A 72,089-nucleotide genomic window follows, 5' to 3' on the forward strand; every position below is an offset into this window, starting at 1 on the left:
ACATCATCATAGACCAGCCTAGCTAAAAGGAGTTCATATAGAAAGTACAATCAACAGAAAAAACCAATACTAAACCATGAAGTTGTAAATATATAATAAAACTTGCATGGCCTGATTGTCAAGTAAAAGTTTGGTTCACTTGTCTGACTCTGCACCAGATCTATTTAGTCTCAATCACATCCTGTTCTCCTATGAAAAACTTAAAACAATCAATCTGCTTGCTTCTCTCTCTGTGCATAAGAGTATGCTCTAAGGTATTGGATCCAAACCAAGCCACAAGGTATGCAACATGTGTCACTAATCATCTTGTCGATTCAAAAAGATGCATACCCAAATTCTAAATGGGAAAATCACTCTGATTCACTCAAGTCCCCAATCTAAGTACAAAAATTGAAGCCTGTCTCATGTCTTTACCATATTATATCTAAAGTCAATGCGGCCTCATCATTCATCCCCCCACCCCCAACCTTACACGCCACACATAAGGTCTCAACCCCAAAAAGTACAATCTTCATTTCAATCCTTCAAACACTTTTTTATTAACAACCACAACAGGGCACTTGGCATTCCGAGTGCAGTAATCACTCACACTTCCCTTGATTGCTCTGCAAATCATCAATGAAAAGTAAATAAGAATCTCAAACAGGTAGACAAATTAGAGAAACAAAACACAGAATGAGACATAAGGGAAACATTACCTTATGAAAAAACCATGGCTATGGCTACCCATCACCAGAAGATGTGCCCCCAGCTGGTGTGCAGCAGCACAGATCTTGGGCTTTGTCTCCCCAGTTACAACTTGGGTTTCTGCCTTCACATTGTAACAATTGCAGACATCCAAAGCTCGCTTCAATATCTTTTGGGTAGTCCTGATTTCATCCAATTCCAGAAGACAAATCACCTCTGTGCTCAAGATATAGGCTGCAACCACAATAGCCATCATTAATGAAATTCATAGTTTTGAGAATCAAAATATTTCTTTTTGCTTACGCATTCTTTCATTCCCATGATAGATCATGAAATGTGATTTTAAACGTTAATGTAAAAACTGTCACACAATTGCAAATTATCTGCATGTAACTTATGGAAATGGAGAGAATTCACTTACCAGGGCCAGATGATACACAGAGAGGGGAGCGCACATGAAGGAGAGTGAATTTATAGGGTTTATCAACAATTTTGTGAGCAGGTAAGAGATTCCTGCATGCCCATTCACAAGCCCACATACTTTCTTGGCTTCCATCGACTGCAACTACAATATTCAGCATCTGGGTCACCTTCTCCTCTTCCATATCTGATTCTCCTATATCCTGATACTCCATAACTACTCAGAACTGTGTGATTCTTTCCTGAACTTCTTTAGCTGATTGAGTATTGTTGGTTGATTTAGTTATAACAATGGGCATGCCCATGGGAATAACTATAAGCAACCAAATCTGGTTTGGAAAGGCGGCTGCTTATTTTATAGTTTGTTTCTTTCATTGATTGAAAACTCAAATGGTGTAAATATCCTCATTTGGCATTCTGCAGTTATCATGGATTCTTGCTTAATGTGGACAGCCACTAATTCACAGATATTTTTTAAAACCTTCTTGTGAGAATTTGAGTCATCATTATGCCACTTGTCTTCCTAGTTATGCAAGATCTAGTTTAAGGGCATATTACAGATAGGTATATTACAAAAGATTCAATTATTTATTGGTGCCATTGCTAATTAAGATTCACCCGTCAAATCAAGCAGCAAATTCTTAATGATGTCCATCGAGGCGTCCTTCGAATGCGAAAGCACAGTTTTATTTATTATTAGTTAGTAGCTGTCCTCCAATGATTAATCATATATTTTCATTTTTATATTTTAAATGTTTTTTTTTTTAAATTTTAAAATGTTTATAAATTATATGTTTGTCTATAGGTCTTTGGTTTGTTGGTGAAGTTGAATGTTTCTTAATGAGGTCACTAGGGATCAAGTCTTGTTGTGTGCAAGATTCCAAATCATAAGAGATGAGGAAGGCTCCAAATCATAAGAGATGAGGAAGGCTCCAAATCATACGTGATGAGGTTGGGATCGCATCCTGAACAAAAAATTTGACGAAATGGATACCCCTTAGTCCTTGGTTCCTAGTCGAAACCCCTCAATCTTTCACTTCTCCAACTTTAACAAATTTTAGAAATATTTAGAAATCAAGATTGAATCTAGATCAAAATTTAAAGTAATATCACAATCTTTAGATAAGCTATCATTTAAGCACTTAGCTACGGTTTTGGCGTCATCTATGCTTTTAGCAAACATGACATCTGACTCCATTTTCTATGTTCTTTTGCCTTACAAAAATAAGGGGCATACCATCATGGAAATTCACATTTTTTAAACAGTGCATATTATAACAATTACTATACATGTAAACCTACCTCCCCATCTCAAACCCAATCATACTAAAATTAATGGAATGAAGCTCTAAAAAAATTATTTCTTTTCCTTCGCAAGACTTTGGTAATGTTATAACAAAATTTGATAATGATGATGAAGTTGATTTTCTAATTTTGATATAGAAGCTAACCTTATCATTTTTTACTATTTTTTTCAAATGTTATCAATAATACTTTAACTTTTCCTTCGCAAGACTTTGATAATGTTATAACAAAATTTGATAATGATGATGAAGTTGATTTTCTAATTTTGATATAGAAGCTAACCTTATCATTTTTTACTATTTTTTTCAAATGTTATCAATAATACTTTAACTCAATAGCTTTCAAAACAGGAGATAGATGGGTAAGAAAAGTCTTCTTGATGATTAAATCTCAATTTTCAATTAGGTATGATAATAGGTGAGATATTCTTATTTTCTATTTATTGATCTTATATATCTATTGAATATCATACAAGCAATTTTTTTTTTGCTTTAGAATCAAGACTAAAATATTTTCCATGTTAAAATTAGACACATAATCTATAAATATTTAATATATATTAGTTGATCGTAAATAGTGCTATGAGTGTAGTCTCTTTGAGATCTTGGTTGCATGAATTTTGTTTGAATTTTTGCACACTTGCACAAAGATCTATTTAACAATTATTTTCTCTAAATTTTTAGGAATCACATATTTGTTTTTTCAATTAAAAATAAGTATTATGCATATATAAGGGGGAATGAATTGTACATGTCATGTATTTTTCTTTATTTTTAAAGAGATGGATAAATGATTTCAACTTTTACAACTCATTGAGAATGCTTACTAGTTTATACGAGACATTGAGAGTATCAAGTAGTTTAACAATCAAGGGCCTACCAATAAGGTGGGAGCTAAGAATCTTCTTGTAACAACCATTAGGATTGTTCTACTATATTATATATTCAACCCATAAAAAATACCAACTTAATCAACCACTTGCATAGATTTATATAATTTAAAAGTGTTGACTTCGTTATGTGTCCAACCATAGTTATGGAGATGACTCTATGCCACAACTCATATGCTTACATTAGAAAGGGGTTATTTTCCAATGCTAGGGCCATTCTTAGACCTAGACCTTAATCCTCAAGGTTTCATTCATGATCACCCTGCCTATGTATCCCTTTTAGGTAGTAAAGGTTTAATAGTTAATACCTCAAAGATGGATAGAATTCATTTGCTCCTCTTGTATAAGATTTCATCTTACTATCAGATTACAACTATTTATTAATATTTTTATTTTAATTTAATCCAATTACAATAGAAGTATGTGAAAGACATCCCAGATAAGTATTGGTTCTATGACAATATTAGTGTAAGAGCGCACATAAAACCATATAGGGACCATATTTTCCCAACATCATAGGTTCACATGATGACTACCTTAGGCATATACACAATGTGAATAAATTACTTTTATAATACATATACACAATCTAGTAATTGGTACATGCACCACATATACACAATGTGACTAGCTCAAACACCCAACACATACATAATACACATGGATTAACAACCCCATAAGTACACATAGAGGTCAACTAGCAAAGGGAAGTAGTTGTAACTTTATTGCAATCATATTCCCTTTCTTTTGGTTCATTGAGACATAATCCTACAAGAACATTCCATCTAGTAAAAGGAATGTTGGTGCATTCCATATTGCATTGTGGGTTCCATCCTTTTCCCAATCTACTACCACCTATGATGGTAGGAAAACTTCCCGTGCTACTTGTTGTCATCACTAGAAAGGGAATATGTATGACAACATGTAGTACCCCTACCCTAGTCTATTTCTAACCTTGGTTTAATCTTGATTAGTTTATCGTAATATAATGATTATTGTCAGATGTTTGATTTAACGCATAGCTATTGATGTGGTTTTCACTCTAGTTGTATGCAAGTTGTTTAGTGTTCCTATTTCGTGATATTAACATCGAGCTAACGCTTTCATTAAATTTTATATATGTATGCATGTATGATCTTTGGTTGCAGGAGATTTCAGGTACGAAGTCGCATGAGTGCGAGGTTCGTCTTCACCTGGATGTGCAGGTTTGAATGTACCTCTGTTAATCCTTAGAGTTGGATTAGGTGGTCGTAAGACCCTAGTCGACCTTTGTCGTGCTCAAGTGAGCATTGCCAGTCGTCGTCGGTAATCCCTTTTTTTGTTTGGGTTGCGAGTCGTCTGTTTGGTTGATCTTTCTCGATTTGCGTGCCTGGTGTGTTTGGTTAAATGATTAATCAGTCCTTAGTAATTATCTTGTTTAAATATGCGTTTGTGCATTGAAGATTAACGGATTAAATTAATCGGGAATTCGTTATGCGATTTTCGTTGATATGAATTGCTTATTTTAAATTGAGAGTGAATTCGAGTAAATGACTGATCTTGAATATTTAATGCATTTTATATATGCTGTTGAAAAAGAAGATTTGTATTTAATTGCGATAGGTTTAATTGCATTCGGTTGGCTTTTAAAATTTGAAAAGTTAAATCGTATTATTTGAGGAAATCGATTTTTAATTGATTAAGTAAGTCAATTTGTTGCTATAGTTGAAAAAGGATTTAATTTTGTGAATTAATTGTAAATAAGAATTTTTATTCCGAAAAATGGAATTTTTGGGTCAACTCTTCCATATAACCCAATTTGGGGAAAAATTGGAGGATGGACAATTTTGGAGGAGATTTTGGTTGGAAAGGAATTTTGGGGGTTTTGGAAAGGAATGTTGCTGGATCTGACAGGTGGGCTCTCCCTCAGCCATACCAGGATTGCGAATTAAGGTAGGATTCTGAATTTGTTATTGAAAATCAATTTGATTGTTCATTATGAATTTGGCTGGAAATTTTAATGGAGATGGGTTTTTTTCCTCATTGCTGTTTGGGTGTTTGAAACCCTTTGTTATTGGAAAGGATGAGAAACCTTCAAGTAAATATGACATCTAAACCTGTTCGTCTAAACCGAACTCATAGTAAATCAAAATTTATGTTCCTTATGAAATTGTGTGCTGGGCGTTTGTGTTTATTTACGAACTGTGTGTTAAAAAAAAAAATTATTATTCATTTTTTTTGAGCTGGGCGCTTGTTTTAGTAGCGGGACTGTGCGTTGTTTTATTTTAAAACTGTGTTTTGGGGGTTGGAGGGCGGGGAGCGGAGCTCCACCCGCTCCTCCTCCCTTTCCCCCCCTGCACGTCCCCCTTCTTCCCCGCTCGTCCCTCTGTTTCTCCTCCCCGCTGGCGGTAAAAACTCGGGCCGCGGCACACTGCGGTGGCCGCAGGGCGCCGCGGACCTGCGGGCACCGCAGTGGCGCGCCCGCATGGGCTCCCCTACAGTTTGGTGTTGGACGGCGTTAGGGTTAGGGCACGGCCCGCCCTCGCCTCCATCCTTTTTAAAATGCGTTTTGTGTTTAAAGCAAAGTTTTTTTTTAAAAAATGGTTTTTTTTAAATGTATTTTTTTTATCATTCAAAAAAAAAAGAAAATGCATATGATTTGCAATATCATTTTAATGTATGGTATTTTAATGTTGAGTTTTAATGAGTTCTTAATCTTGATTAGGTGGCATAAGAATGATAAACGATAATTTGATATTGATTAATCTTATAATGGAGTTCGTAAGTTAATCATTTGAGAAATTGAAAAGTAGTGAAATATTTATCGTTGGGCATTAGAAATTTAAATGATATGCTTTGGAAATGATTATCTCCATTTAGATTCTCTTTTTATATTTTTTTATATTCCGTAATCCGTATAATGTATCTGGAATTGAAATTATGAATCTGTAGAGTTTGATTTTAGACCAGTATGTTAATGATGTTTTGATAGAAGATTAAATATCTTATTTTAGTTGATTAATGGTTGTCTGTGATTTATTAATATGAATTGGTTAAAAACTCATTATGGCTTAATTGCCTGTTCGATGCTTGAACCTTAGGAGTTAGAAAACCGTGAACAACTTATCACTAGTCGAGGTAGATAACCGTAATCTGATTTGGATTTTGTAGAAAACTTGATCGATTTTGATGTTTAAATCAATTTGAGAAGATATTGTCTTTTCTGATTATTGCCTTGCGAGTTTTATTTCTGTATTCGCCTTTAATTATGAAATGGCAAGAGTGCTTTGTTTGATAGGACCCTGTCGTATGAAATGATTTGGTGTACCTGTTTCAGTCCTCGGTTTCGAGTTGGCTGTTGTATTGTGGTAGTGTCGTTTTGATCATATCCTCTTTGTGTGAGTCGAATGATGATTCGTGGTTAACCTTAGTTGTCAGGTCTCTAGTTAGAGTACCGTCAGTAAGTGATTACCCTTGAGTCGTGTTTGACCAGATGATTGTTTCTCTCTTTTGAACTCCGTTCGTCTGACCATGTGTATCCCTTGGTTTGAGTTCGTCTGAGTTTAGTCTAGTGTCGTATGGGAAAGTGGCTTTCGATTGGGGGCCGCGCCCAAAGTGGCTGCTGGGTAACCCGTCGAAAGTGAGTCTAATAAGTGATAACCTAAATAGATTAGAATGTAATCTCTAAATAAGATAATGTGCCTCACACATGAGACGAGTGCTATCATAGATTCGACATGCTGTGAGAAGGCCTGAAATGGCAAACCACCTTCCTTGTCTTCACGAGAGGATGTGTGGGTCCACATGAGACTTGGATGGGCCGGAAGTTCGGATTAGGTTGCCAGGGTAACCCAGTGTGTGGGGCCGGGACCTATGAAGACTTGCCATGGTAACCATACCAGGTCGTGTGATGACACTTGTCCCTACGTTCGCTAGTGTGTTGTCGTTTTGTCCTGTTAGAGTACCCTTGTGGGTCGTCCTTTTGTCTCTGCCCTTGTGAGTGCCGGTTTCATGTTAGACCTTGGGTGGTGATGGCTCAGTTTTATGGATGCTCTCATGGACCTCTTGTTTTAGCTTTGATTTTGATCAGCTGGATCCTGTTCTTTTCAAGGATCGTTTATGTATTAATTGACCGATGCGGTCGTTGGTATATTGTTTATGTTTCGCCTTGATGGCCGGATTATATTGGTGTAACCTCTTGTATTCTTAACTTTATTAATTATCAGAGGGGTCTTGCAGTTGAGCAGACCCGGAGATGTAGCCCTTTAGGGGTGAACTCTGAGATCATTATGGTGTCATGTGATGATATTCTCTTATGTTTCCTTTATTCAGCTTTATCATGTATGATTAACTTATGTTAGAATGGTTAAGTGGATAAATGGAATTAACTTTAAATGCTTATATTCAGTTCTTTCTTGAATGCCATGTTGATCGAATGTTTAAGTGGTTTAGATGAGATTTATCGTTGATGCTTGTATGTAATCGTCTTCTAAAATGCAATAAGTTGGAGTATGAAAGAACGTAACTTAGAGTAATGAATTGTACTCAGTTGTTGTTAAGGAATTTAAATATGCTTGGAAAGTTCTCTTATGTTTTGATGAATTCCTAGTGTATTAGAATATTAGATGTATGGCTTGTAATTTTAAATGAAAAGCTTGAATGAAGATTATAAATGGATCTTAATGGATGAATCATTGCTTGTGAATTATATTTCCATCCTTTGAAAGAAATTATCCTGATATTGAATTATCTCGTTAGTAAGATTATCAACTTTTTGGATTAATTGTGTGAGTTAAGTGAATTGTGATATTTAAGTAATCTCGTTGGGAAACTCTTTAGGTGTTAGTTGAAGTCTTCCGCTATGTAATCTGAATCTTTGATATCTTGTTGCATCTTATGTGTTGTAACTTTAAAAAAAAAAATTTGCACTCTATTCTTGTTATTTTGGCTTATCCCTTCGGGGTTTCCTAGCGGGGCATTACATTTCAACATGCACAACATTTGGGGGTAGTTTTACACAAGTACATGATTTTTCTTCACACATACATAGTTACCAACTAGCAATAGTCCAAGTATGTGTGACACAACTACTTACATCTTTCCAATGCTTGATTCACTAACATCTACCCTTTTAGGGCATCCCAATTGGAAAAAAAGAATGTCAATGTATTCTATCTTATACCATGGGTTCCATCCCTTTTCCCCATTTCTCTACACCATCTATGGTAGTGGGAAAGAATTACTTAGTAAGGTGTAAGTGTAACAACATAGATCACATAAGATCATTAATAATATTCTCACATCCCACTAAACCATTCAAGTTCATAGATCCTGACATATATCTCCTCCATGCTATTGGTGAAATTTGTTCCAACTTGGTATGTAATATCCTTTAACATCTATCACCTACATGGTAATGGTTTAAGTTAACTAAACCGTATCATACCATGGGTAGCTCCTGGCATCTATCACTGCCATGCTATTCATGATAGCTATTTAAACTCTAATAAATGATAGCTAGCCCCTAGTATAGGTCACTTGGCTAGACTACTCCTAAATCATATCATGGATAGATCCTAACATCCTTCATATTTATGCTATTGGTGAAAGCCAACCAATCTATATGATATGATATATAACAGTTGGCATCTATCACCTACATAGTACTAGTGATAGCTAGCTATCCACTCCTACATCAGACTTAATTTGGACACATGGGGTTATCTTACAACCAAATAGATATAATCTATATATTATAAGGTTTCACATACACTAAGTAGGTTGACTTGGTTGCATACCACAATAAGTGATCCATAAACCTACTCACAAAGTCATATGTATTGGGGTCAATTGCCAACATAAATATAATAAATTAAATCCACATGAGTTGCCCTCTATTCAAGCTCGTAGACATAAACAAATACCAACTTATAAAGTAACCAAGTCCATTCACTTTTGAAAATTATTATTTGAAAACAAAATATTCAAAAACATGTTAGTCATCAAACAAACGAAACCCATAATTATAATATTAAACAGTATTTAATTTATGAATAGTATCATTTTGAATAGAACCAATCATATAATATATCATGCATTTCTCCACTAGATAGATAAGAGAAAAATACCCAATTGTATTTGGTAACACTTATAGTTAATTGCCTATAAATGATGTAGGTGGGCATAAGGAACTCCATCCTAAACTCAACACCAATTCAAATACTCATTTAGAGAAAGAAAACCATCCATATATATAATAAGATTTGTTCACGTCGTCATATCCTACTACCTTATCTTGGAATCATCATTAAATACATATTAACAAGTTTCCCTAACTCATTCAAAGCCATGCCAAAACTAAGTTCAATATGGCCTTGTCTTAAGAAGAATAGACCTTACAAGGCCTTGAGGATAACCTATACCCTCTTATAATTTCCGATACTAAAAGACACAAGGCCATAATGTTCAACACATAACTTTGATTATTTTACTTTAAATAAGATTAGAAGTATCCTCACACATTCACATTAGGATTTACCTTGATTATAGTGAATCTAAAAGTTCATCCAAGATTAGAGTAAATTTTTGAGAGACAAATTCTAAAAACCTGAGAGTAGATAAGCTTGATGATGATATATTTTCTTTCGTTGGATGAAACCTATATAGTGAAGACATATTAAATAGAAGGGTGATTTCATCACCATCTAGTGCAGATTTTAGCCTCAAGAAAAGTATATTGAAGAGGAAGATTACTCTAGTTTAAGAATAAACCAAACCCTAGAGCTATCCCATAAACCCTTCCCTACAAACTTGGATCATAGGGTATCCTTCTCCCAAGGATTACCTACATGCCCACTCCCAAACAAGATCAAAGTCCCATGTAGTTCTCCTTATAATAATCTTTCAAGGAACATACTCATAGGTTTCATAACCACTCAAGTACCAATACTCAGGGAGTGAAATAGTATGGATATTATAGTAGGAAAAACATATGAGGTTTTATTTAGATTTTTTTAATGCCTATGTAGAAGGGGTTGGTAGTATGGTCCATACAACATATGGTTTCGTATGATGGTAAGAATTTCCATACAAAAAAGTCAACACCTTAAAAAAAATCATTTTTTTTTCAACAACTTGAAATTTTGCGATTTGACAAATGATTTTAGGGTTCTTGGGCCTCCTGAGCATGGTGGTGACCTCCATTTTTCTCCAAAGTGCCCAAATTTTTTAGCTACCCCCAAATTTTACCTTGATTTTCATGCCCTCAACGAAATTGACCCAAAATTTCAACTGCTCATAGTTTGACAAAATGATAGCCAATCTTAGGGTTTTGGGACGTAATGAACATGATGACAACCTTTGTTTGAGCCCATAACAAATCTTCTCTGATACCATGTATAAGTTGATGACACAACCACATGAGCCAAGAATCATCTACAAGCAAAATAGTTGTCACACAAAAGAGATCAAGCAAAGATAATATGCTCTATGACAACCTGAGAATTATGTGATTGCACATAAGAATGATTGGAGATACAAAGAATGAATGACTTGCTTTATAGAAAGCAAAAGATTCCCTAATACTTCAATTATGAGAACTAAGGAAAAAGCAAAAGGGGTTGAATTAAGATTAATTACAACTTGAACTAAAGCTAGGAAAGCAAACTCCAGATGAAAAAAGCACCTAAGTTTAGCTTAAGCAAAAAAATAATTAAAGGATCTAATTAATAAATAATTAGACAATTATCCTAATTACTCCAACAAACCCAAAGTCAAATAAAGTCTCACCCGCCTTAGCAAATTAGTCCAAAGTTGCCTTAATAATAAATTAGAGGTACATTTCTCTATATTTGACACCCACCAACATATAGAGAATGATAGCTTTAAGGATGTGGGAACCTACAACTTTGAGCACTAACACCCCCAATAAAATATTATCATGACATTGTATACTTAGTGCATTTACTTTTTACACTTAACACATGCATAATTGTGGACTTGATCTTAGTGGGTGGAAATGCTTCAAGAGGCCAAAATGTTAAAATAGAATGGAAAAAAATATGGACACCACCTCAAACTACACACTAAATCATGTGGTTTTAAAAAATGACACCAAATTATTGAAACTACAATGAAGTATAGAATGAAAACACACTAAGGAGACCACTGCAAAGTACATAATAAATCATGCACTTTCAAACATTGGAGCTTCAAAGAGATCTTGTATGAGCCCAAATAGAGCCTCAAATGTCCCAAAATAATAATGAGCCAGTAACACCTTTGATAAACTACAATTTCTAAAAAATATGAACACTAAAATCAAGAACTATTTGTACTTTTATAGAACTTTTGAAAAATTATCCCAAATAAAAAATGCTCCAAAAAAAGAGCCAAATTGACTAAGAACAAAGCTTGTAAACATAGAGTACAAAAATGAAAATGCTAATGGAAAGGGGGTCAAGAGTAGAGGGAGTGGTAACATCATAGCAATATAATGTTGATGTTCGTAGATGAAAGATGATAAAATATACCGTATGGATGAAATATTCCCCTTTAAGCATAAAACCATCATTACTTTTTTGAAACTCACCTTCATACAATCAAAACCATTATCAACTAGATATGAAATTAATTTTGTGTTAAATTGTAGCTTGGAGCTTGAATGAAAGAATATTTATATGGGATGTTGTGGATGAAGGCATATTGAGGTAGTGTCACTGGTGGTTTGGTAATGGCTACTAGTGGGATTCGAAGGAGATGTCATATATCTATGGATAACTACTAGTGGTGGAGTCTTTAGGCATTTTTTGCAAAAGGGTTGCTATTATGGATAATCTCACCTTAGTTAATGGGTGTGCTACATAGCTTGTACCTCTATATAGATTTGACTAGTCCACATACAAATTATGCATGTACTCTCATATATATATATATATATATATATATATACACAATGTTTGAATGAAATATAAAAACCAAAATCATAGATATAATTTTCTACCTCCCCTTATAAAATTATGCTAGCTTATGTAAAATGACAATTGCTAAGAATTCTCTTGCACAATATTGATGCTAATGGATTTTATAAAATTTTCTTTAGTAGTATAGATGTGTAGTGTCCACCCTTGATTTGACCTATTTTGACCAGAGTTGTCTGCTATTTCACGTTTGATAGACTTATCTAGACCATATTTGATGATTTGGATGATGATTACTCATGTATTTCAGTTACTTACTATTGATGTTAGACACTATTTGACATGTTATTTTGATGATCTATATGGATGTTGATACTATCATTATTGATCATGTGATTTGATAGATATATGTATGTGATGATTTCATATGCTTACTATGTGATGGATCATTGATAGATTGTGTTGATCATGACTTTGATGTTGATTATGATTACACTAACCCTATTTCATGATTACATTTGATGAGATGTTTATGAGATGTGTTTGATTGTTTGATTGTCTTCATGATAGAGGCAATTCCACATCACTCATTGCGAGTGGGATGTGTCGTTGTGATTCTCTCTGACTTGCTTGTTCTATATATGTATATTTATATGTATATGTTGTATCGTTGTTTTGTGGTTGCAGGATCTTGCAGGTACCAGACATCGACTCCAGTTGGATTCACAGGTCTAAGCATGTCTTTAATTCCAATGGCTTATGTGGTTCGGAGATGACATGAGTTCCCTACACATAATCTAGGTCTAAGGTGTTCACCGTGTGTCATAAGTGTCTTGGTGTAATTCACCATGTCAGTTAGTGAGTTGGATCTTTTCAGTATTGTGAGTATGTTTAGAGATGGTTGATTTATTTGGTTATGTTTAGATTTATTATGTGATCCTTGATGTGTGATTTTATAATTAATAATGCTCATTTTAATGTATTTAATTTATTGGCCTTGAATATTTAATTATTTGATATTTTATGTTTAATTATTTTGTGTGATTTTAATATTTATTTGATATTTATTGTTTAATCTTTATTGGTATTTAATTATTTATTTATTTCCTATGGTTTAATAGTTCATTTGATATTTAATATTTATTTGGCTTTTTTATTTTATTTATGACCTTTTGGTTTTAATTCCCCTATTTGATTGATTTATTTATTTATGACTAATGTTTTATTCATATAGTTGACTTTATCTATTAGTGGGAGTGTATGAAGATATTTAAATAAAATAATAATATCTTCTCACTTAGTTGTATGAGAAGATTTTATGTTTCTTCTACCTACCCTCCATTCTCATTGGTTGAATTTGAAATGGAAAATATAAAAGTAACCTAACATGAGGTTGGTAGAAAATATTATTGTAATAGGGAATTTGAGCGAAAGATTCATAATCTATATTAACTAACCACAAAAACTAACAGGCTATGAAAGAAACCCCAATACATGCAATAGAAGAAGGAAAAGCAAGATTTCAACTTAAACATGCAAACCATATGAAGAAAACTCCTTCCTTGACCTCCATTGTTCTCCTTTCTCCTCCAAATAGCGGATTTGTGTGGATCTCACCTACAAGTGCAAAAGCATGGAGGAAGATTGATTTTGATAGCGTGAGGATGCTAGAAGTGTGGTTGATTCTGATGAGAAAAAACATCCAATTTATAGAGAAAATTGGATAGAGGACAAAAATTAGAATGAAATTGATATTAGATGCAATTGGATTAAAAAATGAGAAAATTCAGATTTAGAAAGAAATGACATGACACACTTTCCCATGCAAGAGGATAAGACTAGATATCAAATCCAATGTTAGGATAAGTTGTCAAGTCTAGACTTACGATGAATAAGGAAACATGCCTCCAAAATGAAGCACAAAAAATAGGAGCCACTTGAGAGAGATAATGAGTTGGAAATTAATTTAGAAAATTAGGTGGAAAATAGGAATTAGGAAATTAGGAAATTAAGTGGAAATGATGAATTAGAAATTATTAAATTAAAAAGTGATGAAATTTAAAAATTAGGTGAAATTAATTAATAAATATCCATTCATTAATTAATTCACAAAAGAGGAGGAATTAATTAGCCAATCAAATAAATATTTAATTGTGAGACAAGGACTTAGGATAAATAAATAAATTATTTAACCTAGAGGGGAAAATGACAAATAGGATTAAATGATTAAATTAGAAAAACCTAGGAGATGAATTAGAAATGCAAGGACGATAATTAGGTCATGACAAAAGATAATTGATATAGGGTCAATTTGATCAATAATTTAATGATGAAAATTAGATAATTGATAAAGTGTCAATATTGATTGATAAAGATCAATGATAAAATTGATAGACGCCAATTGATGAGGACCAATGACTAATCGATCCAAATTGACGAGAAATGATTGATTGATTGGTTATCTTTATAGTATAGTTTTGGAGAAATATTTATGTGCATAAGATTTTATTATAAGGTTGAACTATAGGGCTTGGAAAAAATACTTTATTTCCATTGGCTGGGTGTGATTGTCGTGAATGCACAACTCTATGGAATTCCTTTATTTGAATCTTAGTTCTTTTTGGATTATTAGTGTATTTGGCTTGAAGGATTGTTGAAGAATTTGGTTGTGCTTAGCAATTTTGGATTTATTTGGGAGATTGGATTTTTCCTGTGAGTTTTCTGCATGGGTATTGTCGTGAAGGAAGTTCGCAGAGTTATACTTATTTTCTCTTGTCTTTAATGGAACCTTTAAGGTATGTTCGTGGTTCTTGAGTATGATTTTATATGGAGAAAGTGATCTAGTCTTGCTTTGAGTTCTCTGTATGAGTTTTTTATGTATTTTGGAAGGGAAGCCCCTTTTGGTTCGAATTGCAATTTCTCCTTCATATGTTTATGGATTTGAGATTCGTTTGTTGCTTTCTTTTCATCTTGATTGGGTGTCACTTATTTAGTTGATTTCGTGACTTGGAAAAATTCCCTTGATTTTTAATTTAAACTCGTAATTTTACTGTTTATTTGTGTTTTTTGTTGTCTGAGTCATATGCGCTAAACAAATTGTTAAATGCGCCATTCTAGTGATTGTATGCATTATTCTGTTGTTCGTATGCATAGAAGTTCTAGTCATAAACACTGAAACATTAATCATATGCACTGAGTAATTGGTCATATGCGCTATAATAAGTATCATATGCACTATTATGTGGATTTTCAGTAGTTTACTTAGTTTGAGTTTTCTGAGTTTGAATTTTGCACCAGAGGCTTTTTCAAATGTTTATTGATGATTTTCCAGATGGTACATTTGATCGATTGATGAATCTTTTATGGTTTCGCTTCTATATGGTCTTTATGATGGATTTATGCCTCTATCATGTTGAGAAGTCGTGGTAGAGAGAGTTATATATATTGTGCTCAGTCCAACAAGTTGATGTGCCTTGCTGTTGTTATTCATTTCATTTGATGAGCAATTTTGGTTATCTTAATGATGCATTTTTATGCTATGAGGCTCTTGATGTTTATTTGGATTTATGACCTTTGGATGGCCATGTACATGTATGGTTGTATGATGATTATGAATTTAGATTTGATTGTTATTATGAGCCTCTTGTTGCATTTATTGTTTGGGACATGTTAGGGGGAGTGGGATTTCATGTGATGACCAAGGTCACGAGAGATAGGCTTGCATGAGGTTCCTTGTAAAGATGCATGAAGTCTAGACCGACAGGGGACATTGGGATTTTAGCATTGGGAGTTTACCATGATTCATAAATAAGTGATAATCTAATAATTGATGTGCAATCATGCACCTTCGTGATTTTGTGACAACATGGTGGCACATGGAGGAACAAAAGCTTCATTTGGAGGTAGCAATGATATCTTGGGAGTTATTCTTGGAACGGTTTCGTGCTAGATTTATTTAAGATCATTGGAGGCAAAGGAAGGCTAATAAGTTCCATGATTTGAGACAATAGAGGATTCTTCGAGCTTAGACAGTATGTTGGGATTGCAAATGATGAGCCGATGTTGATTCAATACTTTGTGAGAGGTCTCGGTGATCATATCAGTGGAGAGGTTCAGATGCACGAACCTAAGACCTTGGAGGCAACCATGGAGAAGGAGAGGATAGCTGAGGAGAATCTTTCTCTAGCATTAGGAGGTGCAAAAGACTAGGACCGATAGTTAGTGCACCTGTTATAGGTTCTATTGTGAGAGGATCTCAACAATAGTCTTTAGGTTATTCTAGGAGCCATCCTTCTTCTTTTCGCAATGGTCAACGGTTTAAGAAGTATTCTCAGGGACATAACTTTGCATGGGATGCCAGATTTTAGAGTGACATGAGTCGTAGTCATTAGCATGACAGGAGACCTACTCCTTCTCAGCCAACACAAAGTTTGCAACCAATTTCTACTAGAGGTAGTGTTCAACAGTTGAGTACAACATCGGGTAGTAGAGTGTTTGGCAGGAAGGATTGTTTTGCATGTGGATAGTTGGGACACATTGCCATTCATTATTCTCAGCGTACTTCTCAGATGTCAGGGCAGAAGAAGTCAACTACTTCCGAGCCTATAGTTGGAGATGCAGGCAGGTCCCATCGGTTATTTATGATAGTTGATAACCGTTAAGCTGAGCATCAGGCCATTATTGTGGATACATCATGTGTGATAGGTGGTATCTCTTGTTCAATTTTATTTGATTTAGGAGCATCAAACTCTTTTATTTATCCTTTTCTAGTAAAGCGATGTGGGCTTGCTTTGACAAAGCAGGATGATAGGTGGCACGAAGAGTTAGCTACAAGGTCCAAAGTGGTGGTGGATTCCCTTATGCTTAGTTGTCCTTTAGTCTTTGGGGATTTCCATACTTCTATAGATGTTCATTATTGTCTTTGGGATCTTATGATGTGGTTCTTGGTGTGGATTGGCTTGGATCTCACCAAGCGCAGATAGCTTGTAGAGGTAAGAGAGTGTTGTGTGTGGATGATAGTGGGAAGAGTGTGGATATTGTAGGTATCCAGAGACCTGTCTCTCTTTGCATGATTTCCGCTATACAAATGAAGAGGTGTGTGCATAAGGGTTTCTAGTTGTTTGCAGTTAGAGTGAAGGATGTGGATGAGGGAGTTAGTTCTAAGGAATTATTGCAGCAACATCCCATTCTTCAGGAGTTCACATATGTGTTTTCTAGTGAGATTCTAGGTATGACCCCTCGACAAGATATTGATTTCACGATTGATTTGGTGCCAGGAGATGAGCCTATCTTTAAGGCTCCCTATCAGATGACCACGTAGGAGTTGAGAGTTCACTTGGAGGAGTTGTTGGTGAAGGGGTTTATTCATCCTAGTGTGTCCCCTTGGGGTGCACCTGTGTTATTTGTGAAGAATAAGGACAAATCTCTTCGATTATGTATTGATTACGGGCAACTCAATAAGGTGGCAGTGAAGAACCGACACCCCTTTCCTCAGATAGATGATTTGTTTGATCAGATTAAGGATGCAAAGGTCTTCTCCAAGATTGACCTTAAGTCTGGATAGCACCAGTTGAGGATTCATGAGGCATACATTCAATGCACAAATTTTTGCACTAGATATGGTCACTATGAGTTCACCATGGTACCTTTTGGCCTCACAAATGCACATTCAGTTTTCATGAGCTTGATGAATGGTGTATTCAAGTTGTATTTGGATAGATTTGTATTGGTATTTCTAGATGATATTTTAATTTATTCGAGATCTGTTGAGGAGCATGAGGATCATGCGAGGTAGGTTTTGCAATGTCTTAGGGAGAATTAGCTATACACCAATTTGGTGAAGTGCGAGTTCTTCCAGACAGAGGTGAGATATCTTGGTCATGTGGTTTTAGGAGAGGGTATCATAGTTGATCCCTCGAAGATTCAAGCGTTTGTTGATTGGCCAGCACCCACTAATGTGGAAGAGGTAAGCAGTTTCATGGGTTTAGCAGGATATTATCACATATATATTCAAGATTTCTCCAGGATAGCCCATCCTATCACTTCTCTTTAGAGGAAAGGAAAGAAGTTTGTTTGGTCAGAGAAGTGTGAGACAACATTTCGGATCCTTAAAGAGCGTTTGACTAGTGCACCTATTTTAGCAGCGCCAGACTCTTTAGGGAATTTTGTGGTGTGTACAGATGCTTCTTTGGAGGGTCTAGGAGTGGCGTTGATGCATGATGGTTGTGTGATTGCATTTGAGTCACGAAAAATTAAAGATCATGAGAAGAATTGTCCCACCCATGATCTTGAGTTAGCAGTAGTGGTTCATACTTTGGTTAGATCGAGACATTTTCTCTTTGGTCATAGATTCGAGTTGCACAGTGATCATCACAGTTTGCAGTATATCTTCACATAGCCAAATTTGAATGCCAGACATAGGCATTGGATGGAGTTTTTATGTGAGTATGACTTTGAGGTGAGATACATCCAGGGTAAGGAGAATGTTGCAGCAGATGCATTGAGTCTTATGGGGCATGAGATATCAACAATATCTCTTGGTGTGGATTTGTGGAGCCATATTCTCAGTACCCTTCCTTCAGATGTGTGGTATTAGGAGGTTATTGCAGAGGTTGCCACAGGTAGAACTCTAGAAGGAATATATGCAGGTTACTCAATGGTGTCAGATGGACTTCTTAGACATTTGGGACGCATTTACGTTCCACCATCAGACAATCTTCATGATTTGATCATGTCAGAGGCACATCATGCACCTTACTCGACACATTCAAGTATCAAAAAGATGCATGCAGATTTGAGACAGATATATCATTGGTCTAGTATGAGGAGAGATATTACAAATTTTGTGTCATGTTGCCTAGAGTGTTAGTGAGTGAAGGAAGAACATCAACATCCCACAAGATTATTATAGTCTTAGTTGATTCCAGGTTGGAAATGGGATATTATTATATCTATGGATTTTATAGTTGGTTTGCCCATGTCTTCACGTCGTCATGATGCTATTATGGTCACTATGGATAGATTGACCAAAGTAGCGCACTTTTCTCAGATCAGATCATCATATACAACAGTGATAGTGGCTTGGGTTTTCTTGGAGGGAGTTGTGAGGTTGCATGGTATTCCTCAGTGAATCATATCAGATCGTGATCTAATGTTCACATCAGCATTTTGGACAACTCTTCAGCATGATTTGGGCACACAATTGAACTTTAGTTCAACTTATCACCTCGAGACAGATGGACAGACAAAGAGGGTGAACTAGGTTTTAGAGGACATGTTGAGGATGTATGTGATGGATCAACGATCTCATTGGGAGGATTACTTCTATTTGGTTGAGTTTGTGTATAATAATGGTTACCACAACTCTATTGTTATGTCTCCTTATCAGACATTATATGGTAGACCATGTCATACACCCCTGAGTTGGGACCGTTTGGAGGACAGAGTGCATATTGGATCAGAGATGTTGTAGGATATGGAGGGGCAGGTGGATCACATTAGAGGGCATTTGATGACCGCACAGGGTAGACATAAGAAGTATACAAATGTACATCAAGTGGACATGCAATTTTCTATTGGTAACAGGGTATTTTTGAGAGTTCGCTCGTGGAAGAGTTTGATCCGTTATGGAGAAGGCTCTAAGTTGGCGCCTTGATTTGTCAGACCTTTCAAATTTTTGGAGCAGATTGGTCCTGTGGCTTATCACCTTGCCTTTCCACCTAGCTTGTCCTGCATCCATGATGTCTTTCGTGTTTCAGTTTTGAGGTTATACCATCCTGTTATTTCGCATGTGTTGGATTGTAATTCTTTACAGGTCGAGGATGGACAACTTTCTATGGAGCCCGTGCACATTCTTCAACATAGAGAGATGTCCCTCAGAGTTCGGAGCGTAGAGCAAGTAAGGATCCAGTGGGATGCGATTGATGATTCTTCAACTGCATGGTAGGATGCGATGCAGATGAGAGAGCTATACCCCTATTTGTTCTCAGGCTTCTAAGAGTAAGCCTAGGCAAAGGGGGGGAGGATGTAGTGTCCACCCTTGATTTGACCTATTTTGACCAGAGTTGACTGTTATTTCAAGCTTGATAGACTTATCTAGACTATATTTGATGATTTGGATGATGATTACTCATGTGTTTCAATTACTTACTATTGATGTTAGACACTATTGGACATATGCTATTTTGACAATCTATGTGAATGTTGATACTATCATTATTGATCATGTGACTTGATGGGTATATGTATGTAATGATTTCATATGCTTACTATGTGATGAATCATTGATAGATTGTGTTGATTATGATTACGCTAATCCTATTTCATGATTACATTTGATGAGATGTTTATGAGATGTGTTTGACTATTGTTTGTCTATCTTCGTGATAGAGACGATTCCGCATCACTCATTGTGAGTGAGATGTGTCGTCACAATTCTCTATCACTTGCTTGTTCTATATATGTATATGTATATGTTGTATCATTGTTTTATGGTTGCAGGATCTTGCAGGTACCAGACATCGACTCCACCTGGCTTCACAGGTCTGAGCATGTATTTAATTCCAATGGCTTATGTGGTTCGAAGATGACATGAGTTCCCTACACATACTCTAGGTCTAAGGTGTTCACCGTGTGTCATAAGCATCTTGACGTAATTTGCCACGTCAATTAGTGAGTTTGATCTTTTCAGTATTGTGAGTATGTTTAGAGATGGTTGATTTATTTGGTTATGTTTAGATTTATTGTGTGATGCTTGATGAGTGATTTTATAATTAATAATGCTCATTTGTATGTATTTAATTTATTGGTCTTGAATATTTAATTATTAGATATTTTATATTTAATTATTTTGTGTGATTTTAATATTTTTTGGTATTTATAGTTTAATCTTTATTGGTATTTAATTATTTATTTATTGCTTATGGTTTAATAGTTCATTTGATATTTAATATTTATTTGGCTTTTTTATTCTATTTATGAGCTTTTGGTTTTAATTCACATATTTGATTGATTGATTTATTTATGGCTAATGTTTTATCCATAAAGTTGACTTTATCTATTAGTGGGAGTGTATGAAGATATTTAAATAAAATAATAATATCTTCCCACTTAGTTGTATGAGAAAATTTTATGTTTCTTCTACCTACCCTCCATTCTCATTGGTTGAATTTGAAATGGAAAATATTAAAGTAACTTAACATGGGGTTGGTAGAAAATATTGTATTTTGGATTATTTTCATTGGCTAGGGTTTTTTCTTTTGATTTCTTTTTATTGGTTAGTTTGGATTTGTTGTCGGGTTACCATTCTTGGAGATTTTTCTGCAACATTTGGATTTTGGCTTGTTTTGCTGAAGCCTGTGTTTGGATTGTGGATTTGGAGCTCTTCGTCAAATTTCTTCCAATACTTCTAATTCCAAGTTGGAGCTCTTGATATTTATTGTATTGTTTGTACTATAGTTTTGGAGAAATATTTATGTGCATAAGATTTTATTATAAGATTGAACTATAGGGCTCAGGAAAAATACTTTATTTGCATTGGCTGGGTGTGATTGTCGTGAATGCACAACTCTATGGAATTCCTTTGTTTGAATCTTGGTTCTTTTTGGATTCTTAGTGTATTTGGCTTGAAGGATTGTTGAAGAATTTGGTTGTGCTCAACAATTTTGGATTTATTTGGGAGATTGGATTTTTCCTATGAGTTTTTTGCATGGGTATTGCCATGAAGGAAGTTCCCAGAGTTAAACTTATTTTCTCTTGTCTTTAATAGAACCTGTAACGTATTTTTGGGGTTCTTGAGTGTGATTTTATATGGAGAAAGTGATTTAGTCTTGCTTTGAGTTCTCTATATGAGTTTTCTATATATTTTGGAAGGGAAGACCCTTTTGGTTCGAATTGCAATTTCTCCTTCATATGTTTGTGGATTTGAGTTTCGTTTGTTGCTTTCTTTTCATCTTGATTGGGCATCACTTATTCAGTTGATTTCGTGACTTGGAAATATTCCCTTGATTTTTAATTTAAACTCATAATTTAATTGTTTATCCATGTTTCATGTCATCTGAGTCATATGCGCTAAAACAATGGTCATATGTGCTAAACAAATTATTATATGCGTCATTTTGGTGATTGTATGCATTATTCTGTTGTTTGTATGTGCCAAATTTCTGGTCATAAGCGCTGAAACATTAATCATATGCACCAAGTAATTGGTCATATGTGCTATAATAAGTATCATATGCGCTATTTTGTGGATTTTCAGTATTTCACTCAGTTTGAATTTTTCGTTTGGCTTTTCTGAGTCTGATTTTTGCACTAGAGGATTTTTGAATGTTTATTGATGATTTTCCAGATTGTACATTTGATCGATTGATGAATCTTCTATGGTTTCGCTTCTATATGGTCTTTATGATGGATTTATGTCTCTATCATGTTTAGAAGCCATGGTAGAGAGAGTTATATATACTGTGCTCAGTCTAGCGAGTTGACATGGCTTGTTGTTGTTATTCATTTCATTTGATGAGCAGTTTTGGTTATCTTAATGATGCATTTTTATATTATGAGGCTCTTGATGTTTATTTGGCTTTATGACCTTTGGATGGCCATGTATGTGTATGGTTGTATGATGATTATGAATTAAGATTTGATTTTTATTATGAGCCTCTTGTTTCATTTATTGTTTGGGTAATGTTAGGGGGAGTGGACTTCCATGTGATAACCGAGGTCACGAGAGATAGGCTTGCATGGGGTTCCTTGTAAGGATGCATGAAGTCTAGACCGATAGGGCACATTGGGAGTTTACCATGATTCATAAATAATTGATAATCTAATAATTGATGGGTTGGGTAGATAGATCCATTAATATGATAATAAATTGATTGAGCCTCATGACTTATTCATATGGAGGATGTTCTAGGATAAGCATGAGAAGGCTGTGAAGACGGTAAGCTAATTTCCGTTGGTCTCTCATAGGTTGAGATGGCTCCACATGTCCATCAGGCTAGTGCCTTATATTATGTTTTGAGGATGACATGTGATGACACTCCACTCCTAAATTTTTCCTCTTTGATGATTTATGATTATGCTTTATTGGATGTATTTATGTCTTGATGAGTTATACGCCTTTGGGAGTTTATTCTTGTTGTTTCATGTGGCTTCCTACATGAGTGTCCTTGTGTGGTTAGTCTCTTTGGTTAGAGTGCCAACTTAGGTCTAGAGTGTGTGTTGGGACCTTGTGTCATCTTCTAGCACGGGGGGTGGTTCCTTTGGTTCCACATGGTCGAGTGGTTGGTGATTTTTAGCCATTGAGATGTTCTCTTGGAGTCCTCATGTGTGGATGTGGATACTTCTTCATGATGATTATGGATGTACCTTGTAGAAGATTTATGTAATAAATATGATGAATTCCATGTATTATTCTTGTATGTAGTAGTTGGAATCTTGTAGTAGGAAGAGCTATGCTCATGGTGTATTTTATGTACTTGTAATTGTAAGATAAATTGTATGAGACATTGGAGATGTAATTGTATTATTGTAAGGATGTGATCTATGTATCTTAGAATTCAATGGTTATGGTTGAAATGGAATTGAGTTTGTATTATGGTTTAATTGTATTACTTTATAGAATGTTTAGGAATCAAGTTAGAATGTAAAATAACCTTAGAAGAGGAATGTTCAAAGAGTAATAAATGATTATGTTAGAAAAGAATAATTGGATTAGTAAAGGTGGATCATATCTATGCATTAGGATTGCATTATCATGAAAAGGAAAGAAGCATGTAGATAGAAAATGTTGGGTTAAAACACATTTGGATTTGGTGCATAAAATGAATGTAGTAATATGGGTCTCTTGTATTTTAAAGTAGAAATGCAATATGCTAGTGGAATGGTATAATGGCAAGCATATCATGATAGATAGATAATGTAGTAGGTTGCATAACTTATGGATTGGAAATTAAATATGATGCATTAATTTAAGATGGAATATGTTTATCGTGTGAGTAGGATGTCATTATGGTAGTTAATCAAGTAATGATGTTGAAGTACCTTATGGAAAAGTTAACTATGTTATGTTATTTCCGCTTGCGTTACTTTATGAAATGCGTAATGATGTATGTTCATAATGGTTAAATGATTAATGTATATAGTTAGATGGAGATGTTATGTGTTACACTAGTTGTTATTGGACGTTAATAATTTTTCTTTTATCTCCATTGCATGTTAGATGTTTAGTTTCTCTAGGGTATTTTGGTGGGCATTACAAGATGACACTAGGGGATGAATTTTTTTAGGCCTCCTAGCAAAGTTGTCAAAAATCAATGATTTAACAAACAATCTTAGGATTCTTGGGCCTTTTAGACACAATAGAAGGATTATATTTACCTCAAAATGCTTTGAATGATGGGTGCTTTTTGGATGCCCAATATAAATCTTTACAATATTTCACCTTTGAAGTTGAATCTGGGAAAAAGAGAGGTAATATCAACAATATTATCAAGATCCTTTGGACACAAGGATATGTGGTATGAATTGATCCACCATTCACCATACATCCGTACAAAGAAATGTGATAAAAAAAACATATGATCTTAGTCTTTCTCTTATTAGTTTTTGAAGAAGTTGAGAAAATACAACTTCAGAGATCCCAAGAGCACCTACAAGCAAAATACCTGTCACAAGAGAAGATTGGAGACAAAAACACAATAATGGCTCTAAAGAAAAAGAGTATCATTCAGAGAGGGATTAGTTAATGAAAAAATACAATACAATCCTTATAAAAGGATATTTGTAACCCTAAAGGTGTGCAACCCTAAATATGTGCAACCCTGTAGAAACCCTAAAGGGATAATGTGTACCTACAATATTATTAAATGCCCAAGTTTAGCTTAAGCGTAGAGTATAATAAACTAATAATTAAATAAATAATTATTAGCTCATACAAGATAACTCTAACACTCCCCCTTAAGATGAACTTAGGGAGTATCTAAAAAACTAAATACATGAAGCAAAAAAAATGCAACTACATGAGAAGACTAAAAAAAAAAATTGGGTCCTGACAACAAGGTTTGATGAGGTACCTAAGCACAACCAAATCTCTATGAACCGGAGAAATAGAGAAAACCACGTGGGAAAATACTCTACTCCAAAAAGAGATGGAAAAAGCAAGTGAAAGACGAAAGAAGCCTCCAAACAAGAATGTTCCAAAAGATAGGAACAAAAGAAGAGCAGAAGAATCAATGAAGCATGAAGAACCTGCAAACACTATCGAAGAATAATTGTCAATCTGAAGAACCTCCACTGAAAGAGAAGATGATCAGGTAGAGAAGACTGTAATTTTTATGAGTGCCCTCAAATATCACTACTCGAATCCGATGGAAAACAAATGCAAAGAACTGGAATCGAAGATACAAATGACATAAAACACCAAAGCTTGAAGAGATGATCCAACTGTTGGATTTTGCCAAGATCAAGAGGTCAATGAAATGTACAAGATAGAGACACAATATAGGACAAGAATAAACTGTATTCTCATCAATAGAAAATGATCAACAATCAACTGGATTATCACCAATACAATGAATAGAGGCTTGCTTATATAGGCAAGGCCATATGGAGGTATGAGCACACAAATATGACATGTGGCTCAATAAGAAACAAGGGTAGGTAAGAAATAGGTGTGGGTAGGTAGGAGAAATAATATAATATTCCACATGAGGTGGATCACCCACCGAAGGTGGAATTATCACTCCACAATAAGTGGATATGATAGTGTAATAACAAGATCAACACCATAAAAGGTGGAATTTCTCCTACACACACTATCCCAATGTGGCACAAACACCCAAGTGTCTCATATCCAAACTACTATGAAATGCATTATCCTAAGTAAACTTAAGTAAGTGTAATAATATCCATGATGAATAATTATTTACACCAACACCCCCCCTTAAGTGCAACTTAGGGGAATGCACTTAAGTCTACAATGCAACTAAGCAATGCAAGATGGGTCCCAACTACAAGGCCATGTTAGGTACCCATGAACAAATGCAAATGCATGCAAACCAATGCAATGAAACTCTCACAAAGTGGGGAAAGAGAGAAAAACCCAATGGGAAAAAACCCTCCCCCAAAAGAGAGATGAAAGCTATACAAAAAACTCTCAAAGAAGTATGTGAGGAACAAAACCCCATGTGAGGAAAAAGTCCCCCCCATATGAGAGAAGAAGAGAAGTCAAACTATGATCCTCCCTCAATGAAGAATCTACACCAATGATAGAAGCTCGATGTATGAAGAAACTGCTCCACGAACGTCGAACAACATTCCTCCCCTTAGGAAGAAACAAAACCAAAGGTGTATCCATGAAGTCTCCCCAATCATGAAGGGAAGATGTATGAAGAAAACTCATGATGAAAGGAATCTCTGAAAACTGCTCAAGTGTCCCCATGTCGATGCTGAAAGATACCCCTTCCAAAGGTGGTAAACTGTGCCACACTGCTGAAAAAGGAACTCCAACATCTAGTGAAGATGGATGTAGAACATGTCCCAAAGACTCATGTGTCTCCTCAAAGAATAAAGAGACCTCCTCCAACTGCTGTACATAAGTATCCACAATCATGTCAATCTCGAAAGAATGATCATGTAGAGAATGAACAAGAGGGTCAGAGTGTGCCCTCGCAACAATCGAAGAAGGATCATCTTCATCAAAGAGAAGATGAATGTCATCAATGATGTCTCCCAAATCTGCAATGTAGGATTCCATAAACAAACCTGCAATATCTGTCATGTAATCATCCCATGAATCTGAAGCTGGAAGACAATGTATATCCTGCTGCACTGAATCACATGAAGGCAAAACTGTCGCACTATCTGCATCATCAGGTGCAATAGGTGATGTGATATCAATATGAGGAGATGAGATACAAGACTCAAGAACTGAGTTACATGTGAGAATCCCCATGTTCAAGTGTCCAAAGTTCTCCTCAAAATCTGAACCATCACAAGAAGTGTGATCAACATATGTAGAATCATCAAATGTGAAATCATCATCATCAACAAAATCTGAAAAGGAGTATAACCGAGATGCATGATCAACCACCCCAGTTGCAATGATAGCTCTAGTCTCCATGTCTCTAATAAAAACTGAGTCAGGTGTGAACTCCACAACTCTCTTAGTTGCGCCATGTGTGATTTGATAGATAGAAAGGAGATTGTTTGTCAAGTGGGGTACACACAACACATCATTGAAGGAGTTATCCCCAATGTCAATAGATCCTTTCCCAATCACATCCATGTATGTATGATTGCCCATCAAAATCTGTGGCATGGTGCAAGGCTCAAATGTAGAGAACATAGACTGTGAAGATGCCATATGATGAGAAGCCCTTGAATCTAGAAGCCATCTCTCTGAATTATGATTTGTTGTAGCACATAGAGCTTTTCCTTTTCTTGTTTCAAAAGAGTGAGTCTTCCCACTTGTAGAAGCCATGAATGCTTGCCCTTTTCCTTTTGAATGTGAGGAAGTGGAAGTTGATGAATCATCCTTCTTGTAAACTTTAGGCAAATCAATGTTATGCTTTTTGATGATATGTGTGAGCTCATCAATCTTCTTAGTATGGCAACGATGTTCCTCATGACCAATCTTTTTACAATAAGCACAAGTAGGTCTCTCCCTCTTTGGTGAATTATCTCTCTTGGAAGAGGATGAATCTCTTTGTTGTGGAGAAGATGGTGCTTTTTCTTTAGGCTTTGATTGCCATTTCTTCTTGTTTGAGTTGTCCTTTCCTTGATTTCCTTTGTTCCCTTGATTTGCCACTAATGCTTGAGACTTAGAAGAAGCCTTAAGAATGCCCATGCTTAACAATTTAGTTTGTTCCATCATCAACATTTCATTGAAAGCATCAAATGTAGGCATTTTGTAGCTTGAACCCATTGTCATCCTATGAGTTTGGAAACTAGAAACAAATGCTGCATATTCTTGTGGAAGCTTGCCTATCAAGTTGAATATCAATTGAGTATCCTTTTTATCAATGCCACAATCTTTGAGTTGTGCCCTCAACTCATTTGCCTTAGTAACATAATCTTGTATAGTATCAAAGTTCTTGGGATCTAACATGGTGAGATCACTATCAATTTGATATCCCCTAATCTCATCAACTTGACCATACAAGTCTTGAAACTTTTGCCAAGCATCCTTGATTAGAGTACATTTCTCAATATGAAAAATGAGATCCTTTGATACATACTTTCTTAAGGTACCAATTGCCATGATATTTTTAGTGAGCCAATCTAAGTGACCAACTGGATCAGCCTTAGGATCAGCTGGAGCAACAATAGTTCCATCAATGTAATGAGTGAGTCCTTTTTCCATAAGTTTACTCCATGCATCAATTTTCCAAGTAGCATAATTATGTGGAGTTAAGAGAGGAAACTTAGAAGAACCCATAGCAGCAAAAAGGAAGGAACACAAGAGCACAAAAGCACAAGAGACAACCCCCAAATTCAATCAATCAAAGTACCCCCCCTAAAGTGATGATTTTGGCACTTTATACTTAGTGCGATTACAATGAGCCACTTGCAAAACAAGACAAAGTGGACTTATGATGCAAATTTTACAACTTCCCAAATGAGATACAAGAGACTTAAATCAATAGTGCAATGAATCTAATTGAGATTCAAGCAAATATACAAGTACCAAGAGAGCCAAAAATGGCCAAGATCTGAAAGTACAATTTCTACTTACAATGACATCAATCTGATAGTATCATGTGAAATTAGATGAAAAAATACGCACTTTAAAAAAAAACGGCACCTAAAAAGGAGGTCGGATGACCCCAAACGAAGCCTCTGAAGTTGCAAAAACTGGGATTACTCAGGGACAGTCACCAAAAACTGTATTTTCTGAAAAATCCATGCATCAAAATCAAAAAATTCTTTCACCACTGCGGAGAGCACGAAATTCTAGCCCATTTCAAAAAAAAGTGCACCAAAAAAGGAGCAAAAATGAGCAAGTTATGGCCATTTGAAGTTGAACTGCAAAATCAAAAATACAGATGAGAGGGGGTCCAAAAATTTTCAAACCCTGCTGATGTGGCGCTGACGTCAGCAAGTCACACGATTAAATTTGATGGCCGTATAACCGTCGCAAAAACTTCGGCCTCTGCTAACTGGATGTCTGTACTGTATGGACAGATTACGTGGCCGGCTGGCTGTGTATTCCGTACCGTACGGAAAGATGACTGTGCATACGAAAGTCTGACGTGGCACAATGTTCGGGTTTATGGATGTCTGCGTTTGTATGTCCACGGGCCAATGGCCTCCTGCCACGTGGCGGGCGTGGATTTGCCGGCCTGGAGTTCGCGTGGCGGAGGAGGCGCTGCTCGGACGGGCGCTGCGAGGAGAGGCGACCGGCGGCGGTGGTCGGACGGGCCGGAGAGTTGCTCGCGGGCGCCACTGGGCGAAGCAGCTACCGGGGAGCTGGGAGCGGAGCGAGCTGTGCTGCACGGGAGAGGGGACGCAGTCCGGACGGCGGCTATCACGGCTGTGGGTTTCGGCGGGCGCGGGCGGCGACAGAGGCACGGGCGCAGAAGCTGGGCGGAGAGAGGAAGCCGGGCGGAGACCTGGCGGCGTCGGTGACGGGAAAACCGCGACAGAGGCAGAGCGGAGAGAGGCGGCGGCAGCGAGGCGACGGCGGGCACGGGGTTCGGAGTGGACAGGTACGTGTGCGCAGATGGAGGTACACCTGCGACCTGCAAACCTGCAACGCGCAGGTACGGGGTACGGGGTATGGGGGTCTGCAGACCCCCAAACACAAAATCGCTTTTTTAAAATTTTTTTTTGCTTTTTTTTTTCAATTTTTTTTTTTTGATGATGTTTTTTCGAATTTTTTTTTATTTTCGATTTTTGAAAAAAAATTTTAGAAATGAAAATTTTTTTTTCGAAAAAAAATAATTATATTTCGAAAATCCGTACGAATATGGCAAAAATGGAGAAAAAAATTTTCTCACCAAAATAGGCCAACTTTATAGCCAAAATTCATGGAAACGGCCTTTTAGACGCAATGGCGAAGTCGGATCTGGTCTAGGACGCCTTCAAAAGATGCTGCTCCTCAGATCTGCCTCTTGACGTCACAATAATGCCTCTTCAAGACGAATCAATGAAGCCCTAATAGCTCTGATACCAAGTTGGATTTTGCCAAGATCAAGAGGTCAATGAAATGTACAAGATAGAGACACAATATAGGACAAGAATAAACTGTATTCTCATCAATAGAAAATGATCAACAATCAACTAGATTATCACCAATACAATGAATAGAGGCTTGCTTATATAGGCAAGGCCATATGGAGGTATGAGCACACAAATATGACATGTGGCTCAATAAGAAACAAGGGTAGGTAAGAAATAGGTGTGGGTAGGTAGGATAAATAATATAATATTCCACATGAGGTGGATCACCCACCGAAGGTGGAATTATCACTCCACAATAAGTGGATATGATAGTGTAATAACAAGATCAACACCATAAAAGGTGGAATTTCTCCTACACACACTATCCCAATGTGGCACAAACACCCAAGTGTCTCATATCCAAACTACTATGAAATGCATTATCCTAAGTAAACTTAAGTAAGTGTAATAATATCCATGATGAATAATTATTTACACCAACACCAACGAACCAAGAAAGCATTAAAACAACAAGAGAAACCCCCCATAATGCAGACAAGGGCGAGGGATAGGTTCACTGAAAAGGACAACCAACAAGAACTGCATGACGAAGAACCGAGAACATCGAAGGTGCAGAGAAAGTACATAGTGTTGTGGAAGTAACACTCACTTGACACACATCATGAGGCTAATGTCGTGGAAGGAACACTCACATGACAAAGGTAGATGACAAACAAAGGAAAACATCAACCCCCCATGACACTTTATAATGTAGTGCATGTACAATGAGGCACAAGATGTGCAAGATCCCAAGTATACAATGCATAGCGGCACTTTATTTCAATGCGTTTGCAAAAAAAGAAATGCTTACAAAATGATGTACAATGATAAAAATAGACATAAGACTGGGAAAACAGAAAGAAAAGCCAAAGACGAGACATCCTACTTGTGAGATTTTGCCAAGATCTAGAGGCAATGGAAAGCACAAATGAGAGAAAACAAAAATAGATGATAGAGATAAATTGTATTCTATCAAGATGAAAATACTGATCAACTGGATCATCAATCGATGTTATTTATACAATGAATATGAGCCTGCTTATATAGGCAAGGCTATATGGATATGTGAGCACACAAACATGACATGTGGCTCAATAAGAAACAAGGGTAGGTAGGAAATAGGTGTAGGTAGGTAGGAGAAACAATATAATACTCCACATGAGGTGGATCACCCATTGAATGTGGAGTGTAACAACAAGATCACACCATAAAAGGTAGAAATTCTCCTACACACACTACCCCAATGTGGCACAAACACCCAAGTGTCTCATACCCAAACTACTATGAAATGCATTTCCTAAGTAAACTTAAGTAAAGTGTAATAATATCCAAGATGAATAATTATTTACACCAACACTACTCAAAGAAAGAGATCCCAGAACCTGAAACATCCAAGATATTTAGCAAAGTGTTGAAAAGCAAAAAATTGAATAAAATGTACCTGGAGCAGAATCTGGAAAGAAAACGCATATGAATGGAAAGTACACAGAACAATATTTCCAACGATATAAATTTAAAAAAAAATGAAGTTTGAATTCTCAAGTTATGTCTCCCGGAGTGCAAAAAAGAACCTTTGGATTTGACAACAAAAAACACTATCAAAATAGCACAATAAAAAATTTAAACCTCTAGATTTGGATAGAGCTTTTCGACGATATAAGGTTTGTGAAAAAATGCCTCCGTGAGCCCAAGATATGGCCAAAAGATTGAAGGTGCTCCGAATAGGCCTAGAAGGGGCCTGAAGACTACCTACACAGTGCTGATGTTAGCAGAATATTCCTTGCATGCCGGAAAAAATAGGTCGCCTGAAAAAATGTATCGAAAAAAAAATCCAGTGCTTGAAAAATTCCCCTTTGCCGGAAAAAAAATCGTCGGAAAAAAAAAATCCGAGCGGTGGCCAGCGGCGGGCGGGAGGCGGCTCGGGCCTGGGCGATGGCGGCTGGCTCAGGCGGTTCTCGGGAGGCAAAGTGGGGTGGTAGCCTGAGCGGTGGGTGGGCAATAGGGAGGTGGTCGACCTGGCTGGTTTCTGGGAGGCGAAACAGGGCGGCAACTTGAGCGGCGGGTAGGCTCTTGTGCGGTGGATGACGAGAGGTGGGGTCGTGGGCGACGACGACATGGGCGGTCGGGAGCAGAGCAACAACTTGAGTGGCGGGCGGTCGGAGTGGTAGGGGGCTGCATGGGGGCCGGAGGGTGGGTCCACGACTTGTTGTGGGGCTATACAGACCTGCAGAGGCCGTACGACCTTACAGAGGCCACTGACCCCCCCTCTCTAGAATTTTTTTTTTGTTTGAAAAACCCTTTTTGAAAGGTTTTTTTCACAAAAAATTGGGAATTTCGGTCTGGGTAAGCCGTTAAATTGCCCAAAAATATATATATTTTTTATTTTCATCTCGAAAAACATGCCCAAGAAGGGCAAAAATCAATTTTTTTTTTGTCAGAGCCACAATTGTCCAAATTGGAAAAATTTTATGTGAAAATGGGGTTTTTTGGGTGTTTTGAGCTCAATGGTGAGGTCCGTTTGAGCCCAAAAAGCCCAGAAACAAAAATCTCCCAAGATGCAAATAATAAAACTCTGATAAAGCTTGAAACCCTCCTCCAAAAAATCTTCTGAAAAATCAGGAACAAGCAACAATAGATGTAGACTCTGATACCATGAAGAAATTAAGAAAATACAACTTTAGAGATCCCAAGAGCACCTGCAAGCAAAATACCCGTCACAAGAGAAGATTGGAGACAAGAAAATAATAATGGCTCTAAAGAAAAAAATTATCATTTAGAGAGGGAATCAGTTTATGAAAAAGTACAATACAATCCTTATAAAGAATATTTGCAACCCTAAATATGTGCAACCCTGAAGAAACCCTAAAGGGATAATGTGTATTTAATAATTAGAATAATAATTATTAAATGCCTAGAATAATAATAATAATTATTAAATACCTACAATATTATTAAATGCTTAAGTTTAGCTTAAGCGTAGAGTAAAATAGACTAATAATTAAATAAATAATTATTAGCTAATACAAGATAACTCTAACAATTTTGTTTCTTTAGATTGCCTAGGGATGCAAGCAAAGAGAAAACTAGGTCTAGATAAGAAAGATTTGTTATCCTTTATAAAGATCAACAAGTATAAGGTTACCAACTTTTCTAACACTATATGTGATTTTGCCAATGGGAAAAACTTTCAAAACCTAATAACATGAACAAGCCACAATGACAAAAACACAATTGAATATTGCAAAAATGCAATATAATTTTTTTCCATACTAGATGCAAATGCATGGTTATATTTACAATACTCTACCAAAAAATGTGAAAAAAGAAGATGCTATCATATATGTGAAATACATATCCACAAAATAAGAAATGTATAAGTTACATTAGTGTGTATAATCTACCTAATATAATAGTTATTTAGATGTATAGAAATGTATTTACTTCCTTGATTTACCCAAAATAAATTTCTAAAATGTATGTTTTAAATATTTACAAATTCCAAAAGTTTTCTTGCTCAAGGCCTACCAAGAATCTAATAAAATATAAAATTAATCCAAAAAACATCATAGTTAATTTCAATATATATGAATCTCCCATTCTATAATTGGAAAATCTAGATGAGGGATAAGGTAGGGGTCCCATGAAGGGGGCTTAAGCTCTATTTTTAAGGAAGAGGTGGTCTCATGAATTAATTTTTTTTGTGCTGCCCCTACTTTTTAGGTCTGCAAATTTGAGCAGGGGAAAAAAGGATGGGACTAGAAATTGTCCCACCAACTTAGGGATGTTATCTGCAAGTTGTCAAACATTTAAGTTTAGTTTCTATTAAAGAATAGTTTTAGAGAAATGAATTATTTTTACTTATTTTTATTATGCACATAATATAAAAAACATATTATATTCACCAAACTACTAGCTTCTTTAATTATGAAACTTAAATTTTTAAATTGAAGCACGCAACAAAATTCATGAAACCAATAACTTCAAAATTTTCCTAAAAAATCTCTTTTTTTGGGGGGAAGGCCCGGGGCTCCATAGGATATACTGCCCATAATCGATTTCCATGTAGTATTACTTCTCTCGAAATCATTTAATTGATTTGCTGATCTTAATTGTAAGATACAAAAAAAAAATCAGAGAAACAAAGAACTCAGTGAGAGAAGAACATTGAAGAATTCAGAATCAAACGACCAGACGGATGTGTTTTCTTTTGTGGTAGAATGAATATCAACGGACCTCCCATACAATGCTATCCACTGCCCGTCTCAATCAAAATCTCAGAATAACACAGGGGTGTCTGAAGGAGGTACTGAACATTTTGTTTACTAACCACAACACTTCTGTACACTCTTCTGCACATCTTCTCCTGTTGCACAGCTGCACTGCCCACAAAGTTATATCAGAGGGCAAGCGAAACCACTCTGATATCTATGACAGAATATTGGTATTTACCCCGGATACACTTTTACCAAATACACTTATAAACATGTATGACAAGTGTGGAAGTTTGATGGATGCTCGTAAAGTTTTTGACTACATGAGTACACCAGATGTCTACTCCTGGAACATGATAATTGCAGCGTACCGAAGGCATGGACTTCCTCAAGAGGCACTGGCATTGTTTCACCAAATGCAACGAACAGATGTCCAACCTGATCACTTCACATTCTCAACTATTCTCCCTGTATGCTCCAACATGGCATCCCTGGATCATGGTTTGCAGATCCATGGAAAATTAATCAGGTATGGATTTCAAACCAATGTTATTGTCAAGAATACCCTGATAGATTTGTATGCAAAATGTGGAAGCATACACAAGGCATACGAGTTGTTTGACAAAATGACTCAACGAAGTGTTGTCTCATGGACTGCTATGATTGTTGCATATGAACAAAATAGCCTTGTGGAAAACTCTTTAGAGATTTTTAAGCAAATGCAGTTGGCAGATGTAGAGCTCAACTCAGCAACCTTTTCCAGCATCCTACCTGCGTGCGCTAAAATGGGAGCCTTGGATGAGGGTATGGAAATCCATCGAAAAGTATTTGAAGACGGATTTTCTTCAGATGTTGTAGTTGTGACAGCCTTGATAGACATGTATGCAAAATGTGGAAATCTACAGAAGGCACATGAATTGTTTGATGGTATACCTCAACAAGATGTGGTTTCATGGACTGCAATTGTCGCTGGATATGTACAGAATGGGTTTGTTGATAAAGCTTTAGAGATATTCAAGCATATGCAATTAGCAGGTGTAAAGCCAAACGCAACAACCTTTGCCAGCATCCTTCCAGCATGTGCCAAGATGGGAGCCTTGGAGCAAGGTATGGAAATCCATCAAAAACTTATCGAAAACAGATGTCTATCAGATGTGAAAGTTGTGACTGCCGTGATAGACATGTATGCAAAATGTGGAAGCATACAGAAGGCACGTGAGTTGTTTGACAAAATGCCTAACCGAAATGTGGTCTCATGGAATGCAATGATTGCAGGATATGGAATGCATGGCTATTGCAAAGAAGCCCACAAACTCTTTGAATTAATGAAGCACTCTCAAACCAAACCCAACCGTGTAAGTTTCATTTGTGTTTTATTTGCATACAGCCATGCAGGTATGGTGGCTGACGGATGTAAATACTTCAATCTCATGAGTGATTCTTACTGTATCATACCTACAATAGACCATTACGTATGTATAGTTGACCTTATTACCCGTGCAGGTTATCTTGAGGAAGCCCTGAACTTTATCATAAAAATGCCAATAAAACCTGATTTGGTTGTGTGGATGTGTTTGCTTGGTGCTTGTAGATCACATAAGAGTATAGCATTAGGAGAATTTGTTGCAGGACTCCTCTTTGGATTGGATTGTAAAAAGACTGCACCTTATGTTCTTTTGTCAAACATTTATTCAGAAGCAGGCAGGTGGAGTGACGCTCAACAAGTAAGAAAATTCATGAGTGATAGAGGAGTTGAAAAGATACCAGGATGTAGCTGGGTTGAAGTTCATAAAATGGTACACACCTTTTGTGTAGGAGATAGATCCCACCCACAAACACCGCAAATCTATGCAAAGTTGGATGAGTTGTTTTGCAAGATGAAGGAAGCAGGATATATTCCAGATACGAGACCTGTATTGAATGATGTAGAGGAGGAGGAGAAAGAATTAATCCTCGTACACCATAGTGAGAAGTTGGCAATTGCATTTGGACTGTTAAACACATCCCCTGGAACAACTCTCAGAGTTGTCAAGAACCTTAGAGTATGTGCTGACTGCCATTCTGCAATCAAGTTTATTTCAACGGTTGTTGCAAGAGAAATTGTTGTGAGAGATGCAAACCGTTTCCATCATTTCAAAAATGGACAATGTTCTTGTGGAGATTTTTGGTGATGTAAAGCAAAACAAAGCCTATAAATACAGGCTTGCAGTAGAACAAGGTGCATGATGGCAGACTTGCATGGGTAAGAGCGATCAGTTTTATTTCCTGTTTCTAAAAAATATTGCTTCTGATTATTTTGAGAGTTACTATACATTTGATTTGATGAAATGGTGTTCTATTGTATGCATCTCTGTCTGCATATATTTACAATGTATTTATTTTGTAAACCATGCAGGAGTTGCAACAATGAACTGTATTTTCAGTGCATTCATACATTTAGAATAAAACCAAAATAAAAAAATGATATTTAAAATTCTAATTCTTAACAAATACAAATCTCAGATGGAGCCTTATTCTGGTTTGCTCTTGCTTCTTGATAAATTTGTGGATGCTAATTATTGTGCAAACTATTTGGCAAAATGACAACCATTTGATTCAAATATTCAGAAATAGATCTGAGGTTTTTTCAAAGAGCTGGATAAATTTCTGAAAGGAATGGTGAATTTATAGATTTTTAGGTGAAAATTAATAATTTTTAGGGATCAAGAACATGGAACTTTATAATCTCTTGCAGAACTCTGATTTCAGAACAGCTCACATGGGAGATCCAAGATGGATTATCAAGACTTTTTTGGGAGGATTCTTGGGGAGGCTACCCACCTATTGCAAGTTCCCTTAACATTCCTATAACAGAGAACTGGCTTAAGCGTCATTGGGGCGTCAGAGTTAGAGATTATCTGATTGAAGATGGCTCACCCAACTCTCAAAGTTGGAAGTGGAAATCATTGGAAGAAACTCCAACCTCAAGGAATGAACTAGATCAACTCTCAGAGCTCCTAAAAGCAAGAAATGTAAACCTGAGAAGAGGGAATGACTGTTTAATATGGGCACCTTCCAAAACAGGGCACTACAATCCTAAAGATGGTTATAGAGTGCTAGTCAACAACATTGTTCAAGATCAACTGGATATTCCGAAGAAGTTGTTTTGGAGCTCTAAAGTCATTCCTAAGGCAGGGATCTTTGCATGGCTAGCCTATCAGAGGAAGATCTTAACTACAAAAAAGTTCACAAAAATGGGGTATGCAGGAACCTCTAGGTGCATCATGTGCAAAGCTCAATTAGAGTCAGTGGACCATCTACTACTCAACTGTCCCTTTGCTTCCAAATGCTGGCGTTGGCTTTGGCTAAACTTGGGCTGATCACAGCCCTACCAAATGACATTAAATCCCTATTTCAAAGCTGGCCTATCCCAAGCAAGGAGACCACCCTAAGCTCAATTATGGAAGTATTCCCATCATGTTTAGTCTAGGAAATTTGGAAGGAAAGGAATCGTAGGCTATTTGATGACAAATCCAGAAGATTAGAAACAATCCTAAACTCAATTGAATCGGTTATAGTGGACTTAGTCAACTGCAAGATAGCCTTCTCCTTGGAACAACCTAAAGCTTTCTCATCATGGGATGAAAGCATTAGGAAAAATTGGCATGGAATCAGGATTCCTCCCTCCTTCGAGCAAAGAGACAACATGAGAAAAGTTGCTATCTGGTCTCCTCCAAATCCTGGTTGGATAAAACTAAATTTTGATGGTGCTTCTAGAGGCAATCTGGGTCCTTCATGCATAAGATATGTAATCAGAGATCACACATGAGCAATTCTTGGGAAAATGGCAAAGTCGATCCCCCTAGACACAAACAACATAGGAGACTTCAAAGCATTGCAATTTGGATTGATAGATTGCATAAAGCATGGTTTAAATAACATTCTAGTGGAGGGTGATTCAGAGATAGCAATAAATGCAATCAAGAGGAAAAAACTCCAAATTGGAGATTGCAGGGAATCTTAGACAATATAATTGCAAGCTTGGATAGAATAGAAAACTATGAAGCAAAGCACATCTATAGAGAAGCAAACTTAGAGGCAGACACTCTCTCGAAAATTGCTGCTCAAGGAACCTACATCTATAGGTGGGATCAGGGAAATCTGCCAGTTGTCCTACCAGATCATCTCACTTGATAGGCAAGGGCCTCAAAGGATATCAAGTTCATACGCAAGAGTCACTTTCAGGAATATGAGAAAGCTAGTTAAAGCTTCGTTAACAGGGCAAACTTTAAACTTAACCTTGGCGGCTAAGTGAAATGACTACGTCAATTCAAATTTAAATCTTACCTATTTCGGGTAGAGTGGGCCCGTATTCAGTGACGTCACCCAAGCTGCAGTTATGAGCTAAGTTCCTCGAATCACCTGTCGAGACCTAGCTGGCAAACTATCAAATCCATTTATGGTTTGCGTGGCCCGAACGAGAGATTTTGGCATGTCGAGGACAAACATCCCTCGCCACCTTAGCTGGCAAATTTAATGCAAATTTGTCCCTCATAATTTGGTGTAAAAGAGTGTGCCAACCTATTTCTTTGTATTGTCTTCTGCAAATTGATTTCATTCTCTTGCCAATTAATTTCCGAGCTCTGGTTTTTAATTCCTTCCTTGTTGATAGCCTGCATTGCCAATCATGTCGACAGAGCCTCCTTTCGGATTCATAATGAGTGTTTATCCCAGGCCCACCTCTTGTTTCAGAGCAGACACTCCAATTTCTCTTTCAACGTCGATGCGCCAAGTTTCATTCCGAAAAATAACAGACCTGAGGCTCCAGCGCCTTCTCGTCTTCTCGGATTTCCCTCTCATTTTGGCAGTCAAGATGATCTTGGGTAGTGGGGACCTGAACAAAGACGAGTATCCACGGGACAACACTAGCATCTCCTCCAGGTTTGTTGCCTCATTGCTAGATTTAAAACTTGCTAAGCAGGCTGTTTGGACCCTCACGAAGAAGATTTTCCCAGAGGAGGTTACCCAAGAGCTCCAAGAAATCCTAAATAAGGCAATTCATGAGTCTGGGGCTCCTCGGCCAGGCGACAAAATCCTATTCAAAGCTCATGGTGAACTAATTAACTACTAGCCTTTCCTGCTCGACCTGAAAGGAAAGGACTTGGATAGGCATAGGGTATTTGTTGGAGTTAGCCTTGGTTACCTTAAATGGTGGTTTCTGGGAGAAAATTCAGAAGACCAGGGCAGAGAGGACGACCTAATCCAATTTCTCTTTCAGCATCGACGTGCCAAGTTTCATTCCGAAAAATAATAGACCTGAGGCTCAAGCGCTTTCTCCTCTTCTCAGATTTCCCTCTCATTTTGGGAGTCAAGATGATCTTGGGTAGTGGGCACTTGAATAGAGACGAGTATCCACGGGACAACACTAGCATCTCCTCCAGGTTTGTTGCCTCATTGCTGGATTTAAAACTTGCTAAGCAGGCTGTTTGGACCCTCATGAAGAAGATTTTCCCAAAGGAGGTTACCCAAGAGCTCCAAGAAATCCTAAATAAGGCAATTCATGAGTCTGGGGCTCCTCGGCCAAGCGACAGAATCCAATTCAAATCTCATGGCGAACTAATTAACTACTATCCTTTCCTGCTCGACCTGAAAGGAAAGGACTTGGATAGGCATAGGGTATTTGCTGGAGTTGGCCTTGGTTACCTTAAATGGCAGTTTCTGGGAGAAAATTCAGAAGACCAGGGCAGAGAGAACGACCTAATTCAATTTGCCAGACTTAACGACATGCTGCCCGTGAAAGTAGAAGATGATAATCCTCAAGCAGAGCAGGCATGTAGGGGCAGTGCTAGCAGGGGTCGTTGCGGTTCTAGGCGTGGTCGTGGCAGGGGCCGCCCTCCGAGTAGAGGCTGTGGGCGAGCAAGGAATGCAAACCATCTGAAGCCAACAAGGAAATTGCAAGCTAGGTTCCTTTGAGTTCTGTACAAAGTTTACTATTTTAAACTTGAGTGACAAATTTTGGTTTTAATTAGTATAATTTCTGTTAATAGGGCAGTAAAGCATCTGCCATTCAGACTTTTATATTTTTAAAGTTAAAATCTTAAGACTCCATGTTATACTCGGAAGGACACATATGTCTTCCATGGTCTGCTTGTCTGGTTGCATTTCTTCTTGACCTCCCATAAGGCATATAGATGCTACCAGTATAAATTTTGTTAAAATATCTACTAGCTATGTTAGCTCTGTAAATTTTTTGCATAATCAATATAATGCTGGCTTTGCCTTTACCGATCAAAAAATAATAATTTTTAGAGAGTGAAGACATGATTTAGAGTTAACAAGTTTGATTGACTAGTTCGCTTAATTGGTTGATAAGTCAAATAAACTGATTGATCATTAATTAGTTGATTGATCAATCAATTGAACTATTTATTAATTAACTAATGTGATTGATGAATTCAATGTGAAACTAACTAAATTGACAAGAGTGAAATGTGAGATTGACATTAATTAACTGACTTTGATTGATGAGTAATAGTAGGTGAGGATAATAAGATTTATTTATTTTAATTAGATATATGCATGGATTACTCAAAAGCTAATTAGATAATTAATAATGATTAATCAATTCACTAAACATGGGGTGATAAAGGAGGAATGATATTAATTAATTGAATATAATGTAATCAATTGATCAACAAGGCGAATTAACATGAAGAAGTTAATAAATTGGTGGTGTAATGAGACAATGAGAATAACTGAACAAAAAGAATTAGTTGATTATAATTAGGTGGCCATCCTAAACAAGCCATTGACAATAAAGAGGACGGGATTTGATCTACTGTTGGCAGCTCATTATAAGTGGAAAAAAGATACAATAAATTACTGATGCAGAATAAATTGTACAGGGAAAAGAAAGTATTTTTGGCGACTACTGGACTAAAACTGGGTGATGGATGACGACGTAGGGTGCTATACCTAACACCCCTCAACACTGCATTAATATTTGTACTAATTTCTGATGTTGGTAGTGTTCGTAATTGTAACTAATTGCTGAGTATAGATTATTAGTTTATTTTTGCAGATGTAAATTTATGATATATGTTATTGTTTATCACGGATTATTGTGATTTTATAATGATTACTAACTTTACCATTGTTTGGGTTTTGCACCACAATTGGCAACATAAAGAGGGGGCAACATGCATATATTAATTTAATGGAAAATTAAAAATTCATTGTATTCTAATTTTTAGTTAATTAATAAATACAGTCAAAGGTGCATCTTATATGTCGTATAGACAAAAGTGCATGCTCGAGACTAGTTTTGTGAGGATTGTGGACAAGAGCAGATAGAGAGCTAGAAGTCCATAGATTCACCTCCTTGTTAACGATGTGTTTGGCCCTCGTGGTGTTGAGTTTGTGAGTTTATGTTAGTCACTTCGAGCTGAGTATACAACATCGTCTAGTAAACTGGTCTTAAGTTTGTGGTTGTTTAGTTTGTGAGTTTATGTTAGTCACTTGGAGCTGAGTATATGGCACCGTCTAGTAAATTGGTCTTAAGTTTGTGGTTGTTTATGTTTTGTATTAAATTTTGACTATCCTTACCATGCTCTATTTATACTTCTATAAACTATCCTAAAACAAATAATAGAAAAGGATAAGTTATATGTATAAGGAGCGAATATAAGGTACATATACCAAGGTAGAGGATCCAATAGCCACTTATGTATCAATAGCTGTTATGGTATTTGCCAATTTTTTGGCTCTTTTTTCTTTTATACTTTTATTCATTATTATAAAGTTGAGTCTTAGTAGCCAATATGATTGTACCTAAAAGTAGATAAAAGGTATCTATCTTCACAAGTCACTTCAAAGAAACCAACAATCTTAGTGCAATACATATGGTGATTGGTAATTCACATATTTCGATCTATCTTTTTTGGGCATTGTTTAGACAACTCAAAAGATGTATCTGATGTGGCTACCTTGTTGATGTTCAAAATCCAAATAAGTTTTAAATTCTTAAATCACTTATGAAAATGTGCCTAAAATTTTAAATAAAATGACTTATCATTCAAGAGCTTGACAAATGTGAACTCAGGGTGCATTACTATTGGGTCCTTTGCCCTATTTTGAAAGATCTTAATGTCTTGATAGTTTTGAATAGGTTAAGGGTTTTGGTAATTCTTGAAGAAGAGGGTTTATTCTTATAAGATCACATTTTGAGGGGGAGAGGGTGAGTGGAGAGTTGCAAAGTGTTTTGCCACAACCATTAATGTTTCCAACACAAGATTTCTTTGAAGTTTTAATTTGGGTATGCTTGTTTTGTTTGTAAACATTAGATCAAATATAATTTATTTCTATCCAAGTGGAAATAATTTATTGTTGGGTTAGATGGGCTTGAGAGGGATGTGTAGCCCATAACTTGTCCAAAGGTTTTATGTGATGGGGTTAGAGGTACACCCTTGTCCAAACCCTTAAATTTGACTAATTAATAACTTGTTACGATCAATGAGTAATGTCACATGGGAGTTATGTTAAACTCGATGCTCGTAATTTATTTAGATGGGAATAGAAATGCCCATATGTGTTTATTGTTGTATGTTTTGATGTCAAAAGGGACTTAAGGAGATGGCATACTCCTCATCCATGTGTATAAATAATCTCCTCAAGCCCCACCCACAAAGAATTCTTTGTGTGGAAGGTTTAGGATTATACCATTCTCCTAATGGCCTTTCACCAGAGATTGAAGCTTAAGTTAGATCAAAAGCAAACAACATTGGAGACACCTTTCATTTGGTCTTGACCTCTAGTGCACATCTGCTAGTATGAATGTGGCATGATAGCCTAATGCTAAGCATAATTGTTTTGGCTTCATGAGCTTCATTATAAATATTATGTGTGCTCTATTGTTAATGCTTAAACCATGCAAATATTGCCTATTTTTTAATCACAAATACACATAAAAACTAATGGAAAACATGACCTCACAATTTACAACACTTGTATAAACATTATATCTATTTCTCTAGACCTCCTAGGCTTGGAACATGAAAGTTTGAGCCATTAAGGATGTTAAAAACATGTTATCATGATAATTCTTTAGAGTATCCTAAATAAGCATTCCATGTTTGGACTGCAATTTGAATTATTCTAATATAGTTGAGTTGGTATATAATTGAATTTTCAAATTATGTATGGATGAAATTTTCCTTTGTGTGGACCTCTCTCTCTTGCTATAAGCTCTTTCAATTTTGTTTGCATAGCAAGAATTCTTTGTCCTTATATAAATTTTGGAATATCTTGTAAATCTACAATCCTGTGAATTTAAATTCTACGATCTCAAAATCCTTGTCTTACAGAAACTATGAAGTTGATTAATAATTATGTGTCTAATTTTTGGGTGTTTTCAAAGTTGCATTTGGAGCCCGTTTCATTATTGGGGGGAGTAAAATGGGCTATCTCACTAGTGAGGGTTTGGGGGTAGCACCTACATTGTTCATCATTAGGTCACATATCTAATAGTAGAGGTTATGTTAGCAATTTTTAAAAGGCAACCCCCTTTTATGAGGGCATTGTATTATGGTTGTGTATTGTGTGTTTATTTCGATAGATAAATAAAAGGAAGGATTGATTATTTCTCAGTAGACATAACCCATATTGGGCAAACCCCATATATTTGTGTGTGTGTATTTTGGGTTATTTTTATGTTTTATATTTGAATTCATTATATTTATGAAGGGTGGTATTAGGACATGCTTATGGTTCCCCTCTTAACCTCAATAAGTTTTGATTTCCGTGCACATTCTTGAGCCTTGAAACTTATGACTTACATCAAGGGGTTAGAGGTGGTCTAGGTAGGCACATGAGTTCATTTTGGACTCAAGTATATGTAGGTGGACATTGCACAAGTATTCTTTGCATACCAACAAGTTTGTAGAAATGCCATGCTCACTCTAAGTTGGGATTTAACATGCCACAATGCTAGGTGCACACCATGTGTGTTTATTATGAACACCTAACTTTAGATTTTGTTGGCATAGAGTAGTTTGAGACAACTTGTAATGCCTTGGTCAAAGATCATTATTCTTACTTGATTATTGAATTTGAGCTTCCTAGTTATTTGCCCCTCCTTTGGGTGCATGCACAGTTACCATTAGCCCCCAAATTATCTTTTTTTATTATTATTATATAAATAAATATTTAATCAGGTGTTCTAAAATTAACCACTTTTCCACATTTTTTATAATTAATTAAATAATTTATATGCATTTTCATAATTAAATAAACCAATATACAATTAATTACTCGCCCACCTCTTCCCAAAGGCTAATTAATTAATTAAATAGCCTCAGCTCCTTTTCAATCTATTCCAACTTAATTAATTAATTTAACTTCATTACTTCCACTAATAAATCTTCTATTTTCAAATCCTCAAAAATCTACCACATGTGTGAGCATGCCACCTCAACCCACTCCCTTGCTCACACGTGTAAACATTCAAGCATGTAAGCTTGAAATCCTCCTATGCTTCCACTTCATATTTGTCATATGTGGCCTAGGCCCACTACCTTGCTCACACGTGCAAACACTATCTTTTCACATGTGTATCCACCCTATTTCTTACAACTATCCTAACTTAACCACTCCACCTCTTACACATGTCATGGTGCTCACAAATGTGCGAACACACCCACTCTTATGCCCCTCAGAAACTTGTGAATCCCACTACATAATCAATTCATACATTTTTATATATCTCAACCCTTCATAAATTTTACATCCTAGCCCTCCATTTCCTCCATAAAAAATCCATAAATACAATGTTGTTTCCTTCATTCAATTATACAACATCCTTATACCAAACTCATTCTACTCTTTTTAGAATCAATGATATCCTCATGATGTTTTGAGTCAAGAAGGGTGGGTATGTGCACAAAGATGGTGGTCAGAAAAGTGGACACCACCCAAAAAAACATGGAAAAACAAGCAGCGCGTACGCGGTTCTAAAATTTGAAATTCCCGCACACGCGCTAATAATCCAAATATAACCGTGTACGCGGTGCCTGTTAAAAAAAGTTAAAAAAAAATAAAAATTGGGTCTCATTTACCCGTGAATAACGTGTTTTTACTTCTTTTTTTTTCATTTCCTCTCCTAAACCGCGAACGGGGTGCTAGATTTGTCCTTCAAGCTATGGATCAAGGTTAGTTTTTGTTTATTTTTGTCTTTCTTTCCCGTTTGTTCAATTTGTTTTACATTTTTAATTTAATTTCATTAATTTTGATTAGGTTTTTTCATTTTTTGTTTCAAAACCTAGATTCTTCTAATCCACAACAAGAACAACCAAATGCACCTCCTGAAAACCCACAAGAATAACTAAATGCACCTCCTGAAAACACACAAGAACAAACCCCAATTCCTCCTTTTGATTGCACACCCGAAACACAAGAGCAATTAATTAATCACTTAGGACAAAATACGTTTAAAATCAATAGACTGATTGTTAAATTGAAAACTTTTGAACTTGAGCATCGTCAATCTCTGACCACTAGCCTAGAAACATTAGCTAGTGGTGCCATAGTTGTTTCCACACAAATTACCAAATGGGGAAGCTTTAGGGATAGGTGTCATCAATTCTATGCCGATGGGCTATCATATGATGGAGTAAAAAACAAAAATATTACTAAACAACAAATATGTGCCCTTTTCGTTGATCCCAAAACTGGTCAGTCATTACCTCTTAATGCAAAGAGGTTTCTCATACATTGGTGTACCAATGTGTAGATGAAGAATCTTTTTTGGCAGAGGTGGTGGATGGTCTTTGATGATCCACCTTGTAATAATTATGAGGTGCCATTATATTTTTTGAGAAAAGTATATTGTGAGTTTGTGCTCAATGTGCGCCCAAACTATTTTGACATGAGAGAGTTCCATGGTAGAGGTGGCTCTGCCCAAGATAGACCTGGAGCCCGTAGGTGATTACCCGTGGAGAGTCGCCACCCCCTAGCACCCAAACCCAAGGTGCATCAGGCTGTCCCAGTAGAGTTGAAAGAGTCGATGGAGATACAGACTCTTCAGGCAGACACAACATTGATTGGTGCCATCATCTAGCATGGGACATCATTAGCACACCTTATTGTATTGGATGATGAGCCATTAGGTGGTGACAAAGAGCCCATCCAACATATGTGTGTCAGTTTCTCGGGGAAATGCTCGGGGATAGATGATGCAACCGGTGCAGATGGATCCTCATCTCATCTATGCACAATTTGTGGGAGTAGATGCAGGCTCGCACGACTGAAGATTTCACACTAACAAATGAGTTGATGGACATGGTGTTTGCCCATGAGCGACAGACATAGGTGTGTTGATTTGAATTCATAGAATTTTATTTATCAATCACTTTAAATTTGTAATTACATAAATGAATTTTCATTTATACATCGATTTAAATTGAGACAAATAATATGCATTTCAGTATGCAACAACGATATCCCATACTCCTCCCCCAGTTACTATAGCTACAATTTCGATGCCTGAGGTATAAATTTTGCAACATGTTAAAATAGAATAGTACACTTTGAATTCAAAAAAATACAAGATATACTAACTATCTTTAATGCTTGGTCCAATTTTTTGTTTGTAGGTGTTGATAGGGGACGAAATGTCCCAGATTGATGACATCACACTCTTAGCGATCTATTTTGGCCTACAAGGCTATACGGTATCATATTTTGTACAACCCTTTTTATGTATTGTTTTGATGGAATATGCAAGTCATTTCATTTTAGATTTTTAAAATTATGTTTAATTTATTATCTGTACTAATATCTCATGTTAATTTTGTTTTTTTAGGGTACCCCCTCCGCGTCTAGAGCTCGTCCTAAGAAAAAGAATTCCTCGAAGATGCCAAAACGTGGGAAGAAGGTAATTGAACACATTTTTGGTTGTACAATTGTTTGAAAATGTTGAAATCAAGTATTAGTTGGGGTTTGTAGATTGATTAGTGTTTTTTGTCTATTTTACATGTACAGCGACCATTGAGCTATGTGGATTTGTTGAATGCACCTGATTCGCTCGTGGATCAAGAGAGGGCAGAGGTATGTATCTCTACTTTATTTTCTTGATTTCATGATTATATGCACGCATACATGTGAACTTGTGATATATTATAATCTTATAATTTTTTCATACAGGAAATATCCATACCTATTTCATCAATGGCGAACCCTCCTCTGTGCACTGGAGAAGCATCTCAGGATCCAGTACACTTTTGTTTGATATGTAAAATTAATTGTTTTTAACCTAGAATACTTATCATTATATTAATTGTATTTAATCTTTGAACATTTTTTGTATAGGTAATAGCGACAATTTCTACATTGATGGTGAGCCATCCTCAATCCATTGGAGAAGCATCTCAGGCACAGGTATGTCATTGTTCTCTATATTATAGCTTTTAAGTGTTTTTCATATATTTATGTTAGTACATTGTATTATTGTACATTTAATCTACAATAGACCCCTTCGCGGTACGACCATAACGTGGATCCATTTAAGTATGTCTTCAAGAAAACTCCTAAGAGTACAAGGAGAGGAGAGCGAAGACATTAGCTCCTAGATCAGCTGATGAGGCAATCTACATTTTAATTGCAAAGGAATTAAAGTTAAATGCATAGTTATGTCGTTAATTATGAACTATTTTTTACAAAAGAATTATAACTTGGCTTTTGAATTGTGGTTTTGCAGCCATCTACAGAGCCACGTACTGCATCAAAGAGGCTTGATTTTGATGATCCACCACAAATTTAGGATCATATAGTGTTAGTTTTGGTCAGAGAATGACCAATACATGTAGATATATTCTACATTTTTATTGTATATCGATTTGGACATGGCATATGCCACATTTTTGTAATACTTGTATTGACTTGGCAGACATGCCTTTTTTTTATATATATAAATATCGATATTCGATCCAATAAATGTGTACTGAGCTCATTATTTTGTTTTCGTTATATTTTGTGGTTGTCCTTTTATAAATTTAAATGAATATTTGCATATGTAATCAACAATATGAATATAAACATAAAAAATATATGATATAAAACATTGCAATTGTGGAATATGATTTGATAAAATTTCTAAAATGTTGAATTAACCCTACAAAACTCCTTGTATTCAGTTTATTATTGTGTATTCACTATATTTGGTGGCTGCCCTTTTATAAATTTAAATGAATATTTGCATATGTAATCAACAATATGAATATAAACAACAAAAATCGACAAACAATATGTGTTTGGTGCGAGAGCACCCTCACGCTCGCAATGGTCAAATTTTGTTTGTCGTGTGTACAAACCGACGTCGCAAGCGCATCTGGGTGGGTAGGTTTACGCTAGGCATGTCAATGTCGTGCATCCCAAAGCGCCAGAACATCGAGAGTCATACCATACTGGTGCGATCTCTCAAGTGCCTTGAGTCCAAAAAAATGTCAAAATTTTGACGAACTGTTTCTTCAAATCCAGGACACATATGGTCGATCCGTTTGAACCTGTGGGGTCGTGTGAGGCTCCTCTACAATGGCCTATCTCAGTTTTTGACGACTCCGAGCCATTTTCAATTGGTAGCATTTTTTTGCCTGTTGCAAAAACTGTCAGTTGCATGTAATGTAAAGTTGCAAGATTGGCTAGAATTCTTTCGGTTTGTTGTGTGCACAAACCGACGTCACGAGCGCATCTAGGTGGGCAGGTTTACACTAGGAATGCCCCTGTCATGCATCCCAAAGCGTCAGAACGTCGAGAGTCATACTGTACCGAGGCGATCTCTCAAGTGCCTCGAGTCCAAAAAAATGTCAAAATTTGACGGACCGTTTCTTCAAATCTAGGACACATATGGTCAATCCGTTTGAACTTGTGGGATCGCATGAGGCTCCTCTACAATGGCCTATCTTGGTTTTTAACGACTCGGAGCCATTTTCAATTGGTAGCATTTTTTTGCCTACTGCAAAAACCGTCAGTTGCATGCAATGCAAAGTTTCCAGATTGGCTAGAATCGATTCGGTTTGTCGTGTGCACAAACCGACATCGTGAGTGCATCCGGGTGGGTAGGTTTACACTAGGCATTCCCTTGTCGTGTATCCCAAAGCGTTGGAACGTCGAGAGTCATACCGTATCGAGGTGATCTCTCAAGTGCCCCGAGTCCAAAAAATTGTCAAAATTTGATGGATTGTTTCTTCAAATCCAGGACACATATGGTCTATCCGTTTGAACCCGTGGGGTCGTGTGAGGCTCCTCTACAATGGCCTAACTTAGTTTTTGACGAGTCGGAGCCATTTTCAATTGGTAGCATTTTTTCGCCTGCTGCAAAAACTGTCAGTTGCATGCAATGCAAAGTTGCCAGATTGGCTAGAATTGATTCGGTTCGTCGTGTGCACAAATCGATGTCGCGAGCGCATCTGTGTGGGAAGTTTTACGATAGGCATGCCCCTATCATGCATCCCAAAGCATCGGAACGTCAAGAGTCATACCGTATCGAGGCGATCTCTCAAGTGCCATGAGTCCAAAAAATTGTCAAATTTAACGGACTGTTTCTTCATATCTAGGACACATATGGTCGATCTGTTTGAACTCATGGGGTTGTGTGAGGCTCCTCTTCAATAGCCTATCTCAGTTTTTGAGGAGTCTGATAGGGTTCACCTAGCCTGCTCAACACTTCACTAAGTTGATGTTGCTCAATTTCACCAACTCACCAGGCCTAGTTGCTTTCTAGACCTACAAGTCCTTCTCAATATCTTATAGGGCTTTCTCTTACTCACTCCAAGGTGTTTTCTTCAAGTGTCCTTGATAGGAACCCTACCAATTTGCTATGTTTCCCATATGCTCAAAGATGGCTTCTTGGCTCAAATTCATCAAAATTCCTTCCAAAGGTCTTGAGATATTGCAGAGGTGTAGAGGGTTATTATTTCATGTTTTTAGATGGTTTCAAGGTCCTTTTGTGGTTTTTTGTCCAAAGGTTTCTTACCGATTTCAAAAATTGGTCTAGAAAAGGCTACAAGGGAAAGAGCCCAATTAGGCCTCCTAGAACCAGTTTTTGAGGTCTTGGGCTAAAACGATCCAAAAGACCCTCAAAAAAAAATGGATTTTATTCAAAGATTCACTCAACCCCAAAGGATTTTAGTGGTTTTAAGCTTCCAACCCTTCTTTGCATACAAAAACCCCAAAATGAGAATTTCAAGGGCTTCTAGGCACTTGACTGGCAGCAACAAGTAAATCTTGTCTTTGGACCTTCAAATGGAACTTCTAAGGCTTCCTCCTGCACAAGAAGACCTGTACTATCCTATTACAACTTCCCAAAAGCTTGGTAGTTTCATTTACATTCACCTCTGCACTTTGTGCTAACTTTTCATCTTGCCAACTCTAGCCGAGTTACTCCTGGGCTCGCCTAGGGCAAGATGCTAAAAATATCAAATGACACTTTTAGGCCTTCTCCTTTCATATGTACACTATACAATGGGTTGCAACACATGGTGGGATTTTATGGGGCACCCATTTTAGCAAAAACTTCTAATTACAAGCCAAACTGGCTACTTGTGAATCAAATCACCTAAATAGTAGTAAATGCTAAATAAAAAGCTTGAAAATGAATAGCCTACCCTGAAACACATTACTAAACCTCAATCCATCATTGGATTCATGGATTCAATCCATTAAACCTTCAAAGAATGCAAAAATTGACAAAAACAAAGAAAAGTGCAGTCCAAAATCTTGTATTTTGATTATTGCTTCCAAAATCCAAGTACACCAACCTTGGTAAATGTATAAGAGAGGGTTTTTATATCCTTACCACATGTGGAGTCCTTCCATGGCTTTGAGAAATCCCTAGCTTCAACGTGGGACCAATTTCAAGACAAAAGTTGTCATGACAACTTTTTGCAACTTTGTGTTTTTCCCACTTTTGGCCTCTCCAACTCATGAGACCTATTCTAAATCATCACATATGACATTTCAAACATGCCTAAAACCTATTTAGCCCTCTCAAATTCTTTTACCAACTTTTGACACCTTTGACCAACAAAAAGGCCAAAAACCTACTCAAACACACTATTTACACAAAAATGCAAACCTAAGTAAAATGAGCTCAACCTAGGCCTACATTGACACTAAATACTCACTCTTGGATCCTCCTGGAGTCCTTATTTACCATTGACTTGGCTAGGGTCAGTACAAGCCAAAATTTGCAAAACAAGAAAGCTAGGACCTAGGTGCTCCTGCACCATTCTCCCTAACAAAAAGAGATCATGCCAGCTCTTGAGGAATCAGTGTTGGATCAATCCCAAGCTTTTGAAACTATGAATCCATCACCCATGTAGCCTCAACATCATCCATACCCTGCCATCTAGTGAGGTGCTCCCAATAGGCTGGATGCCTAGTCTTCTTGGCAATTCTTGAACTTAACACCTTCTCGGCCTTAGGATTAGGCTTGGTTGGTAACTAAAAGTTATGTGTATATCTGAAACCTCTAAGTGACTGCATTTTTCACCTTGGACTTGCCCCTTGTATGCAACCAAGTCTGCTATGTTAAAAACCAGTGACAAGCCAATGTCACTAGGTAGATCCTCCTTGTATGCATTTTCACCATACTTAGTTAGAATGGCACATGGACCTATCCTCCTCGTCTGCAACTTGTTTGGAACTCCTTGTTGTAGCCTTTCTTTGTTCAAGTGCACCATTACAAGATCTCCCTCTTGAAATTGTAGATTTCTCCTCTTTTCATCAACTTTTTGTTTGATTTTGCTTGTGTTCTCCTTCAAAGCTTGCCTAACTAATTCATGGACCTCCTTCATGGACTGAGAAAAGTCCTCTACATATCCACTTCTGATTGTTGCACTTCCTAAATCCCTCAACTCAAAAATGCCTCTTGGGTGCACACCATAGACTACTTCAAAAGGGCTTTTACTGGTAGTCCTATTTATGGTGTCATTGTATGCATATTTAGATTGAGCAAGTACTTGATCCCATGTCTGCCCATACTCCTTGGCAAGGCACCTCAATAAGTTTCCAAAACTTCTATTCACCACCTCGGCTGCCCATTTGTTTGAGGATGGTAGGCTGATCCAAAAGAGAGGTTTGTGCCAAGCTTTTGCCATAATGTTTTCCAAAAATGACTCATAAATTTGGAGTCCCTATCTGAGACTATACTTAATGATAAACCATGTATCCTTACTATTTCCTTAAAGAACAACTGAGCTATGTGGCATGCATCATGAGTGGTCTTACACGGCACAAAGTGAGCCATTTTGCTAAATCTGTCCACAATGACATAAATGTTGTCATATCCTTGCTTTGTCTTTGGCAAACCTACCACAAAGTCCATACTAATGCATTCCCATGGTCTACTTGGTATGGGAAGTGGTTGATACAAACCGGCATTTGTTGAAGTACCCTTGGCTTGTTGGCAAACTATGCAAGTCTCCACATACCTCTTCACATCTTGATTCATCCTTGGCCAATAATAGAATCTCTTAACCAACTCTTGAGTCTTATTGACTCCAAAATCACCACTAAGACTGCCATTGTGTTTCTCTTGTATAAGATTTCCCCTCATTGAGCCTTTAGGCACACAAAGTTGCCCACCTTTGAACAATAGCCCATTTTGTAAAGTGAAATTTGAGTATTCACTATGGAAATCATTTTGATACTCCTTGCATATTTGATAGGTACTTGAGAAGTCCTCATCCTCTGCATACAAATCTTTAAAAATGTCCACACCTATGCTTCTTAACTGGATTTGTTGGACTGTCAAGAGCCTCGTACTTAATGCATCAGCTACCCAGTTTTGCTGCCGTTTCTTGTGCTTAATGGTGAATGTATAGGCCTGCATATACTCCACCCATTTCATGTGTTTGTGACTGAGTTTGTCTTGGGAATTCAGAAAACTCAATGCTTGGTTATCCATGTACACCACAAATTTTTTGGGTAAGAGATAGTGTCTCCATTTTCTCTATGCTTGCCCTAAATCATACAACTCAAGGTCATAGGAGGAGTATTTCCTCTTGGCATCACTTAACTTCTCACTATGGAAGGCTATTGGTCTTCCTTCTTGGCTTAGGACAACACCTACTGCAATATTGCTTGCATCACACTCCACAATGAAGAGTTTCTCAAAACTTGGCAACACTAGCACCGGTTGAGTAGCTATCTTCTCCTTCAAGGTTTCAAAACCTTTGTTTTCTGCCTCACTCCATTGAAATTTTGATTTCATTCCACCTCTAATGGTGTCTAACATTGGTGCACATATAGCACTAAATTGCCTTATGAATTTCCTGTAGTATTGAGCTAATCCATGGAAGCTTCTCACCTCTGTTGTTGATCTAGGAGTGGGCCAATATACAATGGCTTCAACTTTGCTAGGATCCATCTTGAGGTTTCCTTGTGATAACACAAAACCAAGGTAAACCAATTCCTGCTTAACAAACTCACATTTCTCCAAATTCATGGTTAGCTTTTCATCATATAATCTTTTCAATACACTTTCCAAATGGCTAAGATGTGCTGCTATATCTTTACTGAAAATGAGAATATCATCTAAGTAAACCACCACAAATTTACCTATTAAGTCCTTCATCACCTCATTCATGAGTCTCATGAAGGTGCTTGGAGCATTGGATAAGCCAAATGGCATTACAAGCCACTCATAAAGACCTTCAGTAGTCTTAAATGCAGTCTTCCATTCATCACCCTCCTTGATTCTAATTTGGTGGTATCCACTTTTGAGATCTATCTTGGTAAAGAACTTGGCTTCCCCTAAACAATCCGTTAGGTCTTCTATTCTAGGAATAGGGAACCTATATCTGATGGTGATCCTATTTATGGCTCTAGAATCAATTACAACCTCCAAGTACCACCTTTCTTTGGTGCTAACACAGTTGGGATAGCACAAGGGCTAATGCTTTTCCTAATTAGGCCTTGATCTAAAAGCTCTTGGATTTGTTTTGCAATCTCAATATTTTGCCGAGGAGTCATTTTGTAGGCTACCTTATTAGGTAAGGATGCTCCGGGAATGAAATCTATTTGGTGGCTAATGGCTCTTTTGGGAGGTAATGCGGTTGGTTGCCCATCACTTACAATGCCTTTGAACTTCTCCAACAAATCTTGCACTTCTTTTGGTAGAACTTGTTGCTCTTTCTTGCCTTCCTCTTTAGGCTTCATCACTAGTGCAAACCCTACACCTTCACCTTCCTCAAGTGTCTTCAAGAACTACTTTTCACTCACCAAAAGGACATTAGGACCTGCTGCCCTTTTTTCACCTTCCTCAAGGATAGACTGAATCTTGAATGTGACTCCATCTTTCTTCAATGAGTATGCATTCTTGGCTCCATCATGGATAGCTTGTCTATCAAATTTCCATGGTCTTCCTAATAGAAGATGGCATGCATCCATGGGCAGGACATCACATAGTACCTTGTCCTTATACCTTCCAATGGTAAAATCCACCCATGCTTGCTCATTAACCAGAACATGTTGGCCTTTGTTCAACCAAGTGACTCTATAAGGATTGTTGTGAGGTATTCTTTGCAATTTGAGCTTGCTCACTGCCTCTTCTGATACAATATTGTTTGTAGACCCTGAATCTATTATCACCTTGCACACCTTATCCATAATCTTGCATTTGATTCTAAATAAGGACCTTCTTTGGCTAGGCTCTTCTCTAACCGGTTCCTTGATCAAGGTTCTCCTTATCATCAAGTCGTCACCCACTTCTGACTCTAAGGCAACTTCTGACATTTTTCTGCTTGAAGACTCTTCTTGAAGATAGCTCACCCTCCTTTCACCACCATGTGATGATAATCCCTTCTCTGGACACCTATATGCTGGATGACCAAGTTGGTTACAATGGTACCACTTCATTGTTGCAAAGTATGAGGAGCCTCTACCTTGGCTACTGGATCTTCCTCTAGAACCACTATTGGATCCCCTTCCTCTATTGTATCCTCCTCTACTGCTGCCACTATCTTGCTACTCAGTGATTTTAGACTCTCCTTGTGTTCTTTGTTCAGATATCCTTCCTCCAAAGCCTCCCCTATGGCCTCTATTGTCTTTTTCTCTACCCCTGCCCCTATTGTTGCTTGAGTCATGTCTTCTTTTCAGTTTTTCCTCCACTTTAAGGGCCAGTTGAAAGGTTTGATGGACTGTTTTTGGGCTCATTAGACTGATTTCTTCTTGGATGTTCCATCGTAGACCATTTAGATACCTAGCAACCTTGAGACTCTCCTCTTCTACCACATGAGATCTAAGGCTAAGTTTGTGAAACTCCTCCGTGTAGCTACTGACATCAAGATCTTTTTGCCTTAAGTTTTGCCTCTTCCTATGAATTTGCACTTCATAGTCATCAAGGAGATAGACTTCTTTGATTTTGAATAACATCCCCTTCCAAGAAGAGATGGGTGCTTTTCCCATTTTCTTCCTCTCATCTTGTACAAATTGCTACCATGTGAGAGTAGCTCCTCTCATCCTAGACTTGGCTACCTTGAATCTCTGGGCTTCAGTTGTGCCTTCACACTCAAAGTGGTTCTCTATATCTTCTATCCATTCTAGGACCACTTCTGCCTCCATCTTGCCAGTGAACAATGGCAATCCTTCTAGTGACTTGCCACTCAAGGCCTTTAATGCCTTCAAGAAAGGTTCTTGCTCTAAGATAGGATCAGGTTTAGTTATCTTGTCTATCTCTGCCACTTCTTTACCCTTTCCTTCTGCTCCTTCCACTTTTACATACACTTCTTCTGCCTTGGTCTCAATATCACCAAGCTTACTCTCTAATCTTTCCAACTTTTCCTTCAGGAGCCTGTTCTCTTCCTCCTAATCTTCCACTTTCCTTGCCAATTCAGCATTGGTCACCATGTTGTCTCCAACTGACTCTTTTGACAAAAAGGACATCAACCTTACTAGCCCAAATCTTGTAGGCTCTGATACCAATTTGATAGGGTTCACCTAGCCTACTCAACACTTCACTAAGTTGATGTTGCTCAATTTCACCAACTCACCAGGCCTAGTTTCTTTCTAGACCTACAAGTCTTTCTCAATCTCTTCTAGGGCTTTCTCTTACACACTCCAAGGTGTTTGCTTCAAGTGTCCTTGCTAGGAACCCTACCAATTTGCTATGTTTCCCATATGCTCAAAGATGGCTTCTTGGCTCAAATTCATCAAAATGCCCTCCAAAGGTATTGAGATGTTGCAGAGGTGTAGAGGGTTATTCTCTCATGTTTTTTAGATGGTTTCAAGGTCCTTTTGTGTTTTTCTGTCCAAAGGTTTCTTATCGATTTCAAAAATTGGTCTGGAAAAGGCTACAAGGGAAAGTGCCCAATTAGGCCTCCTAGAACCGGTTTTTAAGGTATTGGGATAAAATGATTCAAAGGACCCCCAAACAAAAATGGATTTTCTTCAAAGATTCACTCAACCCCAAAGGATTTCAATTGTTTTAAGCTTCCAACCCTTCTTTTCATACAAAAACCCCAAAATGAGAATTTCAAGGGCTTCGAGGCACTTGACTAGTAGTAGCAAGTAAATCTTGTCTTTGGACCTTCAAATGGAACTAATGAGGCTTCCTCCTGCACAAGAAGACCTGTACCAACCTATTACAACTTCCTAAAATCTTGGGACTTTCATTTACATTCACCTCTGCACTTTGTGCTAATTTTTCATCTTGCCAACTCTAGCCGAGTTGCTCCTGGGCTTGCCTAGGGCAAGATGCTAAAAATATCAAATGACACTTTCAGAACTTATCCTTTCATATTTACACTATAAAATGGGTTGCCTACCATTTACCAAAAGGACATGATGAACACACAGTGGGATTTTATGGGGCACCCATTTTAGCAAAAACTGCTAATTACAAGCCAAACTGGCTACTTGTGAATCAAATCACCTAAACAGTAGTAAATGCTAAATAAAAAGCTTGAAAATGAACAACCTACCCTGAAAAACACTAATAAACCTCAATCCATCATTTTATCCATGGATTCAATCCATTAAACCTTCAAAGAATGCAAAAATTGACAAAAACAAAGAAAAGTGCAGTCCAAAATCTTGTATTTTAATTATTGCTTCCAAAATCCAAGTACACCAACCTTGATAAACATGTAAGAGAGGGTTTTTATAGCCTTCCCACATGTGGAGTCCTTCCATGGCTTTGAGAAATCCCTAGCTTCAATGTGGGACCAATTTCAAGACAAAAATTGTCATGACAACAAAAGTTGTCATCAGAACTTTTTGCAACTTTGTGTTTTTCCCACTTTTGGCCTCTCCAACTCATGAGACCTGTTCTAAATCATCTCATATGGCATTTCAAACATTCCTAAAACCTATTTAGCCCTCTCAAATGCTTTTACCAACTTTTGACACCTTTGACCAACGAAAAGGCCAAAAACCTACTCAAACACACTATTTACACAAAAATGCAAACCTAAGTAAAATGAACTCAACCTAGGCCTACATTGACACTAAATACTCACTCTTGGACCCTCCTAGAGTCCTTATTCACCATTGAATTGGCTAGGGTCAGTACAAGACAAATTTGCATAACAAGAAAGCTAGGACCTAGGTGCTTCTGCACCAGAGTCGGAGCCATTTTCAATTGGTAGCATTTTTTGCTTGCTGCAAAAACCGTCAATTGCATGCAATGCAAAGTTGCTAGATTGGCTAGAATTGATTTGGTTCGTCGTGTGCACAAAACGATGTTGCGAGCACATCTGGGTGGACAGGTTTACGCTAGGCATGCCCCTGTCGTGCATCCCAAAACGCCGAAACATCGAGAGTCATACCATACCGGTGTGATCTCTCAAGTGCCATGAGTCCAAAAAATTGTCAAAATTTGACAGACTGTTTCTTCAAATCCAGGACACATATGGTTGATCCGTTTGAACCCATGGGGTCGCGTGAGGCTCCTCTACAATGACCTATCACAGTTTTCGACGACTCAAAGCCATTTTCAATTGGTAGCATTTTTTGCCTGTTACAAAAACCGTTAGTTGCATGCAATGAAAAGTTGCAAGATTGGCTAGAATTGATTCGGTTTTTCGTGTGCACAAACCAACGTCGCGAGCGCATCCGGGTGGGCAGGTTTACGCTAGGCATTCCCTTGTCATGCATCCCAAAGTGTCGGAATGTCGAGAGTCATACCATACTAGTGAGATCTCTCAAGTGGCCTGAGTCCAAAAAATTATCAAAATTTGACAGAATGTTTCTTCAAATCCAGGACACATATTGTCGATTCATTTGAACCCGTGGGGTTGCGTGAGGCTCCTCTACAATGGCCTATCTCTATTTTCGATGACTCGAAGCCATTTTCAATTGGTACCATTTTTTGCCTGCTGCAAAAACCGTCAGTTGCATGCAATGAAATGTTGCAAGATTGGCTAGAATTTATTTGGTTCGTCATGTGCAGAAACCGACATCACGAGTGCATTCAGGTGGGAAGTTTTATACTAGGCATGCCCTTGTCGTGCATCCCAAAGTGCCAGAATGTCGAGAGTCATACCCTACCGACGCAATGTAGAAGTTGCTTGACAACTTTTTTGACAATTTTTTTGACAACAATGACAAATTTTGCTCAAATTGTATCTAGTCTCTATCTATGACCCCTATGACCCGATAATGACTCAAATAATTCTCCATGATTATACAAGGATCAAGAATGCTCATGATTGACTAGGGACACTTCAACATATACTCAAAACATAGTCACAAAACATTGACACACAAAATAGTCACAAAACATTGTCACATATTATTCAAAAATTTGCCTCTAAATATGGTCAAATCAACTCTTGGCTATTTGATTATACAAAAAAATGTCTTACAAATAATCTCATGGGATTTTATACAAAATTTGGCATTACAATATGTGCGATTCAACTCATCGCCATTTTAATATACAAATCATCTCATGGACTTTTATACAAAATTTGGCATTACAATATGTGCGATTCAACACATCGCTATTTTAATATACAAAATTTGGCATGTACATATATACAAATCAGCTCATTGCCATTTAAATATACAAAATTATGCCCCTAAACATGTAAAAATCAGCTCATGGGCATTTATATATACAAAAATGAATATAGAACAATTCGTTGACGATTTATACAAAATTCTCAAAATCATTCTACTCTGAACCGTAGAATCAATCAAGTGAGCCTTCAAGGTCATCTCTAACCTGTATTGTGTCAAGTATTGCCTCGTGGTCAGATTCATGAACTTTCCATAAAATCTTGTCATGAGGGCTACCATGATACTTAATCAAATGAATATTTGTTGCAACAACAAGGTTAGAGAAATGAAGAATATGTCTGTGTATTTCAAAGTCCTCGAACAACCAAACATCAAAATTCTTGATAGGGTATCTTCGAAGCCATGTTCCTATCACGACAATAGACCCTATTGGGTACTCAATACCCTCTCCATCAATGATTGTGGTTGTCAATTTTCTTTTTGGCTCAACACAATGACACAAATAGTAATTTTTTCCTTCTTCATTGTTCTCTTCTGCAAAAATTGCATACACATGACCTGCATTTTACAAAGTGTTAATTAATACCAAAAATAAAGTATGATGTACAACAAAATGAACCAAAAAGAATACTTGCAAAAAAATTAACTCAAAAAATCACCTGAATCCACTAGGTCGGATACATGGTCAAAATCCACTGATGTCTCCATCTGGCTCAATTTTAGTGCTTTGAGAATTTGATATGAATCAATGGGAACCAACGGTCTACAAGACCATTTGTCAACCCAATCTTGTGATTCACATTCTTCTCACAAACAATACATGCATGAAGAGTAAAAACATACCATCTGTCTCGTATAAATTACCAGTGAAATTGAATTTGAACTCATAAATGAGTGCATGCCACTCAATCCTGCAACTGTACAACAATCTAGATATTTTTCAATGTTAGAGTCAATGATCAACCAAAAATATCTATGAACCATTGACGTACGTAGATTACTTGGACCCATCGTAGACTTACAATTGTTTCTGCATCTATCAACTTAGCACCACCTTCGTACTTCAATTCTTCCCTAGCTAGGGCTCTTTTCACACATGCTCTTGCACCATTGTGCTCTCCCTTACCACGTCCAGCCTCAGTGAAATTCCAAAAATGTTGTACACTTCTTGTCATATGCATCCTTGTCAACCAATAAAACATCCTTGCATTCTTTAATTGTGCGTTGAAATTATCTGACCATATTAAGTGTCGGTTGTATCATATGTTCCTTTCCTTTAAACTATCATAGAAAACTTTAAAGCATCCTTGTATAAAATTTGATGAATGAGTACGATCATCACTTATGTAGAAGTGATACTCTCTTACAACTTTTCTATCCTCCTCTGTGATATCATCTACATGCATGAATGCTATGTGTAAAAAAATAGAAACTTGTGTAGAATGATAATACATGAATTGCACTTCATTTTGAAGTTGTAGTGTATAATTTTCAATGAAATCAACGATAGAGACAATGGTGCCAAGAGGAAATGTGTCCTCACATAACTTGAATTGCTCATCTAACCATCGAGCTCTACGTGTATGCATTATGTACTCATAAACTAGTTTCTCTTGAAACATTTTCATAAATTGAGCTACACATATATCATTTTTCAGTAGCTCACATCTCTTCAAATCTTTTCCATCTTTAACTCCATATGTGACTGTCTTGTATTTTCCGAAAGAAACTAGTTTCATACCAATTTCATGTGTGCTCTCCAAATGTACGCATCTTGGTAAACATTGCAAACCACCACATATAGCACAAGAAACTTCCAAACAAGGCATCTTATAATAAATGCAACCATCATGTCTACTACATGGCACACTTGAAATAAATTCTCTTACCGACTTAGGAGGTGCTTGTATATTGCATTCCTGCAAAACATCGTTAGTGTGCAAAGTAGAACAAATATGACGAAAAATATCATAATGCATGGAAAGTTCAATATGCATCCTACAACAACACGTGGTGCGTACATGATTAATCTTAATATAAAAAAGGTTTTGCCATTTCAAAAAATCTTTGAGAAATTCTTATTTGAGGAAAATTTTGAAGGAATATTTCATAAAATTTAGTTTGAGTTATATCCAAATAGTGTTTGGCATGTGGCTCACGATTTGTAGACCCAATTCGCCTTCTAAAAACATCTCTTTGGTTGGCCGAAACTCTTGTGTTGTCATGCCAAATTTTTTTAATTAATGTTTTTAGTGCATCAACAACAACCTTGTCTTTGCGTGGTAATCTACTCGAGAATGCCCAAAGAGAATTATTGTTAGGTTCCTCTATTTTTTCCCGCCTCTTTAATGCTTTACTTAATGTTGTTCTACTAACGTTTAATGAATTACTTGTTTTGCCTATCAAACGATCTTTTTTTATTTTCTTACTCATTATGGTTGATGTAATGACATGTCAAGTAGCATTAGAATCTTTAGTATGTGATTTTGAACCAATAGCTTGATATGCATCAAATAGATTTCTCACAATAGTTCTTTCACTATTACTTTCAGATGATCTTAGGCCTAGAATTTTCATTGTCTCTCTAAAATTCAAAATTTTAATCATTTGAACAATTAATTGACATCTTGCGGTTTGATTTAAGTTTTAAAAATAGTTTTTCCATATTCTTTTAACCATTCTCCTACAAGTTCATTCATTCATTTTATTGGGCATTGGCTTCAATATATTCTCATCAATGTCAATTAGATACTCTGGTTTCCTATGAATGATTCTAGGAGGTGTTAACATCGGTGCATTATGTACATTCAATTCATCAAGTAGAGAAGGTGTAATATGTTCATCATTTAATTGATTATTCAATGCGGTATCTTCTTCAATTGCATTAGGTTCATACGGTAAATTAAATGTCTCTTCTTCAATTGCATTAGGTGCATTATATTCATTTGGTAAATTGAATTGAGATGTTGAGGATGACATACCTTCTCTCCCATTGTTCTTATGTCACACAATTTCTTCATGCACTACCTTTGTCTTTCCTTTTGAGCCTCTCGTTGTTCCATCGTTCCTCCCTCGTTCTTTCCCAGGGTTGATATCAGTTGTCCTAAATAGAATCATATTACATATATATGTAAACAAAAGTTCATAAACAAACAAATAACCATAAATATGCATCTTATCACTATTTTTTGGAATCAAACTATTAAACAATCACAATGCTATTGACAAAACTAATAAGAACAACAATTCAATCATTTGAAATCATGCAAAAACAAAAAATTCACTTACTTCTATGTATAAAACAGTGATAGAAGTGCAGACACAGTTCCAGTGGGGCCTTCAACGACCTCAAAAACTTCTTTTGAGGTCATAGAGGCTCTTGGGCAACTAAAAGTATGTCTATGTACTGTGTATGTGCTACATTAATAACTGCATACACGCTTTTAGTCCATAAAATGTTGGCAAGCCCAACGATATTCTTTTTTCCTATTATGGACTAATAAGTAGCGTGTACGCGCTCCTAAGCCTAAAAAATGTTATCGCAGGGTAGCGAATATGAGCTCAGTACCTCGTATGCGCTTACAAGTAATAAGTATCATGTACGTGCTCCTTTTCCTTAAAAAAGTTATGGCAAGGTAGTGAACTAATAGTTTCAGTACCTCGTACGCGCTATTGGTAGTAGAAAAGATGTGAATGAAATGAGAGAGAGAGAGAGAGAGAGAGAGAGAGAGAGAGAGAGAGAGAGAGAGAGGAGAGAGAGAGAGAGAGAGAGAGAGAGAGGAGGGGGGTGAAAGGGAAGGAGGGAGGGAGAGAAGGAGAGAAGAGGGGGGAGGGTGGGAGAGAAGGAGGGATAAAGAGGGGGGAGGGTGGGAGAGAAGAAGGGATGGAGGGAGAGAAAAGGGGGGAGGGGGGGAAGGGGGAAGAAGAGAGAGAGAGGGGGGGAAGGAGGGAGAGGGAGAGAGAGAGAGGGGGGAGGGAGAGGAAGAGAGAGAGAGGGAAGGAGAGAGAGGGAGAGAGAGGGAGAGAGGGAGAGGGAGGGAGAGAAGAGGGTGGGAGAGAATAAGGGGTATGGAGGAAGGGAGAGGGAGAGTAGGGTGGAGGAAGAGGGGGGAGGGTGGGAGAGAATAAGGGGTATGGAGGAAAGAAGAGGGAGAGTAGGGTGGAGGGAGAGGAGGGAAGGAGGGAGAGGGGGGGAGAGAGAGAGAGAGGGAAGGAGGGAGAGAGAGAGAGAGAGAGGGGGGGAGGGAAGGTAGAGAGAGGGAGAGAGGTAGAGGGAGGGAGAGAGGAAGAGAAGAGGGGGGAGGGTGGGAGAGAAGAAGGGGTATGGAGGAAGGGAGAAGGAGAGAGAGAGAGAGAGAGAGAGAGAGAGAGAGAGAGAGAGAGAGGAGAGAGAGAGAGAGAGAGGACACGACACCGTATGAATGATCTCGATTGTGACTAGAGGAATTACAGAAGAAGAGAAAGAGGGAGGGAGAGAAGAAGAGAAAGAGGGATGGGGTATGGAGGAAGGGAGAAGGGGAGAGAGGAGAGAGAGAGAGAGAGAGAGAGAGAGAGAGAGAGAGAGAGAGAGAGAGAGAGAGAGAGAGAGAGAGAGAGAGAGAGAGAGAGATGGGGGTATGGAGGAAGGGAGAAGGGAGAGAGAGAGAGAGAGAGAGAGAGAGAGAGAGAGAGAGAGAGAGGAGGGCTGAGGGAGAGGAAGAGATATCGAATCCAAGACACAATATGACCTTTAGAACACAATATGACCCCTAACAACATCTAAGGGGTCATAGGGTGTCCTAAGGGGTCATATGACACTATATTATCCCTTAGCACACAATAGGACCTATAAATACACCAAATGGTGTCCTAAGAGGTCATAGAACACCATAGGATGCTTTAGAACACCATATGGTGTTGTTATGGGTAATTGGTGTCTTGAGGGGTCATATGGCATCCTATGACCCCTAGGACACCATATGGTGTTGTTATGGGTCTTATGGTGTCTTAAGGGGTCATATGGTGTCTTAAGGGATCACAAGACACCATATGACTGATCTCGATTGTGACTATAGGAATTATAGAAGAAGAGAAAGAGGGAGGGAGAGAAGAAGAGAAAGAGGGATGGGTAATGGAGGAAGGGAGAAGGGGAGAGAGCGAGAGAGAGGGATGGGGTATGGAGAGAGAGAGAGAGAGAGAGAGAGAGAGAGAGAGAGAGAGAGAGAGAGGAGGGGGAGGGAGAGGAAGAGATATCGAATCCAGGACACAATATGACCCTTAGAACACAATATGACCCCTAACAACATCTAAGGGGTCATAGGGTGTTCTAAGGGGTCATATGACACTATATTATCCCTTAGCACACCATAGGACCTACAACGACACCAAATAGTGTCCTAAGGGGTCATAGAACACCATATGACCCTCTAGAACACCATATGGCGTTGTTATGGGTCATTGGTGTCCCAAGGGGTCATATGACATCCTATGACCCCTTAGGACACCATATGGTGTTGTTATGGGTCTTATGGTGTCTTAAGGGGTCATATGGTGTCTTCAAGGGTCACAGGACACCATATGACCTCTTAGGAAAGAATACGACCTCTAATGACACCTAAGGGGTCATATGGTGGGCTAATAAAATGATATATTAAATTTAAAGTTATGAATAGAACATCATGCAACGAGACTCCAAGCGAACAAACAACGAGGCTTCACTAAAAAGCAAGTGTAAGAGCTTGAACTAACCCTAAGAGTACTGCCTAAGTTCTAAAACATATGATGCTATTAAATTTGCAAGGTTATAAGACTGATCTCAATTGTTTCTATAGGATTTACACACTTGATTTCTTTCATGGGTATGTACTGTTTGACAAGTGATGATCATCATATACTACCACTGTCATGCATACAACAAACTTTAATTTCTTTAGGTGACAGACATTATGTAACAACCTGGGAAATCTCGCATACCCACCACTATCATTCTCCAGGACATCATCTATGTTACTCTCCCTCTTTCTCTTCCTACCTGTTGTTTCCTTCTGAAAAACATATTGCAGGTACTCTGACTCATCATGTTGCTTTGTTGACACTATTTTCCACATTTGCTTTGCTCATTAAAAACACATTCAAGAAGAATATTGCTGCAGGTTTCCTTGTTTGTCATGGTAATACACCCGTGGTTCAATTTCAAACCCTATTCCTCCTATTCAATACACACACACAAATCCATCAGTCAATTTTCTTAGGAGAGCATACATGATAAAAATCAAAGAGGAAGTTGAAGACAAGAAATAAATTCACTTACTTCTATAGAAGTGTAGACATAGTTGCAGTGGGGTATGGAGGGAGGGAGGGAGAGAAGAAGAGAAAGAGGGATGGGGTATGGAGGAAGGGAGAAGGGGAGAGAGAGGGAGGGATGGGGTATGGAGGAAGGGAGAGAGAGAGAGAGAGAGAGAGAGACACCTTTTATGCGTTTGAGAGGGGGAGACAATACACTTACATGTGTATATATATACTTAATATATATATATATATACATATACATATACATATACATATACACACACACATATATATACACAATATCATATTATACACATAGTATATATTACATATATTATATGTATATACACATATTATATATAGAATATCATATTATACAATAGCGCGTATGCGCTGTTTATAGTAAAAAGAGCACGTACGTGCTGTTTACACCATAAGTACCCCGCACGCGCTTTTTAAACCATAAGTACCCCGTACGTGCTTTGGATTGTTTAGGCTTGGAAATAGGCTTGGATGACAAAGCTACAGTTTGGAAGTTTGATTTCCCTCCATTTCTCTCATTTTTGACGTGTTTTATTTTATCAACTTGGTTTATCAACTTTGTCATCATCAGGTTTACACTTCATCAAGTGGGTATTTCTAAAATTGCCACCATATTTTCACCCATATTCTGAGCTTTCTAACCATATAATTTTTTTTCAATTTGAACAACAATAACATATTATTATTGAATTTCTTTTACTAGTGTCTCCATAGTTCTCATAGACACAGGTGCACCATTTTTTGAATAACTTTTCATATTTTTATCCAAATTTAAAAAACTTTATATATTATTGTAGTGCATTTGATTCTTTACAATTAAAAAATAAATAAATTGTGTTTTCGATTTGTTTAGTGCAATTTATGCTTCGCGCACCAACAGGTACCTAATTTTTAGGATGTGCTTCATAAAAAAAAATACTCAACAAAAAATTACAAAAAAATACACATCTTCTAGTGCTCACTCTTAACTATCTTTCTGCTAAAGGATTTGTAAAAATACTAAATCTAACTATGACTTTTTTGATGCGCATGTCAGACACTTTGTTATGTTTTTCAGAAAAAATCAGGGTCAAGTTTTCGTGCACGAAGGATTTGACCCCCTTAACCTTATCCAATTTTGAAAACGTTTAGTATTTTGGAAACTAGATTCAGAGTACTACAATATTTGTTCTTTGATTATCTTCATATCTTGAGTGGATGACTTTCAAATTTTGCCTCCAAGTTCAGGTTCACCTGATTTCAGAAAAAAAGTGTCCACTTATACCCCCTTTTTGACCACCATCTTTATGCACTTACCCGGGCGCGGATTCATTATAGTTTAGCCATCAAGGAAAATGAAGTGAAACTCACAAGATGTGAGATTGGGAAAATAAACAACCAGAAAGGTACTAAAACTTTTGACTGGAGCAAAGAACCACTAGGAACCAAGGTTCTTGACCCTATAATGAAGGCTTCTTGTTCACAACACATGAAAGAGAAAGAAGAGAAGAAGAGCCTTTCCTCCTCCTACTAATGAAAATCCAAGTGATATTATCATCCATAACCTCATTAAGATGAGAGAAAAGAGGTGACTCCCTTGTCAAAAAATTAACATCAACCAAAAGGGGGACAACAAGGTGTCAATTAGGAGACAAGGATCAATCATAGGTGAAGATTGAAGCTGAGAATAAGAAATCACAAGAATCAAATACTTATCAAGAAGATTTGTTTTGGGGGCAAACAAAGATGAAGTAGGAGTATCCACAACAAGAGTAACATGGGACCCCATTGTGGCCAAAGTTGGACAAGAAGCTAGAGAAATCATGGTAGGAACATTAGGTCACAAAGAAGCCACACCCGAAACATGAAGATCAATAGAATCCTGGACATAGCCATCATCATATGAGGTAGGAACCTCATTGATTAAGTGATACTCGTTCACATCATTCCACCATGTAGTTGAACAAAAATAACAAGGAACAATCTAGAGACAAATGACTAGTAGTGAAGCAAAAATAACAACGTAAATGGAGGCCATTAGAACCACATCCCGATGAAGAGGTTTGGAGATATCAATGTCAACTAGAATTCAAGTAAAAGTGGAGTGACCCATGTGAGAGGTAGAGTCATCTACCTTCATGATTTAAGCAATTGAGTTGTCGGTGGCCTCATAGTAAGTCTCCTCCCAAAACTAGAGAGGAAGATTCAACAATTTGACCTGATCGATCGCACAAAAAGTGGTTTGGTGAAAAGATTGAAGGAAAGAGTCAAGGGTTTGAAGAAAGAGAATGGTCTCCCCAAGCCCAAATTTGTTCCAACACTAAATTTTTGTCTTTAGGTGAAGCAAAAGAAGCAATGCAAAATCCCTTAGCATAGGAAAATAATTGAATCTTACAAGACACAATAAGCTTCCAAGAGTGTTCGACCTAGTTGTGTAGGCCAAAGGTTAGAGAATTGACACACTATATCACAACTCAGTTATAAATCCATGTTATTCGAAACATGACTACATGATATGTTAGGAGAATATTCAACACAAGAAGGTGATCAAAAAACTTGTGGGGGTGAGTAGGGATAGATCGAGTAGCATGGGCATAGCTGTGAGACTTAGTAGAAGGGTTGGACCCTAAGGAAGTGATCATGTGAACAACACCACTCTAGACCACACCTTGCACCATACAAGACACATCCACAAACAAAGGGGGACCTGACCTAGGACAACTTGTACACCTATAGGAGTAGTAGACACCAGCAAATCCATAAACAAGATTGGAGTAGTAGGTTTGGATATAGGTGCAAGAGGATTGATTGAAGGGGAAACAACTAAAATAGTATCCATATCCTCCTCAAGTGTTGCATTAGCAAGTGCATAAGTGATGCAAGGATCCACAACAATCATAGGGGCCTTGTGAGAAATAGAGGCATAAGTGAGAAGACTCATTAAAAAAAAAAAAAAACTATCACATCCTTATGATGTTATTATGTTCATTTGTTGAGCAATCCACATAAATCCATTTCAATAAAATGCATATCTAGTGAGCAAATCAATTAGAGTAATGGGTGGGACTGGGGGCCTAGCTCGATTGGTGAGAGATTCTAGTGGTGAAGCATGAGGTCATGAGGTCTAGTCTCCCCCCAGCCCATGTGGTACTAGAGGATGTGTCACGCCAGCATCATCGGTCACATTAAAAAGTTTACCCGGTGCACTACAGTTTATAGTGGGGTTCTATACCAAATTCCTGTAGTTAAAAAAAAGAAGTAGAGTAATGGATGCAACTCTTCTTCTATCTCAAATAAAGGAACAAGGTAAATAATGTATAAGTTTTATTCTTTGTATTTGAAACGTTGTTTATACATTTTTTTTTCTCTTATCTTCAAATTTCTTGCATGATGTCATTTTTCCCTCAAGATCTACAAATTTGCCCTTTCTCTTTTTACCTTTGCATTTATGATTCAAGCACAGTTCAAAAACCCACCAATTACTCAAAAAACTCATAAATCAAATTGGTTCACAAAAAAACCACAATCATACAATTGGTGAATTTAAGGAAAAAACTTGTCGATTACTTACCAAAAAACTGTAACTTCTATCAAGAACTCACTTGCAACTTCACAATGCAATTTTGCACAAGAAATGCCATTTTACATTGTTTTATGGTCTTTTTTAGGTAGCAATATTGGAGTAGAAGAGTTTCAATTTGTACGCATTAGAGAACATTAAGTAATCTCTTATCAACTCTTATTTGACACATATTCAACAACATTTTTAGTGGTATTTCAAAGGTATGCAACTACAAGACATTTCCAAAATAATAGTTTGTGTTCCTTCTTTTCCAAAAGTTTTGTGCTAGGCTACTAGGGTGCTTAGTTTAATTTTTTATTTACTACTAGGGTTTAACAACTAAATTTTTTTGTTTTATACTTCCTTATAGACCATTAGGGTTTTGTTTTATGTTTTATGTTATTTCCCTTTGTGAGATTTTGCCAAGATCTAGAGGCAATGGAAAGTGGAAAGCACAAATAAGAGAGACAAAATATTGATAGGAATAAACTATATTCTATCAAATGCAAAATATGATCAACTGGATCATTACAAGATATAGATTGATTACCCGTACAAATAATGTAGATGAGCCTGCTTATATAGGCAAGGCTAGGGATATGTGAGCACACAAACATGGCATGTGGCTCAACAAGAAACAAGGGTAGGTAGGAAATAAGTGTGGGTAGGTAGGAGAAATAATATGATATTCCACATGGGGTGGAATGTAACAACAAGATAAGATCAACACCATAAAAGGTGGAAATTCTCCTACACACACTATCCCAATGTGACACAAACACCCAAGTGTCTCATACCCAAACTACTATGAAATGCATGTACCTAAGTAAACTTAAGTATAGTGTAATAATATCCATGATGAATAATTATTTACACTAACACCCCCCCTTAAGTGCAACTTGGGGGAATGCACTAAAGTCTACAATGCAACTAAGCAATGCAAGATGGGTCCCAACTACTAGGCCATGTTAGGTACCCATGTACAAATGCAAATGCAATCTCCCATAAATGGAGAAAGAGGGAAAAACCCAATGGGAAAAAACCCTCCCCCAAAAGAGAGATGATGAAAGCACACAATGCTCTCAATGATGAATGAGAAGAACAAAACTATGTCCCCCCATAAGAGAGAAGAAGAGACCATGAAGCCCCCCCTCAATATTGAATCTCCTGCAAAGATGGTCTAATGATGATGACCAAAATACCTCCCCATAAGGAAGAAAGAGAGCCAATGCTGCACCAATAATGTCAAAGTGTGACAAAACCAAGTACCAAGTCTATGACGATGAATCACTCGCTGCAACAAAATGAAGATCAGGCATGGAGACAACTTGCTATGAGCATCATCTGGATACTCAGAAATAACAGAAATACTGGCACAATCCAAGTCTCACGGGATCCATGCACAAATGTGTACAATCTAACTCTCAACTGGAGCCATGCACCAAGTCTCACAAGATATTCCTAATCTACGTGTACAAGAGGATTACATCAAATAGTCAACAATGACACGATACAAAGAGGTGTGACACTTTATGATAGTGTGAGTACAACATTGCTCAAGCAAGAGCATACATCATGATAAAATATTCAAATGTGGAAACATGAAAATGATACCACCAACAAAGAAGCCCTGTAGAATATTGCAGATGAAGATGCCTCCGAATGGAATTTCACCAAGAGATATAAATGAACAACTAACCCCTCATAAAAAGATCATGTTGGCACTTGCAAATAATGGCAAAGTGGACTTTTAATTTCAATTTACAACTTCTCAAAATGAGATATAAGAGACTTCAACAAATACTGCTAGTGATCTAAACTAAGATCCAACCAAAATACAAGTACCATATATGCCAAGAAGGGCCAAATACTGAAAGTACAATTTCTACTTAAAATCACTGCCAAAAATGACATATTATGAAAATAGATGAAAAATTATGCACTTTCAAAAAAAATGACACCTGAAAAGGAGTCCATATGAGCTCAAACAAAGCCTCGAAAGTTGTGAAAATCAGGATTTCATGATTTCTAAAAAACCTGTATCTGAAAATCCAACATATCCTATATCATTGTACAGATCATGAAATTCTACCCCAAAACAAAAAAAATTGCTCGAAAAAATGAGTCCGGATGAGTGAGATATCGCTATTTGAAATTTGCTTGCAAAATTATAATTTCTAGAAAATTTCTGCCATGGCTTCAAACTTCAAATGTCTCTAGATTTGGCCTCTGAAGTCCGATTTGGATGAAACAAAAGGCAAAAATGACATTCTTGGACCTCCTCAATCCAATGGTGACCTCATATTTGACCCTTCAAGCTTCAATAATAACCTGCAATAGAAAGCTCCAAAATGCAAACCCCAAATAGCATCAAATTTCTCTCAATTGACAAACCAATGACACTCTAATGGCTCTGATACCATGTGAGACATGGACCAACTTTGATACATGTGAGATTTTGCTAAAATCTAGAGGCAATGGAAAGCACAAATAAGAGAGACAAAATATTGATAGGAATAAACTGTATTCTATCAAGATGCAAAATATGATCAACTGGATCATTACAAGATATAGATTGATTGCTCGTACAAATAATGTAGATGAACCTTCTTGTATAG

At 37.1% G+C, this 72,089-nt stretch overlaps 2 protein-coding genes across 2 annotated transcripts; one reads left to right on the forward strand and one right to left on the reverse strand.

The window, feature by feature from the left end:
• Positions 1–67: 67 nt before the first annotated feature.
• On the reverse strand, positions 68–1,530 carry LOC131042561 (uncharacterized). The gene is made up of 3 exons (XM_057975877.2): positions 1,109–1,530; positions 699–921; positions 68–605 (listed from the first exon to the last, which is right to left on the reverse strand). Exons 1-3 carry the CDS (start codon positions 1,320–1,322, stop codon positions 512–514), a joined length of 531 nt encoding a protein of 176 aa, XP_057831860.1. The 5' UTR covers positions 1,323–1,530; the 3' UTR covers positions 68–511.
• A 32,893-nt stretch (positions 1,531–34,423) lies between these two features.
• Positions 34,424–37,055, forward strand: LOC131042577 (pentatricopeptide repeat-containing protein At3g24000, mitochondrial). Its single transcript, XM_057975892.2, has 2 exons — positions 34,424–35,735; positions 35,904–37,055. The coding sequence occupies exons 1-2, from the start codon at positions 34,661–34,663 to the stop codon at positions 36,797–36,799; spliced, it is 1,971 nt and encodes a 656-aa protein (XP_057831875.1). The 5' UTR covers positions 34,424–34,660; the 3' UTR covers positions 36,800–37,055.
• The last annotated feature ends 35,034 nt before the right edge of the window (positions 37,056–72,089 follow it).

Source organism: Cryptomeria japonica, chromosome 9, assembly GCF_030272615.1.
Source record: "Cryptomeria japonica chromosome 9, Sugi_1.0, whole genome shotgun sequence".
NCBI lineage: Eukaryota > Viridiplantae > Streptophyta > Pinopsida > Cupressales > Cupressaceae > Cryptomeria > Cryptomeria japonica.

Coding starts and splice junctions, on each gene's coding strand:
- LOC131042577 (XM_057975892.2), top strand. CDS start 34,661: ATGCTATCCACTGCCCGTCTCAATCAAAATCTCAGAATAACACAGGGG. Junction 35,736..35,903: donor GATGGGAGCCTTGGAGCAAG/GTATGGAAATCC, acceptor CAATGATTGCAG/GATATGGAATGCATGGCTAT.
- LOC131042561 (XM_057975877.2), bottom strand. CDS start 1,322: ATGGAGTATCAGGATATAGGAGAATCAGATATGGAAGAGGAGAAGGTG. Junction 922..1,108: donor CTGTGTATCATCTGGCCCTG/GTAAGTGAATTC, acceptor TTGTGGTTGCAG/CCTATATCTTGAGCACAGAG. Junction 606..698: donor AGCCATGGTTTTTTCATAAG/GTAATGTTTCCC, acceptor GATGATTTGCAG/AGCAATCAAGGGAAGTGTGA.